Source organism: Nicotiana attenuata, chromosome 3, assembly GCF_001879085.1.
Source record: "Nicotiana attenuata strain UT chromosome 3, NIATTr2, whole genome shotgun sequence".
In the NCBI taxonomy this organism is placed as follows: domain Eukaryota; kingdom Viridiplantae; phylum Streptophyta; class Magnoliopsida; order Solanales; family Solanaceae; genus Nicotiana; species Nicotiana attenuata.
This window is the reverse complement of record NC_031991.1, coordinates 37,879,757-37,951,845: the sequence shown is the minus strand read 5'-3', so window position 1 is coordinate 37,951,845 and position 72,089 is coordinate 37,879,757. Positions and strand designations below refer to the sequence as shown.

Here is a 72,089-nt window from a genome sequence, read left to right as displayed (position 1 = left end):
AATTTGAAGAGGTTTTTAATCCCAACTTCATAAGTTAGTAGATTTTAACTTGTTTCCTTACATTTCCATAAATACCCATCGATTTTAACCTTTAATCTATGCTTTTTCATGGTAGAAATTAGGGATTTAGGTAGAAATTAAAAATTTTGAGAAATTAAGATTTAGACCTCAAATTGAGGCCGGATTTCAAAACTAATCACATAACCGGGTTTCGGGTGAATGGGTAATTGGGTTTTGGTTCAAATCTCAGTTTTGACCAAGCGGGTCCAGGGTTGACTTTTGTTGACTTTTTCTAAAAATATTAAAGATTGAATCTTTTTCACTCGTGGGTAGTTTCTAAAGCTTATTTTGAATTGTTTGAACTATATTTGGTTAGATTTAATTGGTTTGGAGGCTAATTCTAGAGGAAAAGCCGCAGTTTAACATTGATTTGATTACGAAGTGAGGTAAGTGTTGTGGTTAACCTTGACTTGAGGGATTAGGACTTGTTGGTCTATTTGCTATGTGTTTCACGTGTGGAGACAACATACATGTGAGGTTAGGAGTGCTTATGCGTTGTCATTGATTTAAAGCATGTAGGTGGAACTTGTTTCTTGTATTATATTATTCCGTTAATTATGATATCCATGCTTAGCTTAGATTATTACTTCTTTAATAATTCGTTCCGTATTTATTGATTATTTTAAATGTGTTGAGTTTTTTGGAAGTTGATGTTTGATATCATGGCACCATATTTGAAGTTAAATTATTTACCTGCATTATTTATTATTCGGATTCATATGATTATAAGGTGAGGATGAGAGTGAAAGCACGAAGGGTGATGCCGTGCCATTTCATTCATATTGTTACATGGTGAGGATGAGAGTAAAAGCACGAAGGGTGATGCCGTGCCATTTCATTTATATTATTACATGGTGAGGACGAGAGTAAAAGTACGAAGGGTGATGCCGTGCTATTTTATTTATATTATTATATGGTGAAGACGAGAGTAAAAGCACGAAGGGTGATCATGTGCCATTATATTCATATTATAGCATGGTGAGGACGAGGGTAAAAGCACGAAGGATAATGCTATTCCATTTTCATATCATTAATTTAACTGTTTTTCGATTTTGGTGATTTACGTGATTATTTCGTGATTTCATACTTGCCGTATTTACTATATTGTCCCCTTTTCGCATGTCCTCTCCCAGTTAGTATTTTATCATTATTTGCTATTACTGATGCTTTAGATACACTTGTACATGTTTATTTTACGTAAGTATCTTGTCATAGCCTCGTCACTACCTCGTCGAGGTTTGGCTCGACACTTACGGAGTACACTCGGTCGGTTGTACTCATAATATACTTCTGTATTTCTTGTGTAGATACTAGTATTGGTCCTAGCGGCGCTCAGTAGCTTTCTACTTGGATCCAGGAGCAGTTGGAGTCTTGAGGTATAACTGCACGGCGTCTGCAACCTGAAGTCCCCTTCCCTTCTATCATTATTGTTTTATTGAGTTTCAGAACAGTTGTACTTTGTTCAGACCTTATTTGTAGCACTCTAGATGCTCATGTATTCGTGACTCCAGGTTCTGGGATATGTTTAGATTTTGTTGTCTAGTGTTATATCACTCTGCTTTAGACTTTTATCGTTATTATTGTTAATTTCAACTGTTAAAATCGGATAATTATCTATTTCACATCGGCTTGCCTAGCAAGTGGATGTTAGGCGCCATCACGGTCCCGAACTTTGGATTTCGGGTCGTGACATATTGGTATCAGAGTACTAAGTTGCTTAGGTCTCACGGGTCATGAGCAAGCTTAGTAGAGTTTGGAGGATCGGTAAGGAGACGTTTGTACTTATCTTCTAGAGGCTATGGAGTTTTAGGAAAATTTTCACTTCTTTCTTTCCCTATCGTGCGATTTTATTCTATCATTGATGTTTGAATCATTCCATTCTTGTTCTCTCACAGATGGTGAGAATACGTATGGTATCTACAGCCGGGCAGGAGCCAAAGCCGCCTGTTGTAGCCACTACTAGAGGTAGAGGCTGAGGCCGAGGTCGAGCTAGAGGCTGAGGCAGAGGTAGAGCTCAGCCTAGAGCTCGAGTAGCAGCACCCACAATGGAGCCTCAGATTGATCATGGGGAGGAGATTCCAGCTCATACTGCACCAGTCGGACCCGCTCAGGTCCCGAAGGGATTATAGCTACTCTCGTGCTTCAGGACACTCTAGTTTGTTTAGTGGGTCTTATGGAGAGTGTGGCCCAGACTTGTGCATTTTCGGTGGCACCAACCGTCTCTCAGGCTGGGGGAGAAGCACAGACTCCCGCTACTCACACTCCGGAGCAGATGGTTCCCATATATCAGACTCCAATAGTTCAGCCAGTTGGAGTAGTTCAGCCGGTTGTTGCAGCACAGACCAGGGAAAGGCCCGCGATGTCTACTGAGGGATTGATGAGATTGGACAACTTCACAAAGTTCTTCCCTATTCACTTTAGTGGTGCACCTTATGAGGACCCATAGGATTACTTGGACCATTTCCATGAGGTGTTGTGCAACATGGGTATTGTTGAGACCAATGGGGTCGACTTTGCAGTGTTCCAGATGACTGAATCTGCCAAGAGAGGGTGGAGATATTATGTGTTGGCCAGACCAGCTGGTTAACCTTCACCTATGTGTTGGGATCAATTTTCGCAGCTATTTCTGGGGAAGTTTATTTCTTTCACTCTGAGAGAGGAGTACCGCAGGTAGTTTGAGCGCCTTCAACAGGGTAGCATGATTGTTACCCTGTATGAGACCCGATTTGTGGACCTAGCTTGCCATGCAGTTATTTTACTCCCTACTGAGAGGGAGAGAGTGAGGAGATTCATCAATGGTCTTACTTTCAGTATTAGTCCACATATGGCCAAGGAGACCGAAGATGATATTTCATTCCATAGGGACATAAAGATTGCTAGACGGATCGAGATGGTTCGTGGTCAGGAGAGGGGGCGGTATTTGATAAGAGGCCTCGTTATTTCAGTGGTTTCAGTAGTTCCTCATCTGGAGGCAGGGGTACTTTTGGTAGAGGCCATCCTCCCAGGCCATTTCAGTTAGTGCTTCACGCATCCCACGATGCTTCGGGTAGTTGTGGTCCTTATGTATCTCATCCTGAGCAGCTAGCCTACAATGCACCATCAGCTCCTATTAGTGCAACTCCGATCCAGAGTTAGCAGGGTGGTTATCCAAGTTGACAGAGCCAGTTCCAAGGTGAGTATCACAGCAGCTGAGGGCTTGTTATACTTGTGGAGATCCAAGGCACCATTCTAGATTTTGTCCCAGTTCACAGGGCAGCATGCCACAACATAGTTCTCGTGCCATAGTTCTGGCACCGGTTGCTTCACCACCTGCTCAGCCAGCTAGAAGCGGGGGTCAGGATACCAGAGGTGGAGGTCAGGCCATTAGAGGTGGAGGTCAGGCCGCTAGAGGTGGAGGCAAGCCAGTTAGAGGTCGTCCGAGAGATAGATTGTGGCGGGGCTTATCCTCATTTTTATGCGTTCCCAATTAGACCTGAGGCAAATTCATCTGACGCCGTCATCACAGTTATCGTTCCTGTTTGCCATAAAGATGTTTCAGTTCTATTTCATTCGAGATCTACTTATTCCTACGTGTCATCCTATTTTCCTTCATATCTAGTTGTGCTTCGTGATTCTTTGAGTGCTCTGTGTATGTGTCCACGCCTGTGGGAGAATTTATTGTTGTAGACCGTGTTTATCGCTCGTGTGTGATTACTAGTAGGAGTATTGAGACTAGTGTAGATCTCCTACTTCTTGATATGGTACACTTTGATGTTATTTTGGGCATGGATTGACTGTCACCTTATCATGGTATATTGGACGGTCACGCCAAGACGGCGACCTTAGCCATGACAAGGTTGCCTCGATTAGAGTGGAGAGGGACTCCTGGCTATTCTACCGGCAGGGTTATTTCTTATATGAAGGCTTGGCATATGGTCGAGAAGGGATGTCTAGCTTATTTGGTCTATATCAGTGATTCTAGTGCAAAGGTTCCTTCCATGATTTAATACCAGTTGTGCGTGAGTTTTCCGAGGTATTTCCTGCAGATCTACCAGGGATGCCACCCGACAGAGATATCGACTTCTGTATTGGCTTGGCTTCGGTCACCCAACCTATTTCTATTCTATCATACTGTATGGCCCCGCCTAAGTTGAAGGAGCTGAAGGAGCAGTTGCAGGATTTTCTTGATAAGGGACTCATCAGACCTAGTGTCTAGTCCTGGGGTGCACCAGTGTTGTTCGTGAAGAATAAGGATAGTTCGATGAGGATGTGTATATATTATTGGCAATTAAACAAAGTCACTATCAAGAACAAGAATTTGTTGTCGAGGATTGATGACTTATTTGATCAGCTTCAGGATGTCAAAGTGTTTTCAAAGATTGATTTGAGATCTGGCTACCATCAGTTGAAGATTAGGGCATCAGATGTCCCTAAGATAGATTTTCGAACTCGGTATGGGCATTATGAGCTCCTAGGTGATGGCATTTGCTTTGACAAATGCCCCAGCAACATTCATGGATTTGATTAAATGGGTATTTAAGCCCTATTTAGATTCTTTTGTGATCGTCTTCATTGATGATATTTTGATCTACTCCTGCAGTCGAGAGGTGCATGAGCAGCATCTTCAGCTTGTACTTCAGACTCTGAAAGATAGTCAGTTATATGCAAAGTTTTCAAAGTGTGAGTTTTGGTTGGACTCGATTGCCTTTTTAGGACATGTTGTATCGACCGAGGGCATTAAAGTGGATCCTAAAAAGATTGAGGTAGTTCAGAACTAGCCTAGACCTACTTTAGTTATAGAGATTCAGAGCTTCCAGGGTTTGGGAGGTTATTATCGTTGGTTCGTGGAGGGTTTTCATCCATAGTAGCCCCATTGACTAGATTGACCCAAAAGGGTGCCCCATTTAGGTGGTCTGATGAGTGTGAGTTGAGCTTTCAAAAGCTCTAAACTGCTTTGACTACAACTCTAGTATTGGTGTTGCCCACAAGTTCAGGATCCTACACTGTGTACTGTGATGCATCGTGTATTGGGCTTGGTGCATTATTGATGAATGATGGCAGGCTGATTTCAAACGCGTCTCGGCAATTGAAGGTTCATGAGAAGATTACCCTGTTCATGACTTAGAGTTGGCAGCTATAGTTCATGCATTGAAGATTTGGAGGCATTACCTCTATGGCATGTCATGTGAGGTATTCACAGATTATCAGAATCTAAAGTACTTGTTTAAGCAAAGGATCTCCACTTGAGGCAGTGGAGGTGGTTGGAGCTATTCAAAGACTATGATATTACCATTTTTTATCATCCTCGAAAGGCCAATATCGTGGCTGATGACTTGAGTAGAAAGGCTGCGAGTATAGGTAGCCTTGCATATATTCCAGTTGGTGAGAGACCGCTAGCATCAGATGTTTAGGCTTTGGCCAATCAGTTCATGAGGTTAGATGTTTCAGAGCCTAGTTTGGTTCTTGCTTGCACGGTCTCTCGGTCTTCTTTGTATGAGCGCATCATGGCGTCAGTATGAAGATCCCCGTTTGCTTGTCCTTAAGTACACGGAGCACCATGGTGATACCAAGCAGGTTGCTATTATAGATGATGGGGTGTTGCGGATGCAGGGTCGAATTTGTATGCCAAATGCGGATGGGCTTCGTGAGTTGATTCTTAATGAGGCCCACAGTTTGCGGTGTTCCATTAATCCGAGTGCCGCCAAGATGTATCAAGATTTGAGGCAGCACTATTGGTGGAGAAGAATGAAGAAACATATAGTTGTTTATGTGGCTCGGTGTTTGAATTGTCAGTAGGTGAAGTCTATATCTATGAGATTGTTCGTCTTCACGGTGTGCCGGTGTCCATTATTTCTGATTGGGGCACGTAGTTCACATTGCACTTATGGAGTGTCGTACAGCGCGAGTTGGGCACACAAGTTGAGTTGAGTACAACATTTCAACCCCAGACGGACAGACAGTCCAAGCGCACCACTCATATATTGGAGGATATGATTCGCGCCTGTGTTATAGATTTTGGGGGTTCTTGGGATCAGTTCTTGCCGTTTGCGGAGTTTGCCTACAACAACAGCTACCAATCGAGTATTCAGATGGCTCCTTATGAGGCCTTATATAGGAGGCGGTGTGTTTGCCAATTGGTTAGTTTGAGCCAGGAGAGGATCGGTTGTTGGGTACCAATTTGATTCAGGATGCCTTGGAAAAGTTCAAGATGATTCAGGATCGACTTCGTACAGCACAATCTAGGCAGAAGAGTTATGCCGATCAGAAAGTTCGTGATGTTGCATTCATAGTTGGAGGGAGGGTTTTGCTCCGGGTTTCACCCATGAAGGGTATGATGAGGTTCGGGGAGAAGGTCAAGTTGAGCCCTAAACATATCGGACCCTTTGAGATCCTTGAGAGACTTGGTGATGTGGCCTACAAGCTTGCATTGCCACCTGACTTATCAGCATTTCACCCAGTGTTCCATTTCTTCATGCTTCAGAAATATCATGGTGATCCGTCCAATGTATTAAATTTCAGCTCAGTCCAATTGGACAAGAATTTGACTTACTAGGAGGAGTCGGTGGCCATTTAGCACGGCAGTTTCGGAAGTTGAGGTCTAAGAGTTATCCTTCTGTTAAAGTATAGTGGAGAGGTCAGTCGATCAAGGTAGCTACGTGGGAGTCTGATATGCGGAGTAGATACCCCCACCTTTTCACCAGTCCAGGTACATTTCTATGTCCGTTCGAGGGCGAACGATTGTTTTGGAGGTAGAGAATGTGATGACCCAATAGGTCATTTTGTGTTTTAGCCTTTATTTCCGTGTGCAGTCTGTGTCTTTTTGGAAAAAGTTTTTATGTGAAAGAATAAAGAAAATATGAATTTTAGCCTTAAAATGATTTGAGTTGACTACAGTCAATATTTTATATAAACGGGCCCAGACCGGTATTTTGACGATCCCACTAGGTCTGTATCATGATTTTAGGCTTTGGCGTATGCCCGGAATTGAATTTGGAAGTCCCTAACTTGTTTTATTGTAATTTGTTGAAAACTTGTAAATTGAAGGTTTAAAATATTCTGAAGTACAACCGTGGGTTGACATTATGGCTACCGGGTTCGGATTTCGGTTCCAAACTTGATATAGGTTTATTTTACTATTTAATACTTGTCTGCAAAATTTGGTGCAAAACAGAGTTGATTTTATCGGATTCGAACGGTCGGTTGTGAATTTGAAAGTTCTTGATTTTCTTTGAAAATTTCATGCATTTTGATGTCCGATTCGTAGTTAAAGGTGTTATTTTGGTATTTTGACCGCGCGAGCAAGTTCTTATGATGTTATTACACTTGTGTGCATGTTTGGTTCGGAGCTCGAGGGGCTCGGGTGAGTTTCGGATAGGCTACAGATCATTTTTGGACTTGAGGAATCTGTTGTTTTTTGTTGTTGCTGGTGTTTAAGACTTTGTGCTTCACGAAGGTACTCACGCGATCGCGAAGGGGAACTTGGGCCTGGGGTGGATTTCTTCATCATGAACATGATGTCATGATCGCGAATGCGAAGCATTGGAGGGATTACCCTTCGCGAACACGACCATCCTCAAACGAACGCGAAGGTTTATGGGATTCTGGGGGGAGACAGTCAAGTACACAACGCGAACACGAGCCTACGCTCGCGAATGCGAAGGCCAGAGGGAACAAGCCATCGTGAACGTGTAGCGTTTCTCGTGCGAAGGCCACTCGGGCAGCTGTTTTGCATCAGGCCCTTCGCGAACACGAAGAAGGCGTGACGCCCAGTGATTTAAAATATCCCGAAGTCGGGAATTAAGCCATTTTCACCACTTTCAAGTTTGAGCTCGGCCTAGAGGCGCTTTTGAAGAGGTTTTTCATCCCAACTTCATAGGTTAGTAGATTTTAACTTGTTTCCTTATATTTTTATAAAAATATCCATTGATTTTAACCTTTAATATATGCTTTTTCATGGTAGAAATTAGGGATATAGGTAGAAATTAGAGATTTTGAGAAATTGAGATTTAGACCTCAAATTGAGGTCGAATTTCGAAACTAATCACATAACCGGGCTCGGGGGTGAACAGGTAATTGAGTTTTGGTCCGAATCTCAGACTTTGACCAAGCGGGTTTGGGGTTGACTTTTGTTGACTTTTTTAGAGGAAAAGCCGCAATTGAGCATTGATTTGATTGCGGAAGTGAGGAAAGTGTTGTGGTTAACCTTGACTTGAGAGATTAAGACTTGTTGGTCTGTTTGCTATGTGTTTCATGTGTGGGGACAACATACATGTGAGGTGACGAGTACTTATATGTTGTCATTGGGTTAAAGCATGCAGGTGGAACTTGTTTCTTGTATTATATTGTTATGTTAATTATTGTCACGACCCGAATTTTCCCACACTCGGGAGTCGTGATGGCGCCTACTCATGAAATCTAGGAAAGCCGAGTATTATAGATTCATTAACCTTTTTGCTTAGCCTTTTTAACAGTTCAAGATAACAGGTGATCAACAGCGAAATAATTAAAATAACAGAAATGCGGAAGACTAAAACTAATAGTTTAGCCATATACTAGTGCAGAATCTAACATACAACTCTACCCAGAATTTGGTGTCACAATGTCACGGACTATCTACGAATACTACAAACGGTGGTCTGAAAGATAAATACAAAGTTGTCTCAAGAATACATAAAAGAAACAGAATGGAAAGATAGAAGAAGACGCCAAGGCCTGCGGACGCCTGCAGGACTACCTCGGGTCTCTGCCACTGGACTGAAGGCAGCAACCTCACTGTGGTCCAAAAGCTACAGCACCGGGATCTGCACACAGTGCAGAGTGTAGTATCAGCACAACCGACCCCATGTGCTGGTAAGTGCCTAGCCTAACCTCGGCGAAGTAGTGACGAGGCTAGGACAAGACTACCAAATAAACATGTGCAGTTATATCATACACAACAAGTAATATTGATAGAAACTAGCAGTTAAAGATGGGAAGGGGAAACATACTGCGGGGAATATCATGAACAAACAAAATCTCAGTAACGAAGTGAAAGGAACACAGAAATTCAACTGTAAGCAAGAATAAGGAAATCAAAGACAAGTGCACGGCATCACCCTTCGTGCTTTTACTCTCGTCCTCACCATATGAATCAATATAATCGGCACGGCATCACCCTTCGTGCTTTTACCTCACATAATCATGGCACGGAATTATCCTTCGTGCATTATCACTCATATCATGGCACGGCATCACCCTTCGTGCTTTTACCTCACAATATCGACACGGCATCACCCTTCGTGCATTAACACTCTCAAAATTATGCACAGCATCACCCTTCGTGCTTTACACTCTTCCTCACCCAAGCAACAATCACAAAGCAATTTGGGCAAGGGAATCACTAACATCACAATAAAATTCCGGCAAGGGAACAATAGCATAACAACAATATCCCGGCAAGGGAAACAATATCATGAGTAATAACATCCCGACAAGGGAGATAATATCAAAAGCAATAACATCCCGGCAAGGGAGATAATATCAAAAGCAGTAACATCCCGGCAAGGGAGACAATATCATAAACCTCCTCTCTTTTCCACAATTACTTCACAACTCAATTCTCTACTTGGGCCAACGCACTACAATGTTCAATTACCAGTAATACTTCCACAAGCCTTGTTAAACAATAGAAATCATCATAAAAAACATGAACAGTACGAAACAGAGTCACAATAATCATAGTATAAGACTCACGGGCATGCTTGACACTGACGTATAGATACTCGTCACCACCTATACGCCGTACTCAACAATTAACACTTAGCAAATAAGACACAACTCATAATCCCTCAAGCTAAGGTTAGACCAAACACTTACCTCAATGCTGCGAACACAATTTAAGCCTCAACTACCGCTTTACCTCTTGTTTCCACCACCACTCCGCTTGTATCAAGCCACAATTTACTTAACGATATGAATAAATGCTAAATGAATCAATTCTAATGCATGAAAATAGTTTTTCTAAAGATTTCCCCAAAAAGTCAAAAATCGACCCCGGGCCCACATGGTCAAAACCCGAGGTTCGAACCAAAATCGGATCATCCATTCACCCACGAACTCAAATATATAATTTATTTTGAAATCGGACCTCAAATCGAGGTCCAAATCCCCAAAATTTGAAAATCCTAAGTTCTACCCAAAACACCCAATTTTCCCCATGAAAGCCCTTGATTTTGGATTGAAATCATGTGAAAAGATGTTATAGATTAAAGAAAATGAGTTAGAAATGACTTACAATTTATTTGGAGAAGAACTATTCTTTAGAAAATCGCCTAAGAGAGTTTAGGTTTTGAGAAAGTTTGAAGAATGAAGGAAAAGTCCCAATTAACTGGTCGCAGATGTCGCAATTGCAACAAGAGCTTCGCTATTGCGAAGCTCGCAAATGCGAAAAGGCCTCGCATTTGCGAATCTAGGCATTGTATGCTAACCCCGCAATTGCGAACAAGTTGTCACAATTGCGACACTGGCCTCCCCTGATGACTTCGCATTTGCGAAGGGTGGTTCGCAATTGCGAACATTGGCAGGCAAGGCTTTCTTCGCAAATGCAATCAAGCCCTCGTAATTGCCAAGCCTGTTGGGCTCGCAATTGCGAAGCGTGACCTCGCAATTGCGATATCAGAGCCTGCAACACAGCTGAACCTGCAACAGCCATTTCTCTAAGTCCAAATTCACTTCGTGGCCTATCCAAAACACACCCGAGCCCTCGGGGCTCCAAACCAAACATGCACGGAAATCCAAAAACATCTTGCGGACTTGCTCGTGCGATCAAATCATCAAAATAACATCAACAACTATGAATCAAACCTTAAATTCATGAAAGCACTCAAGAACATCAAAATTTCCAATTTCTCAAATAAAGGTTCGATTTATACTAAACGAAATCCGATACTTACCAAACTTCACATATTCAACTTAATATTATTTAAGACCTGTACCGGGCTCCGGAACCAAAATACGGGCCCGATACCATTAATTTCAAACATCTTTTCATTTCCAAAAACTCTTATAATTTCAGTTAAACAATTTCTTTCAAAAATTCATTTCTCGGGCTTGGGGCCTCGGAATTCGATTGCAGGCATATGCCCAAGTCCCAAATTTTACTACGGACCCTACAAGACCGTCGGATCACGGGTCCGTTTACCAAGAATTTTGACCAAAGTAAACTCTATTCAATTTTAAAAGCCAACTTTCGTATTTTACTTTGTTTTCACATAAAAGCATTCTGGAAACGCGTCTGTACTGCGCACACAAATCAAGGTGAGACAAAAAGAGGTTTTTAAGGCCTCGGAATAAAGAATTTACTTTCAAAATGAGTGATGACCCAAAAGGTCATCACATCCTCCACCTCTAAAACAATTGTTCGTCCTCGAACGGACATAGAAAAGAAGTACCTGAGTCGGGGAAAAGATGGGGGTATCGGCTCCGCATATCGGACTCAGACTCCCAGGTAGCTGCCTCGGCAGGCTGACCTCTCCAGTGAACATGAACTGAAGGGAACTTCTTCGATCTCAACTGAAGAATCTACCGGTCTAGAATAGCTACCGGCTCCTCCTCATAGGACAAGTCCTTGTCCAACTGGACAGTGCTGAAGTCTAACACGTGGGATGGATCGCCGTGATACTTCCGAAGCATGGACACATGAAATACTGGATGCACGGCTGATAAACTTGGCAGCAATGCAAGTCTGTAAGCCACCTCTCCCACTCGATCAAGAATCTCAAACGGCCCAATGAATCTAGGGCTTAGCTTTCCCTTTTTCCCGAATCTCATCACGCCCTTCATGGGTGACACCCGGAGCAACACTCGTTCTCCGACCATGAATGCCACATCACGAACCTTGCGGTCAGTATAACTCTTCTGCCTGGACTGAGCTGTACGAAGCCTATCCTGAATGATCTTCACCTTATCCAAGGCATCTTGAACTAAATTTGTACCCAACAATCGAGCCTCTCCCGGCTCAAACCACCTAACCGACGACCGACACCGCCTACCATATAATGCCTCATAGTGGGCCATCTAGATGCTCGACTGGTAGCTGTTGTTGTAGGAAAACTCTGCTTGTGGAAAAAACTAATCCCAAGAACCTCCAAAATCTGAATAGTACGCTCGGACTGTCCTCCGTCTGAGGAAGAAATATTGTGCTCAAATCGACCCGCGTACCCAAGTCACGATGAACTGCCCTCCAGAAATGCGAGGTAAACTGCGTACCCCGATCAGAAATGATAGGCACGGGCACGCCATGAAGACGAACAATCTCCCAGATATAGATCTCAGCCAACCGCTCTGAAGAATAGGAAACTGCCACATGAATGAAATGCGCGGACTTGGTCAGCCTATCAATAATAAAGCATACTGCATCGAACTTCCTCTGAGTCCGTGGGAGTCCAACAACAAAGTCCATAGTGATTCGCTCCCACTTCCACTCAGGAATCTCAATCTTCTAAAACAAACCACCAGGTCTCTGACGCTCGTACTTTACCTGCTGACAATTCAAACACCGAGCTACATAGGCAACAATGTCCTTCTTCATCCTCATCCACCAATAATCCTACCGCAAATCCTGATACATCTTAGCGGCGCCCGGATGGATAGAATACCAGGAACTATAGGCCTCCTCTAGAATAAACTCACGAAGCCCATCCACATTAGGCACACATATACGACCCTGCATCCTAAAAACTCCATCATCTCCAACTGTAACCTGCTTGGCACCTCCGTGATGCACCGTGTCCCTAAGGACATGCAAATGAGGATCATCATACTGCCGATCTCGAATACGCTCAAAAAATGACGAACGAGCGACTGTGCAAGCTAGCACACGGCTGGGCTCAGAAACATCTAACCTCACAAACTGATTGGCTAAAGCCTGAACATCCAAAGCAAGCAGTCTCTCACCGACCGGAATATACACAAGACTGCCCATAATTGCTGACTTTCTACTCAAAGCATCGGCCACCACATTGGCCTTCCCTGGATGATATAAGATGGTGATATCATAGTCTTTCAACAGCTCCAACCACCTCCTCTGCCTCAAATTTAGTTCCTTCTACTTGAACAAATAGTGTAGACTCTTGTGATCTGTGAACACCTCACGTGACACGCCTTACAAATAGTGCCTCCAATCTTCAGCACGTGAACAATGGCTGTTAACTCCAAACAATGGACTGGATAATTCTTCTCATGAATCTTCAACTGCCGTGAAGCATAAGCAATGACCTTGCCATCCTGCATCAACACCGCACCAAGTCCAATACGAGATGCGTCACAATAAACTATATATGGCCCTGAACCTGTGGGCAACACCAACACCGGCGTCGTAGTCAAAGCTGTCTTGAGCTTCCGAAAGCTCGCCTCACACTCCTCCGACCACCTGAACTGGGCACCCTTCTGGGTCAAACTGGTCATCAGGGCTGCAATAGATGAAAACCCCTCCACAAACTGACGGTAATAGCCTGCCAAACCCAAGAAACTCCGGATCTCTATAGTTGATGTGGGTCAAGGCCAGTTCTTGACTGCCTCTATCTTCTTCGGATCCACCTGAATACCCTCTGCTAATACAACGTGGCCCAAGAATGTAACTGAACTCAACCAAAACTCGCACTTCAAAAACTTAGCATACAACTGACTATCCTTCAGAGTCTGAAGAACGACTTGAAGATGTTGCTCGTGCTCCTCCCGGCTGCGGGAATAGATCAAAATATCGTCAATTAAGACAATCACGAAGGAATCCAAATAAGGCCTGAACACTCGATTCATCAAATCCATGAAAGTTGCTGGGACATTTGACAATCCGAATGACATCACCAAGAACTCATAATGCCCGTACCGAGTGCGGAAAGCTGTCTTAGGGACATCAGATGCCCTAATCCTCAACTGATGGTAGCCAGATCTCAAGTCGATCTTAGAAAACACTTGGGCACCCTGAAGCTGGTCAAACATATCATCAATCATCGGCAATGGGTACTTATTCTTGATTGTGACCTTGTTCAATTACCGGTAATCTATACACATCCTCATCGATCCGTCCTTCTTCTTAACAAACAACACCGGCGCACCCCAAGGCGATACACTAGGCCAAATAAAGCCCTTATCAAGCAAGTCTTGCATCTGCTCCTTCAATTCTTTCAACTCAGGCGGGGCCATACGATACGGCGGAATAGAAATGGGCTGAGTGCCCGGAGCCAAATCAATGCAGAAGACAATATCCCTGTCGGGTGGCATACCCGACAGGTCTGAAGGAAATACCTCGGGAAACTCACGAACAATAGGCACAGAATCCATAGAAGTAATCTCAGCACTAGAATCACGAACATATGCCAAATAGGCTAAGCACCTCTTCTCGACCATACGCCGAGCCTTCATATATGAGATAACCCTACGGGTAGAATGACCAGGAGTCCCTCTCCACTCTAAACGAGGTAAACCCGGCAAGGCTAAGGTCACAGTCTTGGCATCACAATCCAAGATAGCTTGGTAAGGTGTTCACCAGTCCATCCCCAATATGACATCAAAATCAATCATATCCAAAAGTAACAAATCTACTCGAGTCTCAAGACCCCCAATCATAACTATACATGAACGATGGACATGATCTACCACAATAGAGTCACCCACCGGTGTAGACACATATACAGGAGCACTCAAGGAATCGCTAGGCATGACCAGATATGGTGCAAAATAAGATGACACATAGGAGTATGTAGATTCTGGATCAAATAGAACTGAAGCATCTCTACTACAAACCAAAACAGTACCTGTGATAACTGCATCGGAGGCCTCAGCCTTAAGCTATGGCTAGAAGAGCATAACATCGGGGTTGGGCCCCACCACTCTGAACTACCTCTCTGGGACGGCCTCCTGCTGGCTAGCCTCCACCTCTAGTGGCCTGACCTCCACCTCTAATACCTCTACCTCCACCTCTAGCACCTCTACCTCCACTTCTAGCTGGCTGAGCGGGCGGTGGGACACTCGGTGCCTGAACCATGGCACGAGAACCCTGATGTTGAGAGCTGCTTGGTGCTCGAGGGCAAAATCTAGCAATATGCCTCATGTCGCCACAAGTATAACAAGCCCTCGGCTGCTGAGACTTCTGACCCTGACGGCATAAATAACCACTCTGAAAACTCTGGAGTGGAGGTGCACTGATAAGAGTTGGCGGTGCATTGTAGGGCAACTTATCAGAATAATGCATATGAGAACCACGGCCACCTGGAGCACCCTGAGAAGCCTGAAGTGCTGAATGAAATGGCCTGGAAGAATGGCCCCTACCAAAAGAATCTCTGCCTCCAGATGAGGCACCACTGAACCTGCCCAAATGATGAGGCCTCTTGTCAGACCCCTGACCACTACCCTGTGATAAAACCATCTCAACTCTCCTGGCCACATTGGCCGCATCCTGAAAAGAAATCTCGCTCCCAGTCTCCTTAGCCATCTGCAATCGAATCGGCTGAGCGAGTCCCTCAATGAACCTCCTCACCCTCTCTCTCTCTCGGTGGGAAGTATAATAAGAGAATGACGGGCCAAAACAATGAATCTGGTCTCGTACTGAGTGACGGTCATAGAACCCTGCTGGAGACGCTCAAATTGCCTCCGATAGTCCTTCCTCTGAGTGATAGGAAGAAACTTCTCCAGAAATAGCTGAGAGAACTGATCACAAGTCAAGGCAGGCGACCCAGCTGGCCTAGCCAAACAATAATCTATCCACTAAGTCTTGGCGGAACCTGACATGCGAAAAGCAGCAAAGTCGACCCCATTGGTCTCCACTATCCCCATGTTCCGAAGAACCTCATGGCGGTTGTCTAAGTAATCCTGGGGATCCTCTAAAGATGTACCACCATAAGTAGTAGTGAACAGCTTTGTGAACCTATCCAACCTCCACAAAGCATCGGCAGACATAGCTGCTCCCTCACCGGTCTGAGCTACCACACCCGGCTGAACTGCTCCAACTGGTTGAGCTGCTGGAGTCTGAAACTGGGGAGCCATCTGCTCCAGAGTGTGGGTAGCGGGAGTCTGTGCTCCTCCCCCAACCTGAGAAACGGTTGGTGCTACAGGAAGTAAGCCTGCCCGAGTGACACTCTCCATAAGGCCCACTAGACGGACCGGGGTAGCAATGAACCCCTCTGGGACCTGAGTTGGGCCCACCGGAACTGTCTCGGCCGGAACCTCATCATCAAACTCAACCTGAGGCTCCGCCGCTGGTGCTGCTGCTCTGGGCTGAGCTCTGCCCCTGCCTCGGCCTCGCCCTCTGCCCCTCTTAGATGCTACCACTGGGGGCTCGGGCTGTTGATCAGCGGATGAAGAAGCGCGTGTTCTCGCCATCTGCGAAAGAACAGAGTAGAAGTTCAATTAGCATTGAGAAACCAAAACGCACGACAGAGAAGAATAGAAGTGAAACTGTTCCTAACTCTGTAGCCTCTGGGGATAAATACAGACGTCTCCGTACCGATCCCTCAGACTCTACTAAGCTTGTCCGTGAATTCTGAGACCAAAGCAACCTAGAGCTTTGATGCCAACTTGTCACGACCCTGATTTTCCCACCCTCGGGAGTCGTGATGGCGCCTACTCATGAAAACTAGGAAAGCCGAGTATTATAGATTTATTAACCTTTTTGCTTAGCCTTTTTAACAGTTTAAGATAATAGGTGATTAACAACAAAGTAATTATAACAACAGAAATGTGGAAGACGAAAACTAATAGTTTAGTCATATACTAGTGCAGAATCCAACATACAACTCTACCCAGAATTTGGTGTCACAATGTCACGGACTATCTATGAATACTACAAACAGTGGTCTGAAAGATAAATACAAAGTTGTCTTTCGAATAAATAAAAGAAACAGAATGGAAAGATAGAAGAAGACGCCAAGGCCTGCGGATGCCTGCAGGACTACCTCGGGTCTCCGCCACTGGACTAAAGGAAGCAACCTCACTGTGGTCCAAAAGCTACAGCATCGGGATCTGCACACAGTGCAGAGTGTAGTATCAGCACAACCAACCCCATGTGCTAGTAAGTGCCTAGCCTAACCTCGGGGAAGTAGTGACGAGGCTAGGACAAGACTACCAAATAAACATGTGCAGTTATATCATATACAGCAAGTAATATTGATAGAAACTAGCAGTTAAAGATGGGAAGGGGAAACATACTGCGGGGAATATCATGTACAAACAAAATCTCAGTAAAGAAGTGAAAGGAACACGGAAATTCAACTGTAAGCAAGAATAAGGAAATCAAAGACAAGTGCACGGCATCACCCTTCGTGCTTTAACTCTCGTCCTCACCACAAGAATCAATATAATCGGCACGGCATCAACCTTCGTGCTTTTACCTCACATAATCATGGCACAGAATTATCCTTTGTGCATTATCACTCATATCATGGCAGGGCATTGTACATCGTGCGGCACGGCATCACTCTTCGTGCTTTTTCCTCACAATATCGGCACGGCATCACCCTTCGTGCATTAACACTCTCAAAATCATGCACGGCATCACCCTTCATGCTTTACACTCTTCCTCACCCAAGCAACAATCACAAAGCAATTTGGGCGAGGGAATCAACAACATCACAATAAAATCCCGGCTAGGGAACAATAGCCTAACAACAATATCCCGGCAAGGAAAACAATATCATCAGTAATAACATCCCGGCAAGGGGGATACTATAAAAGCAATAACATACTTGCAAGGGAGATAATATCAAAAGCAGTAACATCTCGGCGAGGGAGACAATATCATAAACCTCCTCTCTTTTCCACAATTACTTCACAACTCAATTCTCAACTTGGGCCAATGCACTACAATGTTCAATTACCAGTAATACTTCCACAAGCCTTGTTCAACAATAGAAATCATCATATAAAACATGAACAATACGAAACGGAGTCACGACAATCATAGTATAAGACTCATGGGCATGCTTGACACCGACGTATAGATACTCGTCACCACACCTATACGTCGTACTCAACAATTAACACTTAGAAAATAAGACACAACTCATAATCCCTCAAGCTAAGGTTAGACCAAATACTTACCTTAATGCCACGAACACAATTCAAGCCTCAACTACCGTTTTACCTCTTGTTTCCACCACCACTCCGCTTGTATCTAGCCATAATTTACTTAACGATATCAATAAATGCTAAATGAATCAATTCTAATGCATGAAAATAGTTTTTCAAAAGATTTCCCCAAAAAGTCAAAAATCGACTCCGGGCCCACATGGTCAAAACCCGAGGTTCGAACCAAAACCGGATCACCCATTCACCCACGAACTCAAATATACAATTTATTTTGAAATAGGATATCAAATCGAGGTCCAAATCCCCAAAATTTGAAAATCCTAAGTTCTACCCAAAACACCCAATTTCCCCCATGAAAACCCTTTATTTTGGATTGAAATCATGTGAAAAGATGTTATAGATTAAAGAAAATGAGTTAGAAATGACTTGCAATTGATTTGGAGAAGAACTTTTATTTAGAAAATTGCCCAAGAGAGTTTAGGTTTTGAGAAAGTTTGAACAATGAAGGAAAATCTATCTAAGTCCAAATTAACTGGTCGCAGATGTCGCAATTGCGACAAGAGCTTCGCAATTGCGAAGCTCGCAAATGCAACGCATTTGCGAACCTGGGCATTGTCTGCTAACCCCGCAATTGCGAACAAGTTGTCGCAAATGCGATACTGGCCCTCCCCTGATGACTTCGCATTTGCGAAGGGTGGTTTGCAATTGCAAACACTGGCAGGCAAGGCTTTCTTTGCAAATACGATCAAGCCCTCGCATTTGCCAAGCTTGTTGGGATCGCAATTGCGAAGCGTGACCTCGCAATTGCGAGCTCAGAGCCTGCAACACAGCTGAACCTGCAACAGCCATTTCTCTAAGTCCAAATTCACTCCGTGGCCTATCCAAAACTCACCCGAGCCCTCGGGGCTCCAAACCAAACATGCGCGCAAGTCCAAAAACATCTTACGGACTTGCTTGTTCGATCAAATCATCAAAATAACATCAACAACTATGAATTAAACCTCAAATTCATGAGATCACTCAAGAACATCAAAATTTTCAATTTCTCAAATAAAGGTCCGATTTATACTAAACGAACTCCGATTCTTACCAAACTTCACAGATTCAACTTAATTATTATTTATGACCTGTACCGGGCTCCGAAACTAAAATATGGGTCCGATACCATCAATTTCAAACATCTTTTCATTTTCAAAAACTCTTATAATTCTAGTTAAACAATTTCTTTCAAAAATTCATTTCTCGGGCTTGGGGCCTTCGGAATTTGATTCTAGGCATATGCCCAAGTCCCAAATTTTACTACGGACCCTACGAGACTGTCGGATCACGGGTCCGGGTCCGTTTACCAGGAATTTTGACCAAGGTCAACTCTATTCAATTTTAAAAGTCAATTTCCTTATTTTACTTAGTTTTCACATAAAAGCTTTCCTGAAACGCGTTCGGACTGCACACGTAAATCGAGGTGAGACAAAAAGAGGTTTTTAAGGCCTTGGAATACCAAAATTTACTTTTAAACGAGTGATGACCTTTTGGGTCATCACAATTATGCTATTCATGTTTTGGTTAGATTATTACTTCTTTAATTATTTGTTCCATATTTGTTGCTTATTTTAAAGATGTTGAGTATTTTGGATGTTGAAGTTTGATATCATGGAACCATATTTGAAGTTGAATTATTTTCCCGTAGTATTTATTATTCGGATTCATATTATTACATGGTGAGGATGAGAGTGAAAGCACAAAGGGTGATGTCGTGCCATTTCATTTATATTGTTACATGGTGAGGACGAGAGTAACAGCACGAAAGGTGTTGCCGTGCCATTATATTCATATTATTGCATGGTGAGGACGAGGGTAAAAGTACATAGAGTGTTGACGTTCCATTTTCATATCACTGATTTAATTGATTTTCGGTTTTGGTGATTTACGTGATAATTTCGTGATTTCATACTTGTCGTATTTACTATATTTCTCCCTTTTCGCATGTCCCCTCCCAGTTAGTATTTTATCATTCTTTGTTATTATTGTTGCTTTAGATACACTTGTACATGTTTATTTTACCTATGGGTCTTGTCATAGCATCGTCACTACCTCGTCGAGGTTACGCTCGACACTTATGGAGTACAGTGGATCAGTTGTACTCATACTACACTTCTGCACTTCTTGTGCAGATACTGGTATTGGTCCTAGCGGCGGTCAGTAACTTTCTGTTCGGATCCAGTCGCATTTGGAGACTTGAAGTATAGCTGCACGGCGTCCGCAACCCCGAAGTCCCTTCTGTCATTACTGTTTTATTGAGTTTAGCACTCTAGAAGCTCATGTATTTGTGACTCCAGGTTTTGGGATATGTTTAGATTTTATGGTCTGATGTTATATCACTCCGCTTCAGACTTTTATCGTTATTATTGTTAATATTTTATTTTCAAATGTTAAAATCGGATAATTATCTATTTCACGTCGGCTTGCCTAGCAAGTGGATGTTAGGCGCCATTATGGTCCCGAGGCTGGGATTTCCGGGTCGTGAAGGAAAATTACATTAAAAGCTTGAGCATTTAAAAAAAATTGAATAGTAATTTCAAGAACCTATATTTGGAATTGGATGTTGAATCTTAGCCTATTATATTTGGGCTACAGCTTTACAAAGTTAAATATATGCCACCTAGTTTTAATATGTGTGTGTGAATTGTATTTATATGTAATTCCCCGGAATAAAACTTTCCTTTTAAGAAAATGATTAATCAAATATAAAAGAGACCTTCTTCCGCAAAAATTCTTTTCACCATGAAAAGTAGTTCTAACCATGGTATAGAAAATCATTGCCAACCCCAACAATTACGACTTATTAGCTTTATATAGTATTTTCTCAAACAAATATTTCATCTTGCTTTTGAAATTGTCTTACTTTCATTGGAAGCTTGAATATTTATTTATTTTAGGTGTTAACGCATATAAGAACAGAATCAATGTTTATATTTTAACAAATGCAACTTTAATTAGAATTTACAATAAGAAATAGTTGATTACATTTTTTTTCCTTTGTTATTCGTGTTTATGAAATGTAGAAGATGAACAAGTCAAGGGCATCAAAATATTGAATTAAAATGTGGTGATTTGTGACTGAAACAAAAGTCAAAATTCACTGTGAAGGAGATATAACGACATGTTTAACTAATTTACCACGAGCATTTTATTTAATTCATGAACTATGGATCAACAACTACTAGTCTATTATTACCTTTTATCCCAAACAAGTTGTGATCGATTATATGAATTTTCACTAATTATGTTTCATCTCGACCAACATTATGCACATAATTCCTGATCTTTTTTTCTTTTGGTTAGAAAAGATTATATATATATATATATATATATATATATATATATATATATATATATATATATATTCTNTAGTTTACTTTGCAAAATTATTGCTAAGGAAAGTATTTTTATAAGGATAATTTTAATTTCCTAAATATTAGGAGTTCCTATAGTATTCAAATAAGGAAAGATTTAATAGCCATAATTTTAGTTGATTTTAAACAACTCAATTTTAGAAAAATAATTAAATGGCTATTTTGTCTAATGTGAACTATATTTTAAAAGGGTAAAAAAGGCGAACGGCATTTCGCTAAGGGCCTTCGTGCTTTTAATATAGTATATATATATATATATAGATAGATAGTGTCGGCTATTATTTTTGGGAACGACTAAAAATATATATTTTTCAACTAAGTTGTTGTGTTCTTTTTTTTTTGGTCGGAAAGATAACATATATTAATAATTAGAGAATGCGTACAGGGATGGGGCCTGACTGGCTCCCTATCACAAACCATTGTTCTATTACAAAGTTGTAAGTTACTACTAATATTTACAGTTGGCATGGTCATCCTATTGGAATTATCATCATGACAACTAATTACACACGAGTAACTACGATTCATGTTGCCACTGTGATTTTGCCAAGTAGTGTCCAGGCTTGATTGAGTTCCTTGCAACCCAGCCTTGTCCTTTGCAAAAGTCAGCTCAGCAAAAGTAGGAACATTTTCAAAAACTCTCGGCAAGTATTCCTTTCCAAGATTGTGGCCCGCTTTAGCTAGTTGGTCTGCTACCATATTTTGCTCTCTGTACGCATGTTTGACTACCGATTTACCTAGCTGGCCCAGATAGTACCTGCAATCAGCAATTAAGTTAGAGAGAGCAATATTTTCAGATTGTAATAATAGTAAAAGCTCATTTGCATCCACCTCCACCTCCAGAGGTGCAATGTTATGATCATACGCTAGTTTCAATCCTTGAGTTAATGCATAGCGTTCTGCAAAAATGGATGACTCATGTGGTGCAGATCCAGAAAAACCTAGAATCCATTCAGCGTTGGAGTTCCTAATTAATCCTCTTATGCCTGCCGTGTTAGCTGAAAAAGCACCATCAGTATTGAGTTTATAACAGTGAGCAGGTGGCGGATTCCATTTGATATCCTTAGCTAGTTTTATTTTATGATTAGTGTTATAATGATAAGAAGCTAAGTAAGTAAATTTCGCTGCTTGTTGGGTAATATAATTATGAAGAATATTACTTTTAGTACTGTTAAACAGATTGCCATTACGAGTAAGCCAAATATTCCATAAACTATAAGGTAAGTATGTTTGAGGGTTAATGTAAAGAGGAAGGTTTGTGTGTTTAATAAGAAAGAGTTCACGTACCCAACTATGAGTGCATGGTATATTTGTGATAGAACTAATTAGATACGTGAGACCCAAGTGATGCCAATATTTCCTAACATTTACACATTCCAAAACTATGGGTTTAATAGTTTCATCCTCCCTTTCACAGAAAAGACAAGTAGCATTCTGAGTAATATTAATATTTTTTAAGTATAGCCTGGTTGGTAATCTATTATGGCAAAGAAGCCAAATAAAACTTTTAATTTTTAGATGGATTGGGAGTTTCCAAAGCCAAGAAAAATTATGGGAATGACTCATAGGTGAAGAAATGTCTTCTTCAAGATTGGCATATATAGACTTAACTGTAAATTTGCTACTTTGAGTTAGACCCCAGTAGATTAGATCAGTTTTATTGCCAAAATGGGATACATAAGTAGCATCCATCAAACGATTGATATTATACCCTAGGTCAAATGGAATTTTATCCTTATTCCAACCCATGGGTTTAAGAATTTGAGAAATTGTTAGATTTTGTTGTTCCAAAGTTAAAGGGCCTTGGATCATGGAACGCAACGTTGTGCCCGGCTTTAGCCAAGGGTCATGCCAGATACTAATATGCTTGCCATCACCTATTCTCCATTTAATACCCTTTTGGCAAAAGTTCCAGCCTCGTAGGATGTTGTCCCATGTTATAGAATTATTCAAAACAGTTCTTTTATGGATGTATTTATTAATAAGAACCCTTGACCACATTGCTTGAGGGGATTGAAAAATTCTCCAAGCAAGGTCCACTAGTAAAGCATTATTTTTTTTCCCTAATTTTTGGATACCCAGGCCACCCATAACTTTCAGGGTTGTTACCACATTCCAATTGAGAAGGTGCATTTTCTTTTTTATTGAGGTGGTGCCCCAAAGAAAATTCCGTTGGTACTGTTCCATTTTATTGATAATATGATTGGGAATTCGTATATACTGCATAATATGATTTGGAAGGTTATTCAGAGTAGATTTAATAAGAGTAGAGCGACCTGTCATAGTTAAAAAACTAGTTTTCCATCCCGCTAATCTATTCTTAAAGTTGTCTAGAAGGAATTGAAAGTCCTCATTCTTAGGTCTAGCATTGAACATAGAAAATCCTAAATATTTACCAAACGAAGGGCCTTCCTTAATAGAAAAGGACTCTATAATATAATTCCTATCATTTTGGGAGCTATTCTTGGAGAAAAATACTTTAGACTTTTCAAAATTTATTTTTTGACCAGAGCAAGAGGTAAAGTGGTCTAGTACATCAACCATTGCATGACAACTCTTTTTAGTGATTTTTTATAACAAAACAATGTCATCTGCAAATAGAAGATGTGATAGTTGAGGCCCATTCTTAGATAAGCTAATGGGTTGCCATTGCAGGTAATCTACTGATAATAAAATGCTACGTGAGAGCATTTCCATAAACATTATGAATAAATAGGGCGACAGAGGATCTCCCTGTCGAATACCTCTTGTCGGAGTAAAATATGGAGTCTTAGAACCATTAATTAGAATAGAAATTGAAGTGGTTGTAACACATGACATAATTAACTTAATCATTGGAGTATGAATATTGAAATACATAAGTGTCCTCCGAATAAAAGATCATTCTATCCTATCAAATGCCTTTTCTAAATCTAACTTCAAAAGCATGTATGAAGTTTTACCTTTAGTATTTCTAAAATAGTTTAAAACTTCCTGCACTATTATAGCATTATCTGAAGCTCGTTTACCTTGCTGAAAGCTAGTTTGAGTAGGTCCTATTATCTTAGTAATAATAGGTTTCAACCTATTAGCAATTAGCTTGGTAATCAATTTATATAAAGTATTACATAAACTTATAGGTCGATATTGTTGTATAGTAGCAGGGTTCTTTACTTTAGGAATAAGGCATATAAAGGTTTGATTTAACTCGTGAGGCATCACCTTAGTATCGAAGATTTCTCGGCAAAATATAACCTTATGGCCTACATCTGTCCAAAATTTTTGGTAGAAAAAGGATGTAGTCCATCTGGACCAGGAGATTTGTAGGGCTTAAAGCTAAATAATGCGTTTTTAATTTCATGAGGGCTAAATGGTTCTTCCAATTGTTGAAGTTCAGATAAAAAGAGATTAATAGGAGGAGAATCATTGTACTTATTATTGGAAATTAATTGCCCAGTTGTGAATAGAGTATGATAAAAAACAGTTATATGCTGCTCTAATTCATCTTGTTGGAAGATCCAATTGCCCACCAAATCACGAAGACTAAAAATTCTATTTCTTCTACGTCTATTGATGGTAGTCATATGGAAAAATTTTGTATTCTCATCACCCTCACTTAACCAATTAATACGGGATTTTAACTTCCAAAATTCTTCCTCTAGGCGTAATACTTTGCTATATTGCATAGAAAGATCTATCTCCAAATTTTGCAAGAATATACTCGTAGGATAATGCTCTGAAGCTTGAATTCCTGCTAGTCTAGCTAGTAAAGTTCTTCTTTGATGAAAAATATTCCCAAATTGCTGTTTATTCCAAAGGGTAATAGCAGCCTGAAATATTTTAGTAGTCTGAGGCAAAGGATGATCCCCTAACCAAATATTACGAACTAAAGTTGGAAACTGTGGGTGAGTTTCCCACATTGTTTCAAACCGAAATATTTTTTATGGTAACCTAGTAGTTGGCTCTAGGGTTATTAGAAGTGGGCAGTGATCCGAGTAAGTTCGTGGGAGATGTTTTACCACAGCTTCTGGATACAAATTAAGCCATTCATAATTTGCTAGAAAACGATCAAGTCTCTCTAGAATGGTGTTACCCAATCTACGCTTATTAGTCCAAGTGAAACGGCTACCATGAAAGCCTAGATCTAATAACTTACAATAATTTAAGCAAGTAACAAACTTATCTACTCTACTATTTCTAATAGGCAGACCACCAAATTTCTCCCTAGAGTTCATGACTTCGTTAAAATCACCCCCTAATAACCAAGGCATATCAAAATTGTTTTTTAAATTAGTTAAGTTGTCCTAAAGTAAATTCCGTAAATGAGAATGGTTACTAGCATAAACAGTAGATAACAACCAAGGGGGTTTATTAGCACATACCTGGACCATACAATGTATTTCTTGTTCTGAAATTCTCATCTCCGTCACCTTTATACCCTCCTCTTTCCAAAGTACCACTAATCCCCCTATCAGCCCGTTAGCAGCAACTTGTGACATATGGGTGAAATTAAAGTCATCACGAAGCCTTGAGTAATCATGCATGTGTGTCTCTAGTAAGATTACTAGCACAGGCCTATGATTATCTAACAAAGATCTAAAGTGACGCCTAAACTCAGGATTGTGCGATCCCCGGCAATTCCAAACTAAAAAATTCATATAGGTACTAGGATTGGAGATCTGCTCTAATGGTACTGGAGTCCTCGGAGTGACAAGTGATGTCGTCTGCTCCAGACTCACTGCCTGAGAGGTCTGCTGAAGAGTGGGAATAATGACCATGGCATATTTCCCTATTGTTGGATTTAAGGTTTGTCGAAATTTGATGCTGCATGCTTCTAGATCGGTGGACACTTGTGAACAAACTTTTTTTCATACTGCTCTTTTAGGTCGTAAATTAGAATCCTCTTTAACCATCAAAATTCTGTCCTTGTTTCCCTCATCTCCGCTAGAATTTCTGACAATTCTTGCCTTGTTGGACTGTCTAGTACGTGTGGTGAGGGTGGTGGTGTATGTGGGGGAGTCTCTTGTGCACTGAAGTTGTCCATTGGACTGAGAGGACTCGCATATGGGGAGAGTGGATTGAAGGAGTGAATTGACTGGAACCATGGAGCAAATACCTGGCCCATATGGTGTGGAGGGTAGAATGGCATCAGGTTTATGACCGGGTTTCCATGCAGGTTTGATGGGTTCATGGGATAAGCCCAGTGTTGAGTCGAAGAGGATGCTTGGTTCTCTAAGACTAGGGGTGTCTGAGTTGTGAACCATTGGTTCTGAATGTAAGTATCCATCCCCCGACGCATCCCTTCTGTTACTATCTCTGCTAGATGGGATGGGTTTTGTATGAGTAGAACAATCTCCTGCCCGTTCATCTCCAAAGTGAATGTCAGAGCATAGCCCTGTAAGCCCATCTCCAACCAAGACTGGAGTGGCTGGTCCATGGAGATGATTTGGGAAGTGTAGACCATCGGGGTTGAGACGTGTGGCAGTGTGGCCCCTGCATGATCATTCTGGGGAGGTGAAAGAGTTGATTGTTGGTTTGGATGTTCTCCTGCATGGACATGTAGTGAGTGGTGTTTGGAAAGGAAGGACGCTGCATCTTCAGAGGTAGTAGAAGGAGTTTGTGAGTGAGTCTGTATTTGAGTGAGTTTGATATGGATTTATCAAATCTTGATTAGAGGCACATGGTGTGGAGGAGGTGGGCATATGTGGTAATGGAGTTGAGTAAGAGAGTTCTTCACATGATGCGTAATGATTATGTTTCTGAGGAGGAGTGTGATTTTGGTCTATATTATCTGCAAGCACTGTAGCATGTAGATTGCATTAGTTTGGCTTGCTACTGTTAAGGACGTGTCAAGTAGGGACAAAGCCTTAGAGGATTTGTCAAGTATGGATTGATCATGGTGAGTGGTAGAAATATTACGTGGACTAGTCTGCTGAGGTGGCTGTGTTTGGGTAAGATGTGAGATAGTAGATTCTAGACATGAAAGAGATTTGGGTGTTAACTGTAGAGCCGTAATTATTTGAGAGGCAGCTCTTTGATTAGTAGTGGTAGGTGGCAAACCTATACAAGGTATTGATTGGCCAATCTGGGGAGATTGAATAACAGGTGTAAATTTGAATGGGCTACTGTCTACTTTATGATTCTTGTTTGTAGGGCTTACATGAAAACTAGGTGACCCTTCGTTATTTAGGTCCAAGTGGGCTAGCCAACTAAAACTATTGAGACCTTCTATATTGGGCTGGGCGGATACCAATTTTTCTGAAGTGGTCCAGCCCAAATGTGGCCTAGTAGAGTTAGGGTACTTACCTGGATCAAGTTGTTGCATTGGTGATGCAGCTGCTACAACCGCCTTGTTCCTGGAGACCTTGGAGTTCCTGGTAGCATAGTTAGGTCTTCTTGCAAACTCAACGATGTTCCACTCACTACCCTGTGCTCCAGCAAGCTGTAGTTGAGGTGATGAAGTGGTTGCCTCCATAGGTGAAGAAGCAGTAGACGAACAGTTTTGTTTGGCATGTCCAAAGCGTCCACAGGTCGTACAAAGTAGGTTTAGACCCTCATATTGAATTAGTTGCCTATGGTGTCCTATATTAACGTGAGTTTTCAAAGGCTTTTCCAAAGGCACCTCAATACAGATTCTTGCATATCTTCCCCTAGTGGTAGACGAGGTACATGAATCTATCTTAAGCAGCTTTCCCAATTTCGACCCAACACGTTGGAGTATTTCCTGATCGTAGAACTCCGTCGGAAGTTCAGGGAGCCTTACCCATAAAGCAGAGTATGTAAGTTGAGTAGATGAAGCAATGAATTTTGGCTCCCATCGACGAACAGATAAAAAATGGCTCAGAACGAAACACGGACCACCATGCAGAGCCTTAATCATATTCTCCTCTTTTTGATATTTTATAAGAAAAAAATCGGAACCTAAGTCGATGAGAGGAAGTTCCTCCGTTGGCTTCCAAAGATCTAGGAGTTTATTTTTTAGAATATGGTGGGCAATCTTTCTGCCAAACAACTTGATGATGACTGAGTATTTCCAGGGTTCATATAAACGAGATTTGTCATTAGCGCTAATAGGAATAAAGTTGTCATCGTTGTCATCATGTAGAGTGATTTCATCCGTTAGGTCATTTGTAGGGGGTGGGGTACTGGGATTTGCTAGACTTGGAGAAAGGTGTTTGTCCAGTAAAAGAGTTTGGAGAAAAAGGTTTTGGTTGAGAGGGAGTATAGGTATTATCTATTTGCATAGATCCTACGTCAGGAGGTTCAGTTGTTTGATGTGTACTATGAGGCTGGGATTGAGATATGTATGTTCATGTTGGGATTATGGAATAGTTGTGTAGGATTAAGATAGGTAGGTATGTGAGGATATTGGGAAACAACGAAAGAGAAGAGGTTTTTTACATTCTGAGAGAAAACTGGCTTCACACCCCACATAATTCCTGATCTATGAATACGAATAGCAGTATATATTTTTTGTACTTCATAATAATGTAGTAATGTTATTTCCTAAGTTTAAAAAGAACGAGATGACTATCATGTCCTAACTCCAAGAAACAAGTGTGGGATAATTATAATTAGCAAAAGCAATTGACATGATAAAAAGTTCATATATGTTAAAACATTTATAATACTATATTTCAAATCCGAAGTGTGAGTTCAGAAGTTCGAACACCTTTGACCAAAAGACGAGGTAAAAAATGTAACAAACTAAACTTATGGTGTGTATATATTTTTTTTAAGAGCTAAAATAAATAAAAGATTTTTGGAGTCAAGTTTTAAAAAAAAAAAGAATAAAAAACAATCACTTGTTGTCAGCGAAAAAGTGGGTTTGTTGCATTGCCATTTGGAACACTTTCATGGTGCATAATTAACGTGTATAAGTTTTTCTTGAATCTTCTCATATAAATGTATGGTTGATTCTGACTGGACACTAATTGTTTGGTTCATTGCAAATATTTTTTTAGTTATAAAAATTTTTTAATTGGGAAAACAATATAAGAAAACAAAAAATAAACCACATCAAATCTTCATAGGACATTTTATTCTATCCATATTGTAAATGGTTATGTAAAGTTAATTTCATATCAACTTTTCTCTTATCCTTTCTCATATTCCAAATCGCCTGCACTGCTTAAAAAAAATATGAAGGAAAAAAAAGTAAACCATGAAAAGTTCAGCTGATCATTAAAATAAGGCAGAATACATAAAATGACACTTGAACTTGTACCCCAAATTCATGTTACACACCTGTTGATCACGGGAATATTTTCAAACACTCAACCTTTTAAAAGTGTATCTATTACACACTACTTTAATATTTGACCACTTCTTTTAAAAGGTGTATGTCACGCACCAATATTGTCGTGTCAGTGTCATTAAGTTAAAAAATAAAAAAAAGGTCTCCAGCAAAGTTTTAAAACATAAAAAGAAAAGGAACCCGGGCAAAAGAAAAAGAAAAGGAACTCATCTTCTTCCCAAGACCAACCACCATGGTTGCGCCCACCTTCATCTTCAAGTCTAAGATTCAACACTTAAATTCAAAATATTATTCTTTGGCATTCTTCAACAGGTATCGATCTAACTCTCAATTCATCTCCAAAGGAGTTCCAACTTGAAATGGAGCTTCCAATCAACAACTAATTCAGTATCCAAGTATCAATTTTAGTAAAAAAATAATTTCATATAAATAATTCTAGTACTGTTCTCTTGATTTTCCGGGCGAATAATTGCACTTTTTGAATCGAAAATTTCTGGGTCTAATTGAAATCGCACTTTTCGAGCCAACAATTTTACACCAGTCTCTTGATAATCCTAAAATGCTTTATTTACTAGTTGAAAAACGAAATAAAAGTTCGGAAATTAACCCAAAAAAAATTAGATAGAGGTTCTGTGAGCATTAATGGAGGAAGAAAAATGAAGGAGATGAATAAAAAATAAAAAAAAATAAAAAAGGGGAAAAAGTTGGACATGTGGCGTTTTTATGAGGCTTCAGATACAAAACTTTTTAGTTCACTCGCATTATTTGTGTGTAAAGGACGTGCGTGCCATGTAGGCAAAGATGTGTGTACTAGGTACACTTTTGAAAGGTTGAGGGTTTGAAAATATTCTCGCGGTTAACAGGTGTGTTACAGTGATTTAAGTATATGTTGTCTTTTTATGTATTTTGTCTTAAAATAATTGAAATTGGACCTTCTGGTATTATGATCCTCCAGTTAAGTTGGTTGTTCGCCGACCTTCTTTTTCATGTCTGAGATAGTCATATGGTCTACTTTCATTCGGATTTCTTCCGAGTCAATTTAGTATTCAAATTGTAACGGATTGTTGGAGATTATTTCATCTTCCCTTAACCCTCGAAAGAAAATTTGAAAAAAGGAGGAGGAGAGAGCCAAGAAAAGTTCAACTGACGATTATAATAATTAAAATTGGAACTCATAACATTATGGTTCATGATTCATATTGTGGTTTCTTGGTCATTAAATTTATACATATATATTAAAGCAAGAAAGTTTGCATTGCGGTTAAACCAAGTGGCAAGCTACTTTAGAGCCACTTGACAATCTTAAAGAGTTTGTGAGAGATTGTCTAATAAGGAAATATCACTTAAGAACTATATATGAAATTTCATTTATTAAAATTAAGTAACGGGTAACATATAACAATAGACAAAGAACAAAAAATAGGAAATTTTTTTTGTACACAAATATTATATTGTAGATATATAGAAGGATTGACATTTAAATTTGATATAAGAAAACTTTCTGAATTATTACGAGAAAAAACATATTATATGAATAATATCACGCAATTGAAAACATAATTTATAAACCTAAAAATTTAAAACATTTACAATGAAATAACGCCAAGCAACAAATTAACAATATAAAGATGTAATTAAAATTGTCATGTAGTTAAGTTATAAAAAAAATTAAAGTCAAAACTCTATACGAAAACAGAAGGAAAAAAATTAATTGCTTATTGCACATAATACTAAATAATAATTACTAAAAGTGTAGATTTATGGAAAATAATAAAAGAACTTCTTCGTTTAAACTTTGGCATATTTTCAAAAGAATTAGAAAAATAATACGATAATGTTTATATTATAGATACAACACGAAATGTGAAAAATAATTAAAATATTATATGATAGAAAATAATGTATATAGAGGAGAATAGAAGTAATGTGAAGGGGTCTACACTTTAATTTTATTTAATAAAATAATAAAATAATTAATTAGAAAAAATAATATTATTGATAAATTTAAACAAAACAATTGGAGTTACGGAACAAAAGAACAAAGTTAAATTAAATTTTAGGGTAATACAAAATTATATTCATTGTTTTATATTAAAAGTAGAGCAATGAGTAAGGAAATTAAGTAACGCGATAAGCTAATAAAAAGTCACATGGCAATATAGTAAGTATACATTATGGTTAAGCCAAGTGGCAAGCTAATATAAATTCACTTGGAAAATTATGACAATAATTGTTATAGAATTAAATTTAAATTGAAAGACAGGATATTTATTTAAATTTAAATAGAAAGGTAGTAAATAAGATTTTTTTGAATCTGAATAGAAAGAAAGTTAAACTTGAATTGATTGATTAATTAATTAGGAAAGCTAACCAACACATAAATGTTCCAATTAAAACGGGAGGCTCAACGAGTGAGACGAATTGTTCAAAATAATGAGAAAGAGTTTTTTGAAATTTGAGTTCACAACAAAAATAACAGAAAAAACAAAAACGTGTTTGTTAATAGAAATAAGACAAAAAAATCTAGGTTCGAACCCATAATCATAATTACCAAGTTGTTGGATCAAAACTTAACTTTCGTAACTACCTTAGGGATAATGTTTATCTATGAATCAACTCAGACAATTGGCTAAACAAATGTCAATTGTGTTGCCTTACGGTAAAATTAATTATCCAATATTTTATAATTTATTTTGTATCTCAATTGTTTGGAAGCAATACATATATTTTTTTTGTTTTTTATTTTTATCTTTTTATTAGTGCTAGCAGTTGCTACGCTAAAATATATAAGAAGAGGGAGGATAGATTCTTCTCTAATGGCTTAAATATGGACAATGACTTTTTAGTGCGTTGTTGATATTTATATTCTCTCAAATTGTATGAGCCAATTGATATATATATATATATATATATATATATATATATATATATATATATATATATATATATATATATGTGTGTGTGTGTGTGTGTGTGTGTGTGTTTGTGTGTGTGTGTGTGTGTGTGTGTGAGAATTAGATTGAAATAGAGTTGGATAGAGTAAACACATAGATGAATATAATTTCACTATTTGAGATTGCCATTTACACAAAATAAAGTGAATCATATCATAAGGTAAGATTCATTTAATTAAGAATTACATGTAAGAACTCATNATAGTAAATAAGATTCTTTTGAATCTGAATGGAAAGAAAGTTAAATTTGAATTGATTGATTAATTAATTAGGAAAGCTAATCAACACATAAATGTTCCAATTCAAATGGTGTTTACCTTGAAAATGGTAACTACAATTATATTTGATTTTTTGGTTCTAAAAATGCGTGATTTATCTCAATACTAGTTGTTAGGAAAAAGATGCTAAGTGTGAGTAAAAAAAATAAGAAATGCGGGCCACAGGACAGGGCCTCGAGCTGGCTAGAGCGGGGCCTTAAGGTCTAGACGGATTGGTAGCAATGAACAATCGATGAAGGATCGATGATAATCAGGGCCTCAAAGACGGCTTTTCGCGATTAATGATGAGCCATAAATGAAGAACAATAATGAATAATGAATGAACAATGAAAGAATAAATAATAAATGTAAAGAACAATGGTGTTAGCGAAGAACAGAGAATATTGTACTGTATTTAATGTGTTGTATAATAATCCGAATGCCTTACAAAATGACAAGGGTCCCTTTTATATAGGAGGGGGGATCCTTACATAGTACATGTCTTATGATGATGGGGAAATGCTATTGGTACAGCTGTATAACGGTACAATGTGGAACTGTACTATTCTTTGCAGACTCTGTCAGTCCTCATCACGTGCCCTCGGGGGTCTTTCGCCTTTTCATAATGGTCATCGATTTCCATGATGCCTCGAGGCGCGTCATAATACCATAGCATGTGAGTTGTCCGCGTAGCACGTGAGTTGACCGTGCGGGTCTAGGTATTTATACCATAGCGCGTGAGTTGTCCAAGTAGCACGTGAGTTGACAGTGTAGATCCAGGTATTGATATGGTAGCACGTGAGTTGTCCGTGCTTAGCGCTTGGGCTTTGGGAGCCACTCCGGAGTCTGTACACACCCCCAGTGAGCGCAGAGTGTTGAGTGTATTGAGTGTTGAGTGCTGAGTGCGAGTGATGAGTGATAGAGTGACACTGTTGTGAGGTTGCATTTACTTTTGTTGTTGCTACATTTTACCTGTTAATTTCTTTGTGGTATTTACTGAGTTATGGAATTTACCTATTTATTCATGTTTATTGTAAATTATAAAAATAAATAATTGGACTGTTTTTCTTAGCTCGTGACTACTTAGTTTCCTTAGTTATTTCAATTACTACTGAGTTGGTTGTACTCATACTACACCCTGTACTTTATGTGCAGATCCAGGTGAGTTAGAGCGCGGCGATTATTGAGTTCACGCCGACTATCTTTGGAGATTACAAGGTAGCTGCTAGCGTCCGCGAGACCTTGTTCCTCCTCTTGTCATTTCTTCTTTTGGATAGTTAGACAGTTTATATATCTTAGTTTATAGTTTTAGACGCTCTTGACTTAGTGACACCCCGATGCTTGGGACTGTTTCCGTATTTTATATTATTTATATTTAGAGTTGGTTTAGTTTATCAGGAATTAAATTATTGAAAATATTTTATTAAATTCTTATAATCAAGTAGTAATATTTTGGGAATAGGCTTTCCTTGTAACACGATAGGCGCCATCACGACCATGGTTAGATTTTGGGTCGTGACAATAAATACCTCAATCCTTCACTCCTTATTCTCCATCATATGTTTGAACTTTCAACAGCTCTCCTTACTTCTTTCCTGCGCTTGTTTCTTGCCCAGAATTCTCTTTTCCTCTAAAATCTTTCAGTAGAAATGACGACGACCTCTAGAACCGTCCCTCAAGTTGATAAAGTTGCTTCGTCTTCAGGCTCATCTAAGGGCAAACCGCAACGCCTCCTAGTCTTGAAGAATGCACGCCCGGAATCTGCGAGACATCCTCCATTTTTTCAGTTGACAAGCCTTCTTCGAAACTGGGGAGGTGCGAACCCATGTCCCGGTACATTAGTCTGATCACCGACAATGGGAAGGTGAAAACGACTGCCGCTCGGGAGAGGCGGTGCAAGTAGAGGTGCCCTCTTGGGAGGAAGATATAACGACACACAAGCCCGGTTTCCTTAGTGTATATACATATCCTTTTACCTTGGGCCCGTTAGAACCATCCTCACTGTCGATAGATCCCGTAACCCTTGGTTTCTGTGGATAATACTGGGTGACGCTCGATCAAATTCATCCATCATTCTGGCATGTTGTTTACATGATTAGGCATTTTGCAAACATGGCCGAGGGGGTACCTTTTACCCTTGATTATCTGATTAGGATGTACAGCCCCCGACTATATCGAGGCGGGTTGGTTAAGCTTCAGCGTCGGGCTCCGAAGGCCTTCTTTGCATGTACCGATGAAGGCAAGGACAGGGGGTGTATGAGTCGCTTTGTCCGGGTTAGGACCTCGGATTTAATTCCCGCTGAGAGGATGCCATTCCCCGAGGAATGGAACATGAATCGTAAGTGAATATGTCGATTAACTATTTTTTCATTTCTTTGGGCCATTGCCCCTCCTAACTAACTTCTTTTGTTGGTGCAGCTGTTGAGTGGTACCCTAGCACGATTAGGGATCTTGCGGCTGGGTTTGCCAGCTCGATTCGATCTACCCGTATGATAAGCGCGTATGGCGCGATCTGGCCAAGGCCCGATGGGAAGCTAAAAACCACGGTGAGGTTTTTCTCCCGCCGTGCTTGAGCTCGCTATAGGAGGTACCCCTTAACCGTATTCTCATCTTTCGTAAATGCCTTTTGCATTTGTGCAGGCCTGGGAGATGCCTCTTTGATGAGGGAAGATTCCTCTGGGGATGCGGATACTTCAAGTCTTGCCAAGGAGAAGAAGAGAAAAAGAAAATCGCCAAATAAATCCTCGAAACCGAAGAAAGCAAAAGTTTAGAAGCCTGAGGTCGATTCAGCGGCCCTAACTCCGGGAGCACCGGAGGGCCCCCGAGCTGGGGGCGGAGAGAAAGATGACTCCGCGCTAGCGCCCGGGGAAGGAGGAAGCGTGAGCGCTTCGAATGTTGCTGAGCCGATGGCTATTGAGCCGACGGCAAATAAACTAGAAGTTGCAGATGTTGTCCCATCTCGAGCCGAGGAGGCTCTCGAGGATGGGCTAGATGATGTTCCTGAGTCATTTGACGGCCGAAACATTTCTCGAGCCGAGGGGCACTTGGTAGATGAGTTAAGGGAGCCTAATTCTGAAGTTCCCCGGAGGCAAGGGAAATCCCTGATCGATCCGGCCGGAGTTATTGATGTGGATGACTCTTCGCCGGGTCTGACACTACCTCCAAGGGGGATGCGAGATACCAATAATAGAGAGATTTCCGATACGGGGGCATCCCTCGGGAGGAATGACTTGTTTGAAGGACTCCTCACTGGGGTCGGAGGAAGCCTCGATCTTAACGCCTCGCTCATCTTTGAGGAAGTCGAGAGGCTCCGCAAACAAGTAATCATTCGTCGACTATGCTCCGAGCTCCGTTCCTCATCCTCCTAATTTTGTTCTTTTATGCTTTCAGGTTATAGTGCTTTACAATCAGGCCTTTTCTAAGTCCCAAGCCGAGCTGGCCCACTATGAGGAAGAGTGCAGGAGGCTCTCATCAGAGACTGACGAGTTCAGAGCTCTCTCTACCAAGAAGGAGGAGGAACTTTGCGACCTTCGGGCTCGTTTGGAGACGATGTCTCGAGAGCAGACCGATCTTGCCAAGCAGGTAATACAGTCTTCGCATGTCTCTATTTTCGTGCTTCCCCGACTTTAGCGTTTAACACCTTTGGTTGATTTTTTCAGCTTGAGGAGAAAGATACCTTGATGGAGGAGGGGCTTAGAGCCAGGGATGCTGAGATTCTCGGACTTAAGCAGCGTGTGGACGAGATGGCCTCCGAGAGAGATACCCTTCAGGGGAAGTTGACTCGGTTGAACGCTGTCTTCAGGAGGCGATAGTGGATAGTGGTAAGTATAAGGACCTCCATGCTGAATCGGTTGTCGCGCTGTCAACAGCCAAGTCTGAGGCTGATGCGCTTGTGTCCTCATACCGAAAAGATGTTGCTGCTACAAATGCTCGGGCCAGGAAGATCTCTGAGGATGCCAAGTTTGAACTGGCCCGAGCCCTGGAGCGCGCCCGGTTAGGATCTCGGAGACAGGCTCTCAAGGAGGTATATGCAGGGGGCATTGATTTGTCTGCTGAGATCGAGAAGGTGAAGGCCTTAGAGGAAGAGTCGGCAGCTTCGCTTACTTCTGATGAGGATTCAACTAGTGGCTCAGAGAGCGGTGGAGATGAAGAAGAAGTCCCCAAGGGGGAAGAAACCGTTGATGGCCAGGGTGCAGAGTGTCAAGCTATCGAGGGTGCAGCTCTTGAGGGGACCCCACCCGACCAAGTGACTCCGGGCGAGGATTAGGTTTCTTTTTTTTTTCTGTGTAAGTGCCCCTCGTGGTCATTGTAAACATCTTTCACCAATATAAGAATTTCTTTATTTCGCCTTCGATTTATGTTGAGCCCCATTCTGACTTCGTTTGCGAAGAATTCAAATGTATGGCTCTATCGATTAGTCTAAATACTGGACCCGGAACATCACAAACCCTTAAGTTATTAATTGATTGATACGATGCTTCTTAAGGTCCTTTGTTACCTTTCTGACTAAGCTTGGATTGATTTGATGCGAGCTTAGGTCATCAGGACTTCTGAGTTCGAATTGTGTGGGAGCTAGATTTCGTTGATGGTCCTCAATTGAGAGTTTTCTAGAACTAACCTTTGGACTTAGCTATCGGGGGTGTTCGTTTGATCATCTGAAAATAAGGATAGCCTTTAGGTTTTTACAAATAGTCCCCGAGCGAGGACTTACTCGAACTGGGCAGCCTTTAGGCTCAATAGTCGAGTGGGTGTTTGGTCGAACTCGAAGTAAGGATAGACTGAGGCTTTGTGAATAGTCCCCGAGTGAGAACTGGCTCGAACTCGGGTAGCCCCTGGGGCTTAATAGTCGAGCAAGCGTTCGCTCGAACTCGAAGTAAAGATAGCACTGAGGCTTTGTGAATAATCCCCGAGTGAGAACTGACTCGAACTCGGGTAGCCCCTGGGGCTTAATAGTCGAGAGAGCGTTCGCTCGAACTCGAAGTAAAGATAGCACTGAGGCTTTGTGAATAGTCCCCGAGTGAGAACTGGCTCGAACTCGGGTAGCCCCTGGGGCTTAATAGTCGAGCGAGCGTTCTCTCGAACTCGAAGTAAAGGTAGCCCTGAGGCTTTTTAGGCTGGCCCTTAGGCTTTTACGCACCGGCCCTTAGGCTTTTTAGGCTGGCCCTTAGGCTCTTACGCGTTGGCCCTTAGGTGCTTTTTAGATTGGGTCGATGCGACCTCTGATATGGCTATAGTTTTCCCCCATTTCGGCTGAAGTTTCGATTATGCCTTGGCATGTTTTGTGTTCGTCCGACTCTTCGACGGCTCAAATAAGAACCTCGATTACAGATTGATAAGCGATGATAATCGAGTACCTCGGAAGGTTCTCTTGAAGACTGATTTTTTGAAGCCTTTTGCTGAAGGCTGATTGTCTCGAAGCCTTGTCATTGTTTAGAGCTGATATGATCGAAGCTCTTTTGCTTATGCTGGGGGTAGCCTGATTAACCGGTTCTTTTCGAAGTGTTTTCAAAGTATTTGGAGGCCTTTAGTTCTATGGCGGCAGTCGGACGTCTCCGAGCCGCGTTAATTTGGCCGGAGCCTTTTGATGCGGCCGTAGTCGATAGTCCCCGAGTGAGATGACCTCGGCGTCTATATCGAGGGTATGCCTTTTTAGGGGTCTTACAAGTTCGATATATAGCCTCGGTCTTGATATCGGGGTTATGCCTTTTTAAGGTCTAATAAGTTTTGGCATGCCTTGTTGAGGTCATATAGATTTGGTGTTGCCTCACTGAGGTCTTACGAGCTCGAAATTGCCTTATTGAGGTCTTACGAAGTCAATTTTTTGATGGCTTCGACGAGCTGACTGTTTTTGCTTGAAAGTAGTGAACTTCTTTAAGACACAAAGTGCTTTGATAAGCAAAAGGCTTCCTCAATTACTTGACATGCACGTACATGTTTCTTGCCTTCGGAGGCCCAATTATTCTACATGGACGCGGTTCATTCGACCGTTTGGCCTAATACATCATTCTCCTATCGGGGTCCTCCGAGGCGTGGTTTGAGTCCTTTGAAGAGGCGACCTCCCGGGGTGATGCCCCCCAGTATTTGAGGTTGAACGAAGAGGAGACTTGAATACTTGATGAGTTCTCCTTGGGTAGCGTATGGATGTTGTCTCGTCAAAAACCTCACCAGTAAAACCCGTTCGAGATCAAATTCGGTCTAAGGGAAAAAGAGCGCAACGCATGCTTTAAAACCCAAGGTTTTCGAGCGGAAGGGTGCTTCAGCATCTTTCGTCGAACACCTGTAAGAAATCGGTGTGAGTCATAGAGCGAAAAAAGGGAGGAGATTATACCTTAGCAATAATAGCATTTGAGCATTTATATATTCCAATTGCTTGGGAGTTGTACGACTTCCATGGTGCCAAGTTTGTAGGACCCCTTGCCCACTATTTCGAGGATACAGTATGGTCCTTCCCAACTCGGGCCTAGCTTCCCTTCATTTGGGTTTCGAGTGTTGAGGGTGACTTTCCTTAGGACTAGGTCACCAACCCGAAGTGTCATAGGTTTGTTCTCCCGTTATAATATCTCTCGATCCTTTGCTTTTGGGTGGCCATTCGGACTAGTGCGGCCTCTCACTTTTCATCTAGTAGCTCGAGGGCTATAGTCATGGCCTCGCTGTTTGAGTCCTCAGTGGCATGCCGAAATCTGGCGCTTGGCTCTCCAACCTCGACCGGTATCAGAGCCTCGGACCCGTATACCAAAGAGAACGGTGTTTCTCCCGTGCTTCACTTTGAAGTTGTTCGGTATGCCCATAGTACTTCGGGCAATACCTCTCTCCATTTTCCCTTTGCATTTTCTAACCTCTTTTCAAGTTCTCGATGATGGTCTTGTTTGTGGACTCGGCCTGTCCATTCGCACATGGGTGATAGGGCGTCGACAGGATTCTCTTGATGTTATGATCTTCGATGAATTTCGTCACCTTGCTACCTATGAACTGCTTCCCATTATCACACGCAATCTCGGAAGGGATCTCAAATCGGCATATGATATGATCCCAGATGAAGTCGATGATTTCTTTTTCTCTTATCTTCTCAAAGGCCTGCGCTTCTACCCATTTTGAGAAATAGTCAGCCATAAATAGAATAAATCTGGCTTTACCTGGTGCTGTCGGTAAGGGGCCGATGATGTCCATTCCCCATTTCATGAATGGCCATGGTGATAAGACTGATTGTAGTTGTTCGCCAGGTTGGTGAATCATTGGCGCAAATCTTTGGCATTTGTCACATCTTCGAATGAATTCCTTGGTGTCCTTCTCCATGCTATCCCAATAGTAGCCTGCCCTGATCACCTTTCGAACTAAAGAATCGGCGCCAGAATGATTTCCACAAGTGCCCTCGTGGATTTCTCGAAGCACATAATCGGTGTCTCCCGGCCCCAAGCATACTGCTAGAGGTCCGTCGAAGGTCCTTCTATATAGTGTTCCATTCTCATCGAGTGAAAATCGAGCTGCTTTGGCTCGGAAGGCCCTCGACTCTTTTGGATCTGTAGGCAGCTTCCCGCTTTTCAAATAGTCGATATATTTATTCCTCCAATCCCATGTTAGACTTGTCGAGTTGATCTCGGCATGCCCTTCTTCGATCACTGATTTGGAAAACTATACAACATCCCCTGGGAGTATGTCATCTTCTTCGACGGATGACCCCAGGTTCGCGAGTGCGTCGGCCTCACTGTTCTGATCTCGGGGAATGTGGACCAGGGTCCATTCTTTAAAACGATTCAATATGACCTGAAGTTTGTCTAAGTATCTTTGCATCCTGTCTTCTCGACCCTCGAAGCTCACATTCACTTGGTTAACTACCAGGAGGGAGTCGCATTTTGCTTCGATGACTTCTGCTCCCAGGCTTTTGTCCAACTCGAGACCTGCAATCATAACCTCATACTAGGCCTCGTTGTTAGTGAATTTCGGAGTTTTTATAGATTGCCTAATTATGCCGCCCTTAGGTGGTTTCAGGACGATGCCGAGCCCGGATCCTTTTACGTTCGAGGCACCATCGGTGAATAGGGTCCATATCCCCGATGATGTGCCCGTTTCTAGCAAAAGTTCTTTTTATACCTCAGGCACGAGGGCAGGCGTAAAATCAGCCACGAAGTCCGCCAAAATTTGGGACTTAATAGTTGTCCGAGGTTGATACTCGATATCACATCCTCCGAGCTCGATGGCCCATTTGGCCAATCTGCCCGATAGTTCAGGCTTGTGCAAGATGTTTTGAAGAGGGTACGTTGTTAAAACACATATACGATGGCATTGAAATAAGGTTTTAATTTCTGAGATGCACTTATTAATGCAAGAGCTAATTTTTCTAAGTGGGGATACCTGGTTTCAGCATCTCCTAGAGTCCGACTTACGTAATAAACAGGGAATTGGGTACATTGTTCTTCCCGAACCAGCACACCACTTACCGCTACCTCAGATACGGCCAGATATAAGTACAACATTTCATCTTCTTTCGGGCTATGGAGCAAAGACGGGCTCAAGAGATACCGTTTCAGCTCCTCTAAAGCGTGTTGGCATTCCGGAGTCCATTCAAAACTGTTTTTCTTTTTGAGCAAGGAGAAAAAATGATGACTCTGATCTGACGACCTTGAGATGAACCGGCCTAAGGCCGCTATCTGCCCGGTCAGCCGCTGTACGGCCTTCACATTGTTTACCACTGTGATTTCTTCAATGGCCTTGATTTTGTCAGGTTTAATCTCGATCCCCCTATTCGACACCATGAAGCCTAAAAATTTACCCGATCCTACTCCGAAAGCACATTTCTCGGGGTTGAGCTTCATGTTGTAACTTCTAAGGATATCGTACGTTTCCTGCAAATGAGTCAAATGGTCCTCTGCGCGTAGGGACTTAACTAGTATGTCATCAATGTAAACTTCCATAGATTGGCCTATATGATGTTCGAACATCTTATTAACTGGGCGTTGGTACGTAGCACCTGCGTTTTTTAGTTCGAAGGGCATTACGTTATAGCAGTATGTACCATACTTCGTGATGAACGAAATCTTTTCCCTGTCTTCTGGGTTAATTTGAATTTGATTATACCCGGAATAGGCGTCGAGAAAGTGAGGATTTTGTGGTCGGCCGTGGCATCGATCAAGCGATCGATGTTGGGAAATGGGAATGAGTCTTTGGGGCACGCTTCATTCAAGTCTTTATAATCTATGCACATTCTTAATTTATTTCCTTTTTTGGGGAACACTACTACATTAGCCAACCATTCGGGGTATTTTACCTTCCTAATCGATCCTATTTTGAGGATTTTCTTTACCTCGTCTTTGATGAACGCGTGTTTTACCTCAGATTGAGGCCTCCTTTTTTGCTTCACTAGTTTGAACCTGGGATCGACGCTAGTCGATGGGTGGCTATTTCTGGTGGGATCCCTGTCATTTCTAAATGGTACCAAGCAAAGCAATCAATGTTGTCAACAAGAAATTGGATGAGTTTTTTCCTGAGCTCGGGGGTCAATCCCATTTACAGGTATACCTTTCGATCTGGAAGATGCTTGATCAAGACGGCCTGTTCGAGTTCTTCGACTGTTGATTTTGTTGCATCCGATTCCTCGGGGGAAATGAAGGTCCGAGGAGTGAGGAATTCTTCTTTGTTGTCTTCGTTCAAATGCTCATAGACCACCCATTCCTCGGGGGTCCGCCCGTTTCCTGGATTGTCCTGGACGGGGGAAGTCGATATGGGTGCCACGTCATTTACCACGAACATCTCCTTTGCTGCACGTTCTCCGTACACCGTTTTTATACTGTCTTTTGTTGGGAACTTCATCATCTGGTGAAGAGTTGATGGTACCGCTCTCATGTTGTGTATCCACGGTCTTCCAAGCAAAGCATTGTACCCCATGTCACCTTCGATGATATGAAACTTGGTGTCCTGAACTGTACCGGACACGGTGACTGGGAGGATGACTTCCCCCTTCGTTGCCTCGCTTACCATGTTGAATCCATGGAGGATTCGAGAGGTGGGTGCGATTTGGTCGAGCAGTCCGAGCTATTCCACCACCTTCGACCTGATTACATTGGTCGAGCTACCTGGATCCACGAGCACACGTTTAATTTGAACTTTATTCCAAAGAAAAGAGATTACCAGCGCATCATCATGTAGTTAGGACAAGGCTTCGGTATCTTCTTCTTCAAATATAAGGGTGTCCTCGGGTATACAGCTCCAAGTTTTCCTTTCCGCTGCGATGGACACTCTAGTCCGTTTGAGCATGGGTCCGTATGGGACGTCGGTTCCTCCAATGATCATGTGAATGACGTGCTGAGGTTCTTCTGGTTCGTTCTTTACATGAAGCCCAACACCGTTGTTTTCGTGTGTGTTTGCAGAGTTAGACATTTTTTTGACCTGAAATCAAAGATCCTTGGACAAGAAAAGTGTGAGGAGTAACTTGTGTTTTCAGAAAACCAGCACCAAAACAATCAATATTATTTTTAGCTCCACAGTGGACGCCAAACTGTTTACCTTGAAAATGGTAACTACAATTATATTTGATTTTGTGGTTCTAAAAATACGTGATTTATCTCAATGCTAGTTGTTAGGCAAAAGATGCTAAGTGTGAGTAAAGAAAATAAGAAATGCAAAAAATAGGGCCACAGGACAGGGCCTGAGCTGGCTAGAGCGGGGCCTCGAGGTCTAGACGGACTGGTAGCAATGAACAATGGATGAAGGATCGATAATAATCAGGGCCTCAAAGACGGCCTTTCGCGGTTAATGATGAGCCATAAATGAAGAACAATAATGAATAATGAATGAACAATGAAAGAATAAGCAATAAATAATTAAATATAAAGAACAATTGTGTTAGCGAAGAACAGAGAATATTGTATTGTATTCAATGTGTTGTATAATAATCTGAATGCTTTACAAAATGACAAGGGTCACCTTTATATAGGAGGGGGGATCCTTACATAGTACATGTCTTATCATGATAGGGAAATGCTATCGGTACAGCTGTATAACGGTACAATGTGGATCTGTACTATTCTTTGCAGACTTTGTCAGTCCTCATCACGTGCCCTCGGGGGTCTTTCGCCTTTTCATAATGGTCGTCGATTTCCATGCTGCCTCGAGGCGCGTCATAATGAGTCCTCGATATGCCCTTCCGAGGCGAGTGTTTTGAAAACGAGCCTTGGGTTGCGCTTCGATCCTATCGAGGCCGGGCTCGAAAAACGCCATGAAAACCTTAAAATCGGTCTTTCCTGATTTTAACCGCATACAAACGGAAGCTCAACGAGTGAGGCGAATTGATCTAAATAATGAGAAAGAGTTTTTTGAAATTTGTGTTCACAACAAAAATAACAGAAAAAACAAAAACGTGTTTGTTACTAGAAATAAGACTAAAAAATTTAGGTTCGAACCCTTAATCATAATTACCGAGTTGTTGGATCAAAACTTAACTTTCGTAACTACCTTAGGGATAATGTTTAACTATGAATCGACTCGGACATTGACTAAACAAAATCAATTGTGTTGCCTTACGGTAAAATTAATTATCCAATATTTTATAATTTATTTTATATCTCAATTGTTTGGAAGCAATACATATATTTTTTTTTTTGTTTTTTTTTATTTTTATATTAGTGCTAGCTGTTGCTGTGCTAAAATATATAAGAAGGGATGATAGATTCTTCTCTAATGGTTCAGGTATGGACAATAATTTTTTAGCGCGTTGTTGATATTTATGTTCTCTTAAATTGTATGAGCCAATTGATCGAGCAATCGATGGGGTTAATGAGAATGAAATAGATTTGGATAGGGTAAACACATAGATGAATATAATTGCACTATTGGGATTGCTATTTACACAAAATAAAGTGAATCATAAAATCTAAGGTAAGATTCATTTAATTAAGAATTACATGTAAGAACTCATCTTCTTGTAGTACATGTGCATCACGGAAGAAAAATATTTAAAGTAGGTTAACATTTATTTAATTATAATACATTAATTTTAACTATATCGCAAAGGTATCATTTAAATTGTCAAAAACAATGTGACTTTAATTGTGTGGTTAAAATTGAGGTAACTAGCAAAATTATTGAGCAAATTACGATCCAACTGTTTTATAAGTTGGTAACTCCCAAAAGTTAGAATATATTGATTGTTAATAAATTATCATGTAAGTATATATTGATTTGTCACCGTGTAATTTTAGGTTGGTAGAAGTTAATGTTGATGTGAGAATTTATTATGTCGAGATAATAATATAATATATTTTTATAATTTAAATTAAGATATTACTAAATGTATTTTTAATTGTTATTACTCTATATAGTATGACTTCACTCAGTTTCAATATAGATGAGATAGTTTGACTTGACACGAAATTTAAGAACGAAAAAGAAAACTTTTGAAACTTACGATCCTAATAATTTTGTGGGGCCATGATATTTGCATGGGTGTAAGAACTTCTCATTATATGTAAAATGGGTAAAATAAAAAATTTAAAGTTAAATTATTTCCAAATACAGAAATGTGTCATTTTTTTTGGAACAGACTAATAAGAAAAATATTTTATGTAAATTGAAAGGGAAGGAGTATTTATTTTTGAATCATATTGTATTTTTATTTGTTTGTATCACCGGCTATATATGAGGTTATAATATTTAAGTTTATGTCAATAGTTATTCATATAATTTGTTCTTTTTAATTTATAGAATTTAGCAAGATCATAATATTGTCCGCACATCGTGCGGGTACTAATAGTAATTGTGTCTTTATAGTAACAATTCTATCCGGTTCGCATTTGCAATTTGTGTTGATTGTAACATTCAGATTCCAGTATCCCTGAGATGGCCCTCAGAGCTATCTTTATGGTCTTTCTATGAACCACAATTTACTGTCCTCTTATCTATTTTGCATTTTGCTTTTTGCAATGGTCCCTAAAAGAAAATGGCACCAACAAGAAAAAGAGAAGTCAACATCTCTAACAACTAATGTAAACCATTTATTTCATAATTCTAAGCATGTTTTGTTATTGCACAAGAATATGCAATCAATAGTGTACCAATTGTCAGTTCCTATGACCTTTTTCTTTTTTTTAGTGATAATGGTATTTGGGCCAATTTGTACCCAATTTGACTCTTTTCGTCCGAAGCGTAAACATAATTTAAAGTTTATGGGTTTGAACTTATTATTGAACTCATAACTTATCTTAGTTACTGGGTGCGCTCTTAAATATTTATACATATATAATAATTTTTCTAATATAAACAAAGGTCTCAACAAAAGCTATTGGGTTCGTCCGAATTAGTAGCTGTACTGTCCCTCTTTGGACTTTAAGCCATTGGGCTTTAAAGTAGAAGAAGTGTGAATTGGAAATGGAGGGAAATAAAATGGAGGGAAATTCGAAATTTGAAAAAGTGAACTTTTGTCTTGCACTTTGTCCCTCATTGGTGAGGGACAACCACATTTATGTGCTTATATATAGAATCACTTCTTAAAGCTCTTAAAAGGAGTTGAAGAGAATGAACCCTCGCGCCGTCGTCGTCGCTCGGCTTTGGCTTTGGATTTGGATTTGGATTTGGATTTGGATTTGGATTTGGATTTGTCAATCGATAAGATTATTTTTGGACAAAATTTATTTAATTATTTAATAATTAATTAAATGCCAAATCACTGCTGAAAATACGCCAGAACCCTGCTGAAGGTTCAGAGGGCCTCTCTGACCGCGGTTCTGCCGCGACCGCGGTAGAACCGCGGCAGGCTAATTCAGAGAGCCTCTCTGACCGCGGTTCTGCCGCGACCGCGGTAGAACCGCGGCAGGCAGCGTATTCTTCTGAAAAGGCACATTTTCCAGACACCTCTTCTGATAATTGCCTATAAATTCTGAGGCAAGACTCCATTTTCTAGACACGAAAAATACTCCAGAACTTCTTTCTTTCTGAATATACTGCATCCTAATTTGCAGTCTCTCTCTCTCAAATTCGTAAGTGTGATTTTGCTCCGTTCTTTGAGTTTGTTGGTATCCTGCAGTTTGTATTGCCACTGTTGCAGGAAGGTTTATTCCGTTTTATCCTGGGAGGATTTAATCCATTACCTTGGCAACGTGTGAGGGGGTTAAAATTCCTTAAGGACACACAAGAAAATTGTGGACTCGGAATATTTCTTAAACTCTTCTGTTTTTCCAGTTTCTTTTATTTTTTCTAACAGTTTTTTTTTCCTGATTTTTGGTTTAACACAATAACGCTCACAAGCTTAAGGAATTTTTTTACTAACGTTTCTGTGTTGAAACATATATTAAACTGTTATTCATATTTTGTTTTCTGTTTTGGAGACTAAAGCCTTGTTGCTTTCTACTCCAATAATTCTTTCTGTCCGGTTTAAAGTACATAAAAACTTTGCCGGAATAATAAACGTACGGGTTTGAAGTATATAAAAACTTCACCATTTTTACGTGTTGTATGTTTGGTTTGATATTCAGTTTGAAGATATCAAAACTTCACTGATTTAACAAAGTTCTGTATTGTTTTCAACTTTACAGAAATATGACGAATGAAAACCAAACTAATGGAAGTGTTGCGGGAACGGGTGCTACTGTTACGAGTGCTGCTGCCTCGTCAAGCCGTTCTACTCCTGCTCATGCTATGGCACCGGCAGAAAAACCCGGAAAGTTTTTCGGTATTGACTTCAAACGCTGGCAAATGAAGATGCTCTTCTATCTTACTACGTTGAGTTTGCAACGTTTCATCAAGGAGGATCCTCCGGTCATGGCTGAAAATACTCCGGATGATGAACGACTTGTTGTAACTGAAGCATGGAAACATTTTGATTTCCTGTGCAAAAATTACATTTTGAGTTGTTTGGAAGATGGCTTGTACAATGTCTATAGTGTCATGGAAACTTCAAAAGCGTTATGGAATGCGCTTGAGAAGAAGTACACGACTGAGGATGCCGGACTTAAGAAGTTCGTGGCTGCAAGGTTCTTGGATTTCAAGATGATTGACACTAGGTCGGTCATAACTCAAGTCCAAGAACTACAAGTCATTGTACATGACCTCCTTGCTGAAGGTATGGTCATAAATGAGGCCTTTCAAGTCGCTGCTTTCATTGAGAAGTTACCTCCGCTGTGGAAGGATTTTAAGAACTATCTTAAACACAAACGGAAGGAAATGACACTAGAAGACTTGATTGTTCGTTTGAGGATAGAAGAGGACAACAAAAATGCTGAAAAGAAGTCACGTGGACACTCGACAATAATGGGGGAAAACATTGTTGAGGAGGCACCACAAAATAAGAAGAGGAAGAAAGCTTCTGGACCAAAGAATTACCCAAGTAAGAAGAAGTTCAAGGGTAATTGCCACAACTGTGGAAAATCTGGGCATAAGGCAGTGGATTGTCGTGCGCCAAAGAATGATAAGAAGAAAAAGAATCAAGCCAACATGGTTGAAGATGAAATGGAAGACTTGTGTGCCATGTTGTCTGAATGCAACTTGGTAGGAAATCCGAAAGAATGGTGGATAGATTCTGGAGCCACCCGCCATGTTTGTGCTAACAAGGAGTTATTTTCTTCTTATGCCCCCGCAGGTCCCGAGGGAAATTCATCTACGGCCAAAATTGAAGGAGTTGGCAAGATTGCGTTGAAGATGACGTCGGAAAAAATAGTGACTCTAAACCAAGTCCTCCTTGTTCCAGAAATTCGCAAAAATCTTGTGTCTACCTCACTTCTTGTCAAGAATGGATTCAAATGTATTTTTGTTTCTAATAGTGTTGTACTAAGTAAGAACGATTTGTATGTAGGAAAAGGTTACCTAAATGAGGGCCTTTTTAAGCTAAATGTAATAGCAATTCCTATCAATAAAGTGAATGCTTCTTCTTACTTGCTTGAGTCAAACACTTTATGGCCTTCGCGTTTAGGTCACGTAAACTTCAAAACATTGCGAAAGATGATAAATCTAGAAGTATTGCCAAAATTTGATTGCATTAATTCCAAATGTCAAATATGTGTGGAATCAAAGTATGCTAAGCATCCTTATAAGTCCGTTGAAAGGAATTCAAGTCCTTTAGACTTAATTCACACAGATATTTGTGACATGAAGTCAACACCATCTCGCGGTGGGAAAAAGTATTTTATTACTTGTATTGACGATAGCACGAGATACTGCTATGTTTATTTACTTAATAGTAAAGATGAGGCAATTGATGCTTTCAAGCAATACAAGAGTGAAGTTGAAACGCAACTAAACAAAAAGATCAAAATAATAAGAAGTGATAGGGGTGGCGAATTTGAATCTCCTTTTGAAGAAATATGTTTGGAAAATGGCATTATTCACCAAACAACTGCCCCTTACTCTCCACAATCTAATGGAATTGCGGAGAGGAAGAATCGAACGTTGAAGGAGATGATGAATGCATTGCTAATAAGTTCTAGCTTACCACAGAACTTGTGGGGGGAAGCTATACTTACAGCTAACCGAATAATCAACCGTGTACATCATAGTAAAACACAATCCATTCCTTATGAGAAGTGGAAAGGAAGGAAGCCTAGCTTGAAATACTTCAAAGTGTAGGGGTGTTTAGCTAAGGTACAAGTTCCTAAACCTAAAAGGTTAAGATAGGTCCAAAAACGGTTGATTGTGTGTTTGTTGGATATGTAACCAATAGCAAGGCATATCGGTTTCTGGTTCATAAATCAGAAAATCCAGAGATTCACGTTAATACGATAATAGAATCAGATAATGCTGAATTCTTTGAAACTATTTATCCGTATAAAAAGGTGAAAGTACGTCTCAATTAGAGTATGCTCGTGTGTTGGGAAGCTTAATGTACATCATGAACTGTACACGACCTGATATAGCTTGTGCGATAAGTAAACTTAGTCGATTCACAAGTAATCCCAACAAACATCACTGGGTAGCAATGAAACGAGTTCTGGGATATTTGAAAGTTACCCAAGACTACGCTTTGCACTACAATAAATATCCTGCGGTTATCGAAGGATATAGTGATGCAAATTGGATAACCGGCTCAACAGAAACAAAGTCCACAAGTGGATATGTTTTTACTGTTGGTGGAGGAGCAGTATCTTGGAAGTCTTCCAAACAAACGTGCATCGCTCGCTCTACAATGGAATCAGAGTTTATAGCTTTGGAAAAAGCCGGTGAAGAAGCTGAATGGCTTCAAAATTTCTTAGAAGACATTCCGTTCTGGCCAAAACCTTTGGCTCCTATTTACATACATTGCGATAGTGAGGCTGCAATAGGACGGGCAGGGAGAGTTATGTATAACGGAAAGTCTCGTCATATACGACGAAGACATAACACCGTTAGACAACTACTTTCTAGTGGAATTATCACTATTGATTATGTAAGATGAAAGGATAATGTGGCGGATCCGCTTACAAAAGGCTTAACTAGAGAGGGAGTTGAGAAATCATCTAAGGGAATGGGACTATGGCCGAGGACAAGTCAACATGGCGGTAACTCTACCTAGAATTTTGGATGTTCCGAGATCTAGGTTCAAGGAGCTCAAACAAAGTTGTGATTGACCGGTTCAACATTGTCAAAATAAAATCTTTGGTCCATTCTCGTGATGAAGACAATGTTCAGTAACAAGGATAGAACTTTACACGTTCTTTAATGATTACCTAAGTTTGATGTGGTAGTTATCATATAGTGTCAATCTAAAGGATTACACGTTCAGGAATCACCTATGTAAGTGTGAAGTGGAAGCCGCTTCAATGAGAATTCTGTAAGGCCAATTCTCTACGCACTTATGAGACCAGGCGGTGTTCATGGCTGAAACGAACACAACAATGAGAACTAAAAGACGGTTAAGGGTTGATTGTGTGACATATGGTTGTCTAAGTATACACTAAAGTTCGACGGTTCAAAGATATCAAATCTACTGATTGACCGAGTATATCCGACATATGTTCACTACGGAAAGTTCAAAGGAAAACCTACTTATCCAGATGCAATTAATCCTTACTTGCAAAATCACATAGCTTTCATCTATGATCTTTCTTGATACAGCCATTCCCATTCATGTGGGGGATTGTTGGACTTTAAGCCATTGGGCTTTAAAGTAGCAGAAGTGTGAATTGGAAATGGAGGGAAATTGAAAATTTGAAGAAGTGAACTTTTGTCTTGCACTTTGTCCCTCATTGGTGAGGGACAGCCACATTTATGTGCTTATATATAGAATCACTTCTTAAAGCTCTTAAAAGGAGTTGAAGAGAATGAACCCTCGCGCCGTCGTCGTCGCTCGCTCGGCTTTGGCTTTGGCTTTGGCTTTGGCTTTGGCTTTGGCTTTGGATTTGGATTTGGATTTGTCAAACGATCGATAAGATTATTTTTGGACAAAATTTATTTAATTATTTAATAATTAATTAAATGCCAAATCACTGTTGAAAATACGCCAGAACCCTGCTGAAGGTTCAGAGGGCCTCTCTGACCGCGGTTCTGTCGCGATCGCAGTAGAACCGCGGCAGGCTGATTCAGAGAGCCTCTCTGACCGCGGTTCTGCCGCGACCGCGGCAGGCAGCGTATTCTTCTGAAAAGGCACCTTTTCCAGACACCTCTTCTGATAATTGCCTATAAATTCTGAGGCAAGACTCCATTTTCTAGACACGAAAAACACTCCAGAACTTCTTTCTTTCTGAATATACTGCATCCTAATTCGCAGTCTCTCTCTCTCAAATTCGTAAGTGTGATTTTGCTCCGTTCTTTGAGTTCGTTGGTATCCTGCAGTTTGTATTGCCACTGTTGCAGGAAGGTTTATTCCGTTTTATCTTGGGAGGATTTAATCCATTACCTTGGCAACGTGTGAGGGGGTTAAAATTCCTTAAGGATACACAAGAAAATTGTGGACTCGGAATATTTCTTAAACTCTTCTGTTTTTCCAGTTTCTTTTATTTTTTCTAACAGTTTTTTTTTCCTGATTTTTGGTTTAACACAGTAACGCTCACACCCTCTACCCCTGATTTTCTCAGAACATCACCCTTTACCTACATAAGTATCGAGTAATTTTGTTAACCAAAGTTTAGGCGGATGATTAAAGATCACCCTAACTACCTTGCAATCTTGATTTTTCACTTTTATCCTACTTTATTGATAATAACTATTATGCTTGTGTGAACCTTAAGTTAAACATTCAAAATCAACATAAACATCAACATCATTACATATGATGCCTTCTATTATTGGTAAAGGATCTCCTCTACAGGTATTTGAAACGGAAAAGGCCCCAATTTACATTTTTTCTTTCGTAGTTTGGTGTCACTGCCTTCAATAATTGGAGTTTTTTCTTCATGAGTAATAAATTTAACTATTTGAGGTTTATTAGGCTTTTTCCACTTTGTTATATTGAGTAAAAAAATAGACATATAACTAAGTCACCTTTCAAAGAATTTGACCTTTATTCATTTTATTTCCTATACAACCTTGTCACCTTTGTTGTGGGGGAAGTTGGGGTTGGTGGGGGATGTTTCCCAAATTCTAAGCTCCAGTCTAACTCTGACCATAAAATTTGGGAGTTTTTTTTTCAAATATCTGTTTGTTTTTAGATTTTAATCATTTTTTGTCAAATTTTGAAAACAAAATCTTCAAATCCCAAAAACAATTCTAGAATAGTTTTCTACATTTTTCTACTCACAAAACTTCAAATTCTTTTCAAATAAAGTGCATATCCAAACACAATTTCAACTTTCAAAAATCATTTCTCGTCTCATTTTTAAAAACACATTTCTCAAGTTTCAACCAAATTATCTCCAAACGCTAACTAAATGGTTAGAGCCGAAATAGGTCTAAAACACATTTGATACGCAAGTGAAAACCAAAAGAGGTAAATAAAATAACAAAAACTTTGCCAATATTTGAAAATGTCAAAACAGGAATTAGACTTGTTATCTAATTTTCGCAATTTCATATAATATCACCTATATAAGATTTTTAATCTTACCAAATGCTCTCTTCTTTTTTCACCTGTTACTATTCACAAGTCTACTCTAATCTAAGATATTAAAAGAGAGGACCAGCAAAAAGTATTTAATAACCAAAAAATAAAAAATAAATATGTACATAACAGATTAAAAAATTCTTGAAAGTCAGAAATTAATTAAAAACCCAATAAAGGAAAACAACTTCTTACCTTTTCCCAAAACTTTTGAACTAGATCATCAATGTCTGACAAAAGTTAAACAAAGTCATATAATGATACAACTTACAAGCAAGAGTAGTATTAAATAATTAATGACAGATTAAAATACTACAAAATAATGGATTAGTTTATTCAAAATCTTGTCTTTATTCAAACGTTGAAGAAAAGGTTACAGAAAAAAGCCTTATCTTAAATGATAGGAGAAATAAAAAAAAAATGATTGAATCTGGTATAGGGGTGACCTTATACAAACCAAAAACTAATTTCCTCCACTCAACACACACACCCCTATCTACTATGGAAAAGCCAATAAACTTTCCATATCCACTCAATCTTGTTACCTTTATAATTAAGACTTCCCTCAAAAAAAATTCTTGTTACTCACCATCTTCATATTCTCTCTCTTCAACACTATTTTTCCAGCATAGCATTACCAACTTAGGTATGTAACTTATATTCTGTACCAACAATGTCTGTTTTTTTTAAGCATTCATGACTAAAAGAAACTTTTTTTTGTTAGAATTGGTTAGTGGGGTTGTTAGTTTCTTGGGGTATTTTTGCTGATAACACAATGTGTGGATCATCAATGAGTTTTTCTTGCTGTTTTATCACTGTTCTTTTTCAAGATTTCATTTTCAGGACCCAAGTTGAAACTCAAGTTACTATCTTTTTTTGGGTACTTGTGGTGTTGTGATCTGTGCAGTATGTGCATAAACTGCTACTGATGTTAGAATCATCATATTATCCAACTTTAGAACTAAAGCACAGCCAAGTATCTGTTTGTTGTTTCTTTTTATCTGCTCTATGGATGTATGCAAACTATACCAGATTGTAACAAAGGCTAATCTAAGATCTAGAGCCAGTGAGTCAGAATGAGTGTGATCTTATTATATGTATACGTTTTAAATTTTTGAAGGGGAGTCTTGGCGTAACCGTAAAGTTGTTGTCATGTGACCGGGAGGTCACGGGTTCGAGCCGTGGAAACAGCCTCTTGCAGAAATGCAGGTTAAGGCCGCATACAATAGACCCTTGTGGTCCGACCTTTCCCCGGACCCCGCGCGTAGTCGGAGCTTAGTGCACCGGGCTGCCCTTGTTACATTTAAAAATTTTCTGCATGTGTATACATAGTTAGAGCCGAAAGCTAGGGGGCAAAAGCTGCCCTAGATCAGTCTCTAATAATACAATGGAGAATAACTCTAAAGGTGGCAAAAGTATTTCAATTATGGAAAAACAATATTTTTTCCCTGAAATTATCACCCATAACAGAAAATACAAAGGACAGGTTTTTCTTTTTCCAAAACTAGACTGCATCCTTAACTTAGATTTAAAGTACAGTGTGACCTGATTATGTTACTTATTAATTCTTGATTCTCAGAAGATATTTGGTATACTGGCTGAGCTGCATCGTTCATTACTCATAACTTCATTGAAATTTATTAGTTTATCCATGAATGGCATGACAATAAGACGACTTAAAAAGTAAAATCCTGTTATTTAGTTTATCTGATGAACATATATTAGTTTGATAGGATTTTAAACTCCTAATTTGGTGCTAAAGTTCCTTGTGTTTTTATTTGAACATTTCAGTTGGTTAGGTGAAGATGGCTCAGATCTTGGCTCCATCTGCACAATGGCAGATGAGAATGACAAAGAGCTCAACAGATGCTAATCCCTTGACTTCAAAGATGTGGAGTTCTGTGGTATTGAAGCAGAATAAAAGACTTGCTGTTAAAAGCTCTGCCAAATTTAGAGTCTTTGCTCTCCAATCTGATAGTGGCACTGTGAACAGAGTGGAACAGCTGCTAAACTTGGACGTAACTCCATACACTGACAAGATCATTGCTGAATATATTTGGTATAGCATTCTTTCCTATACACACCTCTTACTGTTTATTCAACGTTTCACTCGAAAGGTTTATAAAATTAAATTATTCAGATAAAACTTTCAAACTAAAATAGTAGGGAATTAAGGGTTGTGACCATTATCATTATCTTTTCACTTTCACTGCCTTTTTGCAGCTAGTTCTTTGTGGACAGACTGACCTTATTTTGTTCCCTTAAAAACAGGATCGGAGGATCTGGAATTGACATGCGCAGTAAATCAAGGGTACATAATGCTGCTTCTTTACTTAATCAATGAAAGTTTGAGAAACTGAATTTATATTTTGTCATGAATCGTCTCTTAATTTCTTGCATTTGAATTTTCAGACTATTTCAAAGCCAGTCAAGCATGCTTCTGAGCTCCCAAAGTGGAACTACGATGGATCAAGTACTGGACAAGCACCTGGAGAAGACAGTGAAGTCATTCTATAGTAAGATCAGCAAATGAATTTTTTCTTCTTTTTGAAGATTTTTCCTTTCTTACACTCTTCCTTTTTGTTTTTTTGTTTTTCTTTCAAAAGCTAACCTCATATCATTTTACATCAGCCCTCAGGCAATATTTAAAGACCCTTTCCGTGGTGGTAACAACATCTTGGTGAGTTTGTTAGTTAACAATACTGGTTCATGATGTTCTACTGAATGTTTGATCTCATTGGTTTTGAAGTTTGGCGTTATTGTTTATGTAAATTGAAACAGGTTATCTGTGATGCCTACACACCAGCTGGAGAGCCAATTCCAACGAACAAACGCCATAAAGCTGCTCAGATTTTTAGCGACTCAAAAGTTGTATCTGAAGTTCCATGGTAACTTTAGATTCATCTGCCTCACTTCACTAGTTTTATGTACTGTTTAGCTTTTATTCTTCTGCATTATTTTTTTCTGTGTCCCAAAAAAAAGAGAATACCAACTATTCCCTTTCAACAAACCAACAAAATTAATATTGCTTATCGTTCACTAATCGAGTAAAACCACATTCACAAACTTCCTCGAAAATGAATTTACTAAGACATTGTGTTTCCTTGTGCATAAATGCTAAGCAATATTCAAAATATGCTTCTTAACTCTTTTAACTGTTTTGAAAAGAAAACTCTTTTAACTGATGGATGATGAAAATGAAACAATCATTTCTTGATGTTAATGCAAATCATTTTTTCTCTCACTGAAAATGGGATCAAAAGAGTATATGTTGTTATATCGTGTCATGTTGTTTTCTTCTTCCTTCCTGTTTTTGAATTTTAATATCATATTGCTAATATTGTCTAGCAATTGGTGTTGGCTAGGTTCGGAATAGAACAAGAGTACACCTTACTCCAACAAAATGTGAAGTGGCCTTTAGGTTGGCCTGTTGGAGGCTACCCCGGACCTCAGGTAATAGTTGTTTTGCACAATAGAATGATCGGCAGCTCAAAAATCATCCATCACAAGTGCAACCCCAGTGTTGCTATAAAATCAGTTCAATTTATCAGTCCCATAACTATTTTATCATCATGGAAACTTTAGGGTCCTTACTACTGTGGTGCTGGAGCGGATAAGTCATTTGGCCGAGATATATCAGATGCTCACTACAAGGCTTGCCTGTATGCTGGAATTAACATTAGTGGTACCAATGGAGAGGTTATGCCGGGACAGGTACAATATTTGTTATATTTTTTTGTCTATTACGATAACATCACTTTCACTTATAGTCCTTTAATTGGAGGAGTAACTTTATTGTTTTTGTGGCAGTGGGAATTTCAAGTAGGTCCTAGTGTGGGAATTGAAGCTGGAGATCACATCTGGTGTGCTAGATACATCCTTGAGGTAATTTTCTTCCTTTGACTGTTGCAATGGTTTATCTCCTACCGTTATTAACTGGACTGAGAAATCAGATTTACTTATTCTGTTTTTTGTTCGTTGATCTAACAGAGAATTACTGAACAAGCAGGAGTTGTTCTGTCACTTGATCCAAAACCAATTGAGGTGATCTAAAATTTTTGATAAATCTTTTCTATTTTACAAATTATGTTTAGTTATGAAACTTCATTTTTTCTTTTCTGGTCATGGTATTTACAGGGTGACTGGAATGGTGCCGGATGCCACACTAACTACAGGTAGTTCACTTTTTCAAGAGAGAAACTGGCAATCTTAAAAGTAAAATCTGGGATATGAATCTTTTAAATACTGAAATGGGAATGACATAAGTCACTTGCTCAACATGTGGTAGTCGCTACAGCTACAAATTAGTCCCAAGTGACTTTTACGACACTCATCATTTTATTTCATGATTTTTCTTTCCACAAGTTCCTGTTTTCTGTTTAACAATCCCCCCTCCTCGCTTTTCATTTTTCCAATTTAGCAACTTCTTCTTCTGAAAATCAATGTATGGTTTTCATCTAAGTTGCTCGGATTCTTCACTTCTGGTCCCGCACCCGTGTCGACACGACGTAGGTGTAGAATCTGATCCGGATATGGTCAACCTATTTTGGGTACTCTGACCAAAATCGACAGAGAAATGCAGGACAAATCCAATGATTTCTGAAGTCAAAACAAAAGCTAGGGTGAAACCGAAGAAAATAAAATTTCCTTATGTATAGAAATTTCTATGTCAGTCATTTTCCTTTTATCTCCTTCTTGGATTCTCCTCTTGATCAATCATTTCTCCTTCTCGAAATACCTTGTAAATTTTCCACATAATGTCTCATAATTTAAACATATTTTTATAACTCTATTTTTTTAGATATTTGAATTATTTTTTGCCGAATCTCCGCAGACGTATCCGCACCAGTATCCGTGACCCCGAATCTTAAGATTTAGATCATGAAGGATACGACCTCTAGATCTCCACCCATATCGTACACCCACACTAGACTCCGAGCAACTTAGGTTTTCATAGTAAAGCTCCTTTGAAGGATTCACTTAATAAGTATTCATGGTTTGTCGTTTGCAGTACACTAAGTATGAGAGAAGAGGGAGGCTTTGAAGTAATAAAGAAAGCAATTCTGAATCTCTCCCTTCGCCACAAGGAGCATATAAGTGCTTATGGAGAAGGAAATGAGAGAAGGTTGACTGGAAAGCATGAAACTGCAAGTATTGACAAATTTTCATGGGTATGCCTGCTGCTGCTGATCTTTCCTTCACTTGGACATAAATAGGCCGTACCAATTGTCCTCATTCCTGTATGAATTTCTAAATTTGCAGGGAGTTGCTAACCGTGGTGCCTCAATCCGTGTGGGGCGTGACACTGAGAAGCAAGGCAAAGGTAAGTTTCTGCTTCTGCTTCTGCTTTATTAGATGAGTAACATTAATATATTCCTTTTGTTTTCTGTGCAAAGAATGAAAATTAGATTATTTTGTGGACCACTTTTATCAACATACATCTATCCTACAAAGCAAGTTAAAATACTGGATCTCAAAATAAGAGTTACACTATTCTGAACAGTTATGCACGAGCCATGTATCGATGTTTCTCATTGCCTTTTAAAACAGCGGTTAACTATTTAGCTGTACACTTGGGCTGGTATGATAGTCTTTCTGATGCTGTTTGTTTCTCTTTTTGTTTATGGGATTGGTGGATGCAGGTTATTTGGAAGACCGTCGCCCAGCTTCAAACATGGACCCCTATGTTGTGACCGGATTACTTGCCGAAACCACTATTCTGTGGGAGCCAACCCTTGAGGCTGAAGCTCTTGCTGCTCAAAAGCTCGCATTGAATGTTTAGATTATTTAAGGGCAGAATGATCCATAATAATCTTCTTAGAGTTCATGAGCTGCTAAGTGAAGAAACTTGTACCTTGTTTAGATTCCCTTTTAGGGAAAATCTTGTAAAGGAACCACAATTTATCAGTTATTCCTATAAAAGAGGTTCCTTAAGACAATGAGACTGCTTTGGAGTTGAGGTGTAATTGTTGGACTACTTTGATCATCATTACCTTTCTTTTCTCCAGATGAATCGATTACTTCTGCCATTCTGATCTTTGAACACAAGATATACTCTTCTTGCCCAAAATCAAAAGATTGAACATATTTATAGTAGTCATGAATAATGGACACTCTTTTTCCTTGATCCATCTATAACTGAGGGCAGAATGAGAAAACCTTGTTCTAATTAATCAATCATGTACATTTCAGTTACAAACTAGTTCAGTCAGTTATATGAATTATCCAAGATATTCTGTATCGTTATGGCTCTTTTGAGAATTCATCATAATAGATTATTGCAATGTTGGTCATCGATCTGTCACAACTCTCCTCCTTTATCTGGATTTAAATATGTTACATCGCTCCGGATATCTGTGTCCAGCATGCCATTTTCCAGAACTTTGTGTTTGCTAGATACATGTTTATGTTGAACTTTGAATTGTTTGCATGTTTTCATCATATGGTCATATCAACTTCATGCTTATTTTACAGGTGGTGCACAGCAAATGAAGAGTCCAGTTGAGAAAAAGATGCATAACTGCATTTACAAGCTTGTGTTTTCTTTAGAATATTTTAAAGTACCTTTTACATCTGTGTGAAGCCAAAGTGATTCCTTTCCTCTACAAGGATACAACTGAAAATTAGTCCAAGATATTCTTGTCATTTCTTTGCCTTTAAGACAATATTTTTAAGGAAAAGGTGAAAAAAGCAATAACCTGTCAATGTTGTCTAGATAAAGAATGGAACAATCATGGCTTTATATACATATGCATTCTGTAATTGAAATCACAAAAGTGAGTAATTCATTAAAATTTCCCTTCTTTGCTTCTGTCAAAGCTTAACTTGTCAGGCCATGGCATCAGGGGCAGGAAAATCAGCAGCATTTATGCTTTTGATACTTAATGTCTTGCTTTACTTCGTTGTTATTGTAATTGCTTCTTGGGCTGTCAATCATGCCATAGTAAGATCCAAAGAAACAGGTAATTCGTCGTATCTCTTTTTCGTTCAGAGCACCATCCTGTCAAGACAGAAGTTGTGTCCCCTATTAGTCCCAATATATTTAATAAATATTTTTTTCTTGAATATAAAAATGGCGTCGATGATTTTAACGTGTGACAAAAAATATTTGCAGCATCAACTCTGTCAATCCCAGCTAAGATCTTTCCTATATTCTTTCCTTTTGGAAACATGGCAACTGGTTTTGTCATCATATTTTCACTTATTGCTGGAGTGGTGGGCTTCATTACCTCACTTACTGGAATTCAGAATGTGATACAATGGAATGCTCCCAATTTACATGCAGCTGCTTTCTCTTCTCTCACTACTTGGTTACTCACATTACTTGCCATGGGGTAAATAATACTACCACTTACCACTAAAGTTTAATTATATGTTTTGCGTGAGGCATGTCATATTTATAATTTTTTTAAAATTATATATGATATATAAATTTCATAGTACTGCAACTTTTGCGGGTGGTAATTCTATATTATTTTTTTTGGGCTGCAGGTTGGCTTGTAAGGAGATTGATATGGGGTGGACTGACTCAAACTTGGTAAGTTTTCACTTTTTGAGTCATAATAATAAATAGAAGCGGTTTCAAGAATGTTATCCTTCGTCAAATCCTGCGCGATACCTTGTGCACCGGCTGCTCTTTAGAAAATAAAATAAAATAAACATAAGCGGTTCCAATATATTTTTTTGTTAGCAAGTTCGACCATGCTTACTATTTTTGCTTGGACAATATGTGTACATACAAAATGACTTAAAACATATAAATAAAGTAAATCTATTTTGTACCAATTGTTTCTAAATTGTAGATTCACTTTTGAAGGTGAATAGGAAAAGTTATTTGCAATATAAAGTGATAAGTTTTTTAATTATAATTTTGCAGAGGACCTTGGAGGTCATATTGATAATATTGAGTGGGACACAAATGTTCTGCACTGGTGCTATTCATGCTGGAATTGGAGATGTTGCTACTCGAGACATTTAAGCAAAGGAAGAGTTTGAACAGTTTCATAATTTATTTATATAGAAAAATATATATTATTTTTTCTTTATCTCTCATTTTACGCACCTTTAAGTTTTAATGTGTGTATGTAATATGTATTGATTTTGTTCTTTGTCTTGAGCAGATTGAAGAAACAGTTGTTTGATTTGTTTCTTGGTCTTTTATTGATTAATAAGAGTGAATTGAATATAATTTTTTTTTTCCGGTGTTCACCTTGAGACTATATGAATATGATTTTGCGCGGAAAAATCTCACATTAAAATATATTATTTTATTTACTCTTGCAAGTAACGTTAAGCTATGTAATTATTTAATTAACCTTATACGTCTCGCGATAAATAAAAGTAACTTAGTGTACCATCATTTGCCACCCCAATCCAAGGAGAAAGAAAAAAAGAAAGAGAAATGTAAATATGCATAATTTGAAAATGCTAAAAAAGATGGATGACAAAAAAGGTAGTAATTTCAATATTAGGGACTATAATGGCGTGTAAATTTTCGTGTATGTGTGTGGGGGTTGGGGGGGGGGGGGACTCGTGATTAACAAATTGATTAGCATGAATTGTCAAATAATAGAAACATTACAATATTTAGGCCAACAACAACGAAAACCAGCAACATTTACCACACACTAGTAGATGGTTTGAACTTTGAACATCAAAACAAATACTTTAGTAACCTAGATATTTAATTATAAGATCATATTATATTTTAAATTAAAAGCTATATATTCAGCAATGAGATTCATTTACATTGATGAGTGAACCTTGTTCAATTAACTGAGCTGCGTCAACTGTCATTCTATTGATTATAGATTGGGAGCTCAAATTAATGGTGCAGACTTTCATGAAATAAAAAAAATATAGAGGACAAATGTAAGACAAATCAAATATGTCATGATATATTTAAACTTGTGGAAAGGTCTAAATTTATTCCTTTACTTTCGAATATTGTCTACATTTAACCTCTGTTATACTGTTCGGCTGAATTTACTCTTACCATAAGTAAACTTTTAAAAATTACCCATCTATCCGTTAGATAACCTAAACTCCCAAATCCCTTTTATTTAAATCCCTTGGTCTTTTTCTTGATTCACTATTTTCATAAATTACTATTAAGGTGAATATTAAAGGTATTAAACTATAAAAATTATTCATGGATATTTTTAATTACCATTGCACCAACTTCTCCAAAGGCATTGTAAATACTTTTGGAATTTAGACAAGCTACCTAATTTAGATTCTTTAATTTTACTATACTTTGTTTACTAACCGATGTACTATTTTAATATTTCTTTCTCTTATTTCCTTTTTCCAATTAAGAAAGCCAGTAAATACCAACTATTTGAAAATAGTGAATCAATAAGATGAATAAGTAACTTAACTAAAATGATTTGGGAGATTCCGAGTCACCTAACGAACCGAGGAGTAATTTTTAAAAGTTTGCTGATGGTAGGCATAAATTTTATCGGATAGCATAACAATAGGGGTAAATTTAACCGAATAATATAACACAGGCTAGAGTAAAACCTTTTTTCCTTTGAACTCTTATGAGAGAGAAAAAAGTGAATCCTAGGGATTGAAATAAAATCCATATCTAAGCTTGAGGACCAAAATTGCAATTACACCCCCAAAAATAAACCCCATAAAACATCCCAAATGGAACTCAAATGACAAAAAAAATAAAAAAATCCTTTCATTTCACACCCCTGTAAATTGTAAACTGTGATCTCCTCCTCCTCTTCATCACCCATCCATGTATACTAAGCTCCTCCACAACAACCCAACTTTAACAGCGCCACTTTCTTCAATCCATGCCTTCAGACCCATATCCTTCCCAATATTCACTCCATACTTTACAACAAAGCCCCTTTATCTCCATCTTCAACACAAAAAATCAAGAACCTTTATCAGCTGTGCAGCAAATAGTGATAGTGTTAAGGGTTCAGTGAGCTGGGCTGAATTGCTTGAAAAATGGTCACCAAAAAACTTTATTGGAGCTGATAAACTATTTAGATCCATATCTGGTGCAACTTCAAGCCCCATTGCTCAGTACATACCTTCCCCCTTCACTTTCTTGCACTCTGTTGACCCCAGAATCAAATTGGTATAAAATTTTCTAAACTTTTTAGGTTTTCAGTGTGAAAAGTTTTGAACTTTATTAAATTTAAGTATTGGGAGTTTTGTGTTTCATATATGTAGTTTTCACTTTCTTCTACTATGTTGATCCCAGAATCAAATTGATATATATTTTACTCCCTCTATCCCAATTTATGTGGCACTGTTTGACTGGGCAAAGCTTAAGAAAGAAATGATGACTTTTGAAATTTATACTCTAAAGTAAGCCTTACATATTTGTGTGGTTATAAGTAAAACAATAATTTTCAAGTTAAATCCTTTCTATAGAAAGGTCAAAGGTGGCATTCTTTTTGGATGACTAAAAAGGGAAGTGTGTCGCATAAATTGAGACAGTATGAGACAGTACGAGTAAGTCTTTTTGGGATTTGTGTGTGAAAAGGGTTGAACTTGTTGAATTTAGTTACTGGGAGTTTTCTGTTTCATTTGTGTAGTTTTCCTTCTTCTTTTTTGGGTTGTTCTTGAACTGTATAATATGGTTCGTCATTGGCTTTTCTTGTTTTTGCTGTGTTCGTGGGTTGTCTCTGAATTGTATTTTATGGTTCAGTTATTGAGTTTTCGTGTTTAGCTATGCTAAAGAATACCAAAAAAAGTGTATACTTTGGCTCATAGGAAGCAGTTTGTGAATAATGATTTACATGCAGTTCACTATGCCAAGTAGCTTCACAGAGCTTAATTTGTGAATTGTCTGCATTGATTTTTTATTTTATATTAGATTATTCAATTTTGGCCCGTTCTTTAGTGGTATAATTGTAGAACTGGTGAACCCTGATCATGGGAATCCTAATTTCAGATTTATATTGTTAGTTATTTAACACAACTCCAGAATTGAGCAAGCGTGATAGAGAAGATCCTATACATTTTCAAAGGAAATTAAAATAAGAAATATGGTGGGGCTAGGTTGGTCATCAAAGACTTAACCCATTTGCTGCAGAAAAACAGTGGTAATTTTTTGCTGCTGGAAGTAGATGGAGTATATCCCTGCTAAAGCTTCATGTTTTGCCCATAGCATAGTAGAATATTTTTATTCAGAACTGCTACAGTTTTGTGGTACCTGTTTTTCCGTGAGTTCTTCAAGCATTTATTGTTAAGTCCTAAAAGGCTTTTTATATTTGGCATTGATTGCTTTCAACGGCACCAAGAGGTTATTTTTCGGTGACGAAAGAAAAGTTCATATATTCTATTCCTTTCATCCACGTTTTGTGGTTGTCGAAGACTAATTTTGCTTTGGATATCTGTTTCTTGGTTATGCAGGCATGGCTCTTTACTCTGGTTATTTTACCGGCAAAATCAAACATAATCATGCGTTTGTCACTGGTTCTGTACTTAGCTATACTATCTATTTTGGTCCAACCTGAACAAGTGTGGAAGGTAAGCTTGGCCTTGAATCTTAATGAGCTTTATGCTTCAAAATGTTTTCTTGAAATTCTAATGGAGAATCTGCTTTGTTTGTTCTACTACAAATTTGATAATGTTAGTGAATTCCCTTGTTGATTGTCTAATATGGTTACAGGATCAACTGGGGAGAGTCACACTGCTGTCCGGGATCTTATTTATAATGTTGGGCCTAAGTACAGACAGTACACCTTCCCTTATTTCTTCAAGAGCTCCCCCACCTTCAGTAATGGGATTACCACCTTTTCCTGCGTCATTGGAAGGTTATAAATATGTAATCTTGAAGTTGGGGCCATTACAACTCACTAGAAAGGGCTTATCGACCGCTACTACATCAGCATGTTTAACCTTCACTGTGAGTAGCAACTTGCCATTTGTTTTCGAGTAGACCTAAGAAACTAGTTCTGCACTCCTACGGTACACTTTTCAAATGAAAACACGTGGCTTCTTTCTCATCTAGATAATGTAAACCTGTTTCAGTTTGTTAATGTTTAAGTTCAAACTTGAAGATCTTCCACTTACTGTATAAAATTCTCTGCATGCACCTTTACGAAGAAAATGACTGTCTGCCCATTCTTCCTAGTTTGACTTGCCTAAAATTCAGAATCTGTTAAGTTTTGAACTTCTTGGCTGAAGTCCTTGGAAATCTTAAAATAATCCAAGTTGGAAGAATCTGTGGATCCCAAAGTGTATGATCAATGAATTTTCTGGATTTGACAAGCAGTACAGCGATTGGCATTATAGATATTCATTCCTGAATATCTCATTATCTCCTATAAACTTTAGTTTTTCCGTTCCCTCCTGAATTCCCAAGAAAACAATCAATGTGCAGAGCGACTCCAGTTTTGTCTGAATTTAACTCCCAGTAACCTTCTGATTCTACAAAAACTGTTTCTAATAAAATAGCTCTCTTTTGATTAAAGATCTTCCAAAGTGCAAGTGTTTTCCTATCAACAACAACACCTGAGCAAATAGCTTTTGCGTTGCGGTGGTTTATAGCCCCTTTGGCCAACTTTGGTGTCCCTGTTGCTGAAGTTATCCTTACTCTCCTGCTCTCCTTGAGATTTATCAATCTTGTGTTTGATGAGGTGAGTAAGATTTATTATTATTTTTTCACATTCAATAGAGATGGAGTTATTGTTAGGTAGAATGCACTGATTATTGTCAGGATTCAGGAAACAGTTAGAAAATTCTGATTCATTTTGGTTATAATTTTGGCAGGTCAGAAACGTTGCTCTTGGTATTGTATCTCGTAGGATCAATTGGCAGCAGTTGACAATTTTGGAGACAATAGATGGTTAGTGTATACTTGAAGATAACCGACTCCATTGCAATTATGCACTGTGTGATTCACCAATAACACTTCTCTTTGCAGTTCTTTTCTTTAGCTATGTTGCTCGGACTCTTCAAAAATGTTGTTGGGTGCATGTCGGATCCTCCAAAAGTAGTGCATTTTTAGAGGATCCGACATGGGTGTGGCAACATTTTTAGAGTCCGAGCAACATAGTTCTCTAGTGCATTCCAGTTGAAGTTAGTTACTATGTTAATACCATATACTCTACCCAAAGAACAACAGGATCTCAGAATAGTTCAATTCTTTTCCCTAATCTTGATAAATTGCTTTGCAAATGATGGGAGTACATAAGTTATTAGATGTAAAATTACCTTTTATCGATAAATAAGAATGATGGAGTGCATATGATGCTCTTCCAGTATTATTGCTTTTTTTCAACTATACACGAATGTTTGCCTGGCTTCTGTGCCAATCAAATGCGAATCCTTTTCACACTAACCAAGTGCTGTTCATTCTCGTATTTGTGAAACCCTCATCTTATCTTAACTGTGATTTTATCCTAAAAGCTATCGCTTTCTGCTCTCTAAAACACAGAATTTGATCTCTTGCAGTATTTTTCACATATATTCGTCGGATATTCAGAAATATTTTTGTTCACGCGGAGCAAATATCTCAGGTATGAACTTTTCAATGTGATGTCATATTTTAGCATTTATCTACCATTTGCAAGAATAGTTGTTCCTTCTCCATGTTTTTGGGTATTGCTAATTTTCTATAAGTGGGTGATAATTTTTCTCTTTCTCTGTGGACCCTAGAAGAGTGTTTTAGTTAATATTTTTCATTCTTGACTAGCGAAAGATGAACCGCATCACAACGTCATGGCTAGAAATAAGGACATTTTATGATGATCTGACTGTCAGGACCAGCAACAATTTATTGGATAGAACTATAAGCACTTAAAGCATTTAAAGATGTAGAACTTGTTTGAACTCTATTGCCCCATTATTAAGAGGCTGGAAAGGATGTCTAAAAAATAAGATTTCTTTGATGTCTAATGCATAGGGATTAACCAGGGATGATATGTGTAGATCTACTTATAGGATAAAAACCGGTAATACATGGAGTTCATACTTAACTGAGTCGAGGCGATGCTGATGGATGTGGAACATTAGTTTATTGGATCATATTAGTAATTTAATTGTAGCATCTTGTGGTTGTATTTCTTGGGCTTCATTCCTGAAAATAGGATAAATCTGTTTGTCTGCTGGTTGCATTGAGTTTTACTATTATGCACTACTCTAAATCTTTCTGTTTCTTGTAGGCAATGATTGTTAGAGGTTTTCGAGGAGACAGCACCACTCACAAAATATTCTTATCAGCAGACTCATCTAATGGAGTTGCTAATTATATTTCCATATCATGCCTCTTTGGTCTAATAGCCGTAGTCACTTTGCCCAAGTTCCTTTTACAATGAAACACGATATGCTAATCATCTGATAAAAGATTCATCCTCTTGACCTTTTAACCTTCAGCAATATTAACCTCCTAAAAAGCAAATGTTTTCCTTGTCTGCACCTTATAGTCAAACTTCTCTCTCCTCTCCTTCCTCCACATTTTCACTCCTTCTCTAGAAGAAAGTCGGATTCTTTTTTTAGCAGATGTCCATGAAGAAGAAAACTGGTCCACTCAGTTTTCTTTAATAATTGAAAGCGGCGAACCAATAAATCTCCTAATCTCAAAAGTGATGGCTGGTTGCTTTCTACCCTTTATCTATGATGAGCATTGAGGTTGTTAGTTCCATGGCAGCTGCATGAGATCGCGATGGAAGTGTTTGGACCTGGTTGCCTATTACATAAAGTTTGATCGATACATACATTTTCTGGATGAACAAGTTACTGCTCCTTGAAACTCAATGTGACGTTCCGGATTCTATCAGGAGATGGGACTTTAAACATGTTCCATTCAAGAGAAGCTAACTGGTGATTACAAACTTACACAAAGAAAAGTCCTTTTGCAGAAGAAAATCATCAAATCATCAGGTCCTTGTGAAATCAGTGGTCAGAGCAGCCGTCGTTGTAGAATTATGAGCTTTTGCCTACAACGGTTAGAAATTGATATGGAAAAGTCTAGGGGAGACGGGATCTTTGAAGCGCTACTGTCATAAGCTGCAAACATGATTCAGTTGGCCCATTTAAAGGCACCATTGAAGTGTTGTCTGTATAAAGTATAATCTATACTAGAACTGTAGGGAATTTTTGGTACCTGAAGAAAGAAAGAGAACCAGAGTGGACAATGATAAATGTTTTGCTTCCTTTGCCTCATGAATAACAGAAATATCTGATTTTTATTGAAGTTCTTTTTAGCTTACAATTTTGACGTTAATTAAGCTACCAGAAGATAGTACTAGTAATGCAATTGCTCATTTTGCATCATTCTGTCTTCGTAAACTTGCTTTGCATACAAAAGTCAGGTCAGATGCATCAACATTAACAGTAGGATGCTAAACTACAACCCCACATTCAGATGCCAGCCAACGACTCCATTCATCAATGAGTTTAACTTTTATACACCGATAGCGTAAAAGAATACTTACAGTATCAAGTCATTTAAAAAGAATTACAAGTAATAATTCATTGAGTTTGTTGTTGTAGTTCATTAAAGAATGAGATTATTAACCTGAAAAATAAGGTCGATTACTTGTTACAACATGTTAACATATTGGAGGTGAATCTTTTCAGCTTTTGAATTTTGATTAGTTGAACCTCCCGCTCGGGGTATTATTTTGCGCCTTCCGTATATGAGCTTCTTCAAACTGAGGTTACTGCTATTAATTGATCCTCCATAACATGTGGTCAATGAGAATTCATTATTCGGGTCAAACAGACCGGTAAAACAGCAGTAGCTACTGATATGTGTTTCAACCACAAGGTCAAAATATAATATGTGTTTATGCAGCTATCGGGTAAAAGATATCTTCTACGGCCCAAGTAATTTTACGAAAAAGAGGAATTCGACACGATACAGGATATTGAAATGTAGCAAGGAATTCGACCTTTCGGCTACTCTACAGGAAAGAGGAAGCGATGAAATAGAATATTGTGGCAGTCGAAAGGTCGAATTCCTTGCTACATTTCAATATCCCGTATCGTGAACGATATACTTTAATCATATATATGATCCCTCCACATAAGTACAAGCTTACAACCAAATTTCTCTTTTATATAGTGTAATAATTTTTTTATATTGTTGGTGAAAATACAATTAATTACAGTTGAAAAATAAGATGAAGAAAAAATAAACATTCTTCAGGCTGAGGCACGGATATCTTGCTCTCATTGAGGAGATTCAAGCCAACTGTGATAGCATCTTCACCGGTCCAGCAGTAATACTCTTGACTTGTCCCCTCCAGGATACAACATCCCGACAAATAATATTCTATTTTGTAGAGAATAAGTTGGAGACTTAAATTTTCTCCTTCTCTTAACACTCTTTTTCACTACACCAAATTCACTTTTTTCATACACACTATCATATTTTTCATACCAAACGCAAGAAAAAAAAACTATTTATAGGTGTAGAAACTCTTCCATAAAATAAATAATAAGGTAGAGGATAATAAAATTGTAAAATATGGTTGGTGGTTATAAAATTTAATCTTTAGTTGGTAATTAATAGTAGATTATGTCATTAGTGGTTTCATGAGTTACACCAAAGTAACGACCACTGTCTTATCAATTTATAACCGTTATCTCACAAGAAATAATACACTTTAATATAATAATTTATTATTAAAATTCAGAAACACCAAATTGGAGGTGATAAAAGAAAGGCAGCAGAGATTTTTCTTGCACCATGTTAGTCCCATATCCCAATCTAAGATATGAGAACCTGAGTCATACATGCTTAACAAAGGCAATCTTCTAGTCACTGGATTAAAACTACAAAAAAGTTAGCTTTACATTATGTAAACTTTAGCATAATATGCTGAAATTCGCATACAAGGTGTCTTTGAGTTTGAACTCCAGCACAATATGTTGGAAATTTATACGCAGGAGTTTCATAATCCAGTATATTATGCTAGATTTTTTCTGTGTTTCATCTAAGGGGCTATTTTTGGGGGCAAATGCATAAATAGTCATTCTTATGGATGCTATTTAGAGATTAGCCAATACTTATTTTGTCCTGAAATTTTAAACTAAAAATCTTTAACTTTATGACAATTCTAGATATATTTGTCACAAAAATTAAAATTAAGGACGCACTAACTAATTCTTAAATAGCGGTCCTTTAGAGAGGCTATCTGGTTTTTATGCTATTTTTCAATTACTTTACAAATGCAGGCTAATTTTCAACTACCAGTCCAAAAACTGGATAGCCCATGCTATTTTGACGGGACTTTTTCATATATATGCAATATTATAAATTTATTTACCTGGTTTTGTCTAAGTTTTCCTATTTACGAGAAGTAACTAAAGTTTTTTATTAAATATTTACAAATTCGATTAGAATCTACAATTTATGTACATTTTAAATATATATATATATATATATATATATATATATATATATATATATATATATATATTTTGCATAAAATCCTTTCACAACTACAATGTACATACTATTTATATACAACTATGTTAGTTGTATATATTTTGTATGCCGTTTCTACACCCGATATACAAAGTATATACAATTTATTTATGTCTTCTTTTTCGAGTTTCAATATGAAATTCCAACCAAAATCACCTCGAATCATCACCAAATCCTATCAAAATTGAGATATAAACTCCGACGGATATTCCCAGTCATTTGCAGCAACACCAATCCACGCAAACAATAATTTTTCAAAATTCGATTTTTGAATTCAAAGTTTCGAAACTTTTTAATGGCTGTCAATGGAGTTTCGCAATATCAATGATGTTCTAACTCTAAAATTGTTAAAAAAGAAACTTTCTTTAACGAGCAAACATATTGGATAAAAGCCAAATTAGACAATTTCCGACCACAATCTTTTTTCTGCTCACAAATTGCTTTATTCTCTGTAGACGCTCCTTGTTTAACTATACTGCTTCTTTTTGGAGCTAAAGTTGTTCTACTTACCAATTTCCTAGGTTGGATGAGAAAGAAGAGGGAGAGAAAATATATTAGATTCTAAGATATTATTTTGTATACTAACATCTATAAACGATTGCACGTTAATAATGGCTCGTGATGATTTAAATATTTATTTATATGAAGGAATAATAAAATTTAATTAATGAGAGAAATTTTATGTATAATACTACAACAATCATCTACATGCCGAAAAATATTTCATTACCATAATACATGAATTTAAAATAAAAGGACACCATCAAACTTACACAAATGATCAATTTTGTCATGTTTGTTAGATAATTGTGTATTATAGTTTAAAAGTATTTAATGTGATGGTATCTTAACGAACACTTCTTTATGGACAATATCTTTTTTGTTTATGTTTCCTCCTAATGCTTTAGTTGCTCTGCCTCAACCAGAACTCTTGTTGTCGATCTTGATATCCCTCTTGAAAGTGCAACATACAGTTGTTCGTGCAAGAAAATATATTGTGGTAAATATAGTCCAATATTTAGGATGTTTGTCCTTGTGTTTTATTTATTATATTTGCAAAATATAAGCATACTAAAAATTATTTTAACGCAAATTTAAAAGGATATTCCTTAGTTTCGAAAGACGAAAGTTGAATTTAGGGATAAGAATATATTTAGAAGCACACTGACCACTATCATAATTTTTGCATGTATGACGTTATTGTCAAAACTTCTATATACCATTTGTGTGCTATTACATGAGCTATTCGGCGTATCTAAGTTTTCCAATAGCATGACGAGCATATTTTTCTTCAAAATCAACCTATATATAATGGAAGATCAATTTTAACTTAGTCTATTATATATACGGTGACACTAACATATGTAAGAAATAATAAATTTAACAACAAACATGTATGGTAGAAGGCCATTTGGTATTAAAGTATTTAAGAATTCTTCTTTATAATAATTATTGGTATCATTTTCTGTTGAGTCAAAAACAGAAAAATATTTTGTTTTACTATAAAATTTTGCAAGATATCTTTTTAATTCTATCATGCGATTTACACAAATTGCATTTCAATCTAATGATAGAAATATTTCTCCTATTAAATGCACTACTATAACCATTGGGATTGCTAACCAAGTATTCAGGAAGAACCAAATCATTTTCGATTGGATGCTTTTCTTTGTTTCCGACACGAAGCAAGAAAACACTGAATACTGGATCTGTTCTTACTTTATATTTCTTGTCACTTGAGTCTTTTTCTTGTCACTTGAGTATAACTTTGGCAAGCTAGCTTTTAC

At 38.8% G+C, this 72,089-nt stretch overlaps 3 protein-coding genes across 3 annotated transcripts; all 3 read left to right on the top strand.

Annotated features, from left to right (window-relative positions):
- Positions 53,434 to 58,918, top strand: LOC109223546 (glutamine synthetase, chloroplastic). The gene is made up of 14 exons (XM_019387911.1): positions 53,434 to 53,535; positions 54,681 to 54,948; positions 55,161 to 55,200; positions 55,302 to 55,405; positions 55,521 to 55,569; positions 55,671 to 55,777; positions 56,255 to 56,342; positions 56,475 to 56,603; positions 56,700 to 56,774; positions 56,880 to 56,933; positions 57,027 to 57,064; positions 57,901 to 58,060; positions 58,152 to 58,212; positions 58,532 to 58,918. The coding sequence occupies exons 2-14, from the start codon at positions 54,695 to 54,697 to the stop codon at positions 58,669 to 58,671; spliced, it is 1,299 nt and encodes a 432-aa protein (XP_019243456.1). The 5' UTR covers positions 53,434 to 53,535; positions 54,681 to 54,694; the 3' UTR covers positions 58,672 to 58,918.
- On the top strand, positions 59,634 to 61,084 carry LOC109223547. The gene is made up of 4 exons (XM_019387912.1): positions 59,634 to 59,851; positions 60,004 to 60,223; positions 60,381 to 60,426; positions 60,766 to 61,084. Exons 1-4 carry the CDS (start codon positions 59,725 to 59,727, stop codon positions 60,865 to 60,867), a joined length of 495 nt encoding a protein of 164 aa, XP_019243457.1. The 5' UTR covers positions 59,634 to 59,724; the 3' UTR covers positions 60,868 to 61,084.
- LOC109223545 (protein ABCI12, chloroplastic) lies at positions 62,528 to 68,061 on the top strand. Its single transcript, XM_019387910.1, has 7 exons — positions 62,528 to 62,991; positions 64,275 to 64,391; positions 64,534 to 64,770; positions 65,339 to 65,503; positions 65,637 to 65,712; positions 66,321 to 66,385; positions 67,031 to 68,061. Exons 1-7 carry the CDS (start codon positions 62,641 to 62,643, stop codon positions 67,181 to 67,183), a joined length of 1,164 nt encoding a protein of 387 aa, XP_019243455.1. The 5' UTR covers positions 62,528 to 62,640; the 3' UTR covers positions 67,184 to 68,061.

Coding starts and splice junctions, on each gene's coding strand:
- LOC109223545 (XM_019387910.1), top strand. CDS start 62,641: ATGTATACTAAGCTCCTCCACAACAACCCAACTTTAACAGCGCCACTT. Junction 64,392..64,533: donor AACCTGAACAAGTGTGGAAG/GTAAGCTTGGCC, acceptor ATATGGTTACAG/GATCAACTGGGGAGAGTCAC. Junction 64,771..65,338: donor CAGCATGTTTAACCTTCACT/GTGAGTAGCAAC, acceptor TTTTGATTAAAG/ATCTTCCAAAGTGCAAGTGT.
- LOC109223546 (XM_019387911.1), top strand. CDS start 54,695: ATGGCTCAGATCTTGGCTCCATCTGCACAATGGCAGATGAGAATGACA. Junction 55,201..55,301: donor ACATGCGCAGTAAATCAAGG/GTACATAATGCT, acceptor TTGAATTTTCAG/ACTATTTCAAAGCCAGTCAA. Junction 56,934..57,026: donor TTGATCCAAAACCAATTGAG/GTGATCTAAAAT, acceptor TGGTATTTACAG/GGTGACTGGAATGGTGCCGG.
- LOC109223547 (XM_019387912.1), top strand. CDS start 59,725: ATGGCATCAGGGGCAGGAAAATCAGCAGCATTTATGCTTTTGATACTT. Junction 59,852..60,003: donor AGTAAGATCCAAAGAAACAG/GTAATTCGTCGT, acceptor AAATATTTGCAG/CATCAACTCTGTCAATCCCA. Junction 60,427..60,765: donor GGTGGACTGACTCAAACTTG/GTAAGTTTTCAC, acceptor ATAATTTTGCAG/AGGACCTTGGAGGTCATATT.